The sequence below is a fragment of the Clarias gariepinus genome, chromosome 6 (assembly GCF_024256425.1).
Source record: "Clarias gariepinus isolate MV-2021 ecotype Netherlands chromosome 6, CGAR_prim_01v2, whole genome shotgun sequence".
Lineage (NCBI taxonomy): Eukaryota > Metazoa > Chordata > Actinopteri > Siluriformes > Clariidae > Clarias > Clarias gariepinus.
Genome location: NC_071105.1, coordinates 40,141,222 through 40,213,310, shown reverse-complemented (window position 1 = coordinate 40,213,310; position 72,089 = coordinate 40,141,222). Strand labels below are relative to the sequence as shown.

Here is a 72,089-nt window from a genome sequence, read left to right as displayed (position 1 = left end):
TACAGTGCGGCATTGGAGCACAGCATCTCGTTCCCGCTTTTTAGGGGAACAGGGTTACAGCAAAGTAACCCGAGACGTCCCCTTTTAAAAGCTACACTTGATGTTGCGTGAAAACGCTATGGGAATGAGAATATCAATGCCGTCGTACTGCAAGTGTCTGGACCCCCAGGGTTGTGTAGTGTGCACACAATATCCAAGGAGGTCTCAGACATAACTTTGGGATGCTGGGATGTGGATTGGCATGAACATTCAAACTATAGAAACTGACAAATATGTGCGGAGAGAAGAAAGCTTTCGCATCACAGACTTGCTGCAAGGGGACACTGCGTGCCAGTGCAATTAATGAGGCAATTCTCCTGGTCAAATGAGCCCTGAATCCTAGAGGCGAAGTGTGACCACGCGCCTCGTAGGCAGGGGCAATAGCATTCCTCAACCAATGTGACAATGTTTGTGTAGTGGCGGCTGCCCTTCGGCTGCAGCCCATAACATATAAGAACCTGCTCTGATTTACGCCACTGGCTAGCGTGGTGTATGTACTATAAATCTGAAGAGCACAAACTGGACACAGTAAGTGAAGTATTTTCTGCTCCAGAGCTGTAAATGGTGGAGGACAGAGGCTTCGCGAACAGCTGGGTGCATAGAGATTGGAACCTTCGGGAGATAGTTAGGGTGAGGATGCAGAATATCTTTGACTAGCCCAGGGGCAAAGTCCAAGCAAGATTGGGAGGCTGATCAAGCCTGCAAATCTCCAATTCACTTCAGAGAAGTAATGGCCATGAGAAGAACTTATTTAAGAATCAGAAGCCTGACAGGCTTCTGATTCTCTAGTGGTTTAAAAGGGGGGTGTCAACCAACCCCTCTGGCACAATAGCTAGATCCCAAGAAGGGACTGTCGCTCTAGTTGGCAACTAAAGGGTGCTTTCCACAGAAATCCCATCAATCAGAATATGACAAGCCGAAATAGCGGCTACGTACGTTCTGAGAGTACTAGGGCATAAGCCAGAGGTCAATTTTCTTGTAGCAACCAGCACTGAAACAATTTGGTAGTGGACTGGGCTCTGCTATGCACCAATTTTCAATACACTTCATTTGAGAGCATAAGTTCTTCTAGTGGAGGGAGTCCTAGCACTTAGTATAGTTTCAATTTCACTGGCTGGAAGACCAGCCTCTCTTTACTGGTCTCCCTCAGAGCTGAAGGTAGAATAGCTCGGGCCAGAGGTGAAGGTAGAATAGCTCGGGCCAGGGATGGAATGTCGTCCCCTGCGCCTGAGACAGAAGCTCCCTCTTCACAGAAGTGATATTAGATCTAAACACCACACACTGGCTGGCCAAGGGGGCGCTGTCAATACGAGGCGCAAGCCTTGTTGACGGACCTTCGCCAGGACTCCCGAGAGCAGAGCTATGAGAGGAAATGCATGAGACGCAGTCTGGGCCACATAGGGGCCATCGCCTGACTACTTCGGGGTGGGGTTTTCAAACCCAGTCTGTCACAGCTTGCCTGAACAGCAAGTCTGCTCCCATATTCATATGCCCTGGAATGTAAATTGTCCTGAGGGACAGGAACTTGTCCTGTGCCCCAAAGCAGAACCTGGTGCACTAGCTTTTCCCAGCAGCGCGAGCACAGTCTGCCCAGGCAATTATTTACGAGACTACCGAGTGTTGTCCATCTAAGACCGGACCCCAGCCCGTGAGGGAAGCGTGCGGGGGGGGGGAGACACCCCCATGGTCCTGGGCACATAAGCCTCAGGATTCCCTTTTTAGAGGAGATAATACTCCTTAGGTCTGGCCTCCTTGAGGCGGACTGCGAAGCGCTGCTGGTCCCGTCCCAATCTCTACGAGGGGGTGCTCGGCTCACCACACTCTCCTTTTGCGCTTCATGCCTGGCGAGAACCGAGTCAGGACTGGGTGGCCTACAGTTCCGACCCCTGAGCACGGCGGGGGAGAAGCCTCACAAAGGCCTACTCGTAGAGATTCGCCCTCTGAAACCCAGTGGCGGCGGTGTTTACGGCTTCGCCAAAAAGGCCGGAAGGCGAGATGGGGGCATCAAGGAGGAAGACGCGATCCCAGTTCTAGATGTCTATAAGATTAGGCCACAGCTGTCTCTCCATGGTCACCATGGCAGCCATTGAACGCCCAATAGCACGGGCCGTCTGCTTGGTGGCATGGAGAAATAAATCTGTGATTCGGAGTAGCTCCGTAAACGCCGCATCATCGATAGACCTGCCAGTGCTCAGATCGCTCAGTAGGGCGAGCTCCGAGGAGAGAATTAGCCTGCAAGCGTCTCTGCAATCTGAGGCATCATCATAAAAAACTCGCTTTTTGCATCAACAACATTCGAACAAATCAATGTCAATAGCACAAAAACACGGGATAAATACGGCTTATTCCATGAAGGAGTTAACTCATTATGGAGGTTGCCATGAAGGGCAGGGGCCATCGTCCTTCTCCGGCCACTTAACAGAAGCCTGTCGTCTAAGCTTGAGCATTTGGGGGATTTTATTATTTATTTATTTATTTATTTTTTTATTTTTTTATTTTTGTATGCGTTCGACCGCACGTATTATCACCTCTAATAACTACTAATACGCTCACTCATTATTAGAGGAGTGCTCTGAAGTGAAAGTTTTCATCTTTTCATCGAGTGTAGCTTTTGAAAGGGAACACAACAATTCTGTCACTTTCTAAAATAGTCTATATTTTCTTGTCATGTGACCTCATGGCCTTTTAATGAGAATTTTCTATTTTTTAGCCAACTACAGCTCCTCGATCATAACCTCTGAGCTGACAGGGATAGAGGCCAGTGATGCTAAAGATGAAGATGAATATGAAGAAGTTCGGAGAAAGTCAGATCGGATGGAAAAGGGTAAGTATTGTCTAGTCGTGTAACCATAAATTAAGTTATTTGATATTCCTGAAATATCATTTATTCCTGAATTATCTTTATATGATACTTAATGTACACATTTATTTAATTACACAATTATAGAAATTAATCTTTGGCTTAATCAAACTAGTGACTAAAGGTAATAAATTTTAGATTTAAGACAAACAAAGAAACCATAGAATTGTTTTTTGATGTTAAAAAAATAGTGTCTGTTATTAACTTCAGTTTGATCATATAGACAGTATCTTGGCAGTTTTAAATAAAATGAGGGGCCTACTGTCAGCACAGTGCTATGTTCAGTAAAAACGATTATTTAGTGTTTGATGAACGTCACAGTAATGTATTAGTTGTGTTTGCGTACATCGATTTTCTTTCTTTTTTACTCTCTTCCTTCTCTAAGCTCTCAGGCCTGATGACAGTAAAGACCACCACAGAGTCAGCAACCCAGCGAAGAACCACATTATGGTTGCCATAGTGGCTAGCGGGTCTCTTATGGCTGTGCTCATGATTGTTTTCTTCTGCTTCAAGCAAAGATTAGATCAGCGTAAGTACTAAAGGACGAGTCAGGTCGAGAGGTCAGTGGGGGTCTGGAGCACTGACAGCTCAGAAGAAACATGTATAGCTCGAGAGAGAGAGACAGGTAAAGGAAAAGAGAGAGAGCAGTAGAGACGGAAAGATAACAGTTAGATCTGGTCACAGCCAAACAACATATAGTGTAAATGTATATTTTTTGCAGAGTGCAAGCAGAGACTCCGGCAGGACTAACTATGACATCATAACTAAAAGGGAGAGCCAGAAGGAAACACAGATATGAGGGGGAACTGGGATGTATGCAAGCAATCACCTCACCGTCAGCAAACCTGAGTGATCAATGAGAGTGAGGAAGACAGCATCTAAACATACCAGTTCACCATAATACTCTACGTCCATGAGTCCCCCAGATCTGCTCCTTTACCTAAGGATAATCTATTTATAAAAATGCTTGGCTAAATAAATAGGTTTTTAGCCTGGACTTAAACACTGAGACTGTGTCTGAGTCCCGAACACTATTTGGAAGACTATTCCATAACTTTGGGGCTTTGTAAGAAAAAGCTCCGCCCCCAGCTGTAGTTTTTAGCGGTACTGACAAGCAGCCTGCATCCTTTGATCAAAGTAGGCGTGGCGGATCGTAAGACACTAGCAGTTCACTCAGATACTGCGGCGTGAGACTATTTTGTACATCTATAGTAGTATTTTAAAATCCATGTAAAATTTCACAGGGAGCCAACGAAGTGAAGATAAGATAGGGGTGATGTGCTCATATCTTCTGGTTCTAGTGAGGACTCTCGCTGCTGCATTCTGGACTAGCTGAAGCTTGTTTATGCATCTACTGTAGCTGAACAACCAGACAGTAAGGCATTACAATAGTCCAACCTAGAGGTGATAAAAGCATGAACTAGTTTTTCTGCATCGTTTAGCGACAATATATTTCTTATCCTGGCAATATTTCTGAGATGAAAGAATGCTTTCCTGGTAATATTATCTACATGAGCTTCAAATGAAAGGCTGGAATCAATAATCACACTGTTGCACTAGATAACTCGATAACCTGTTTAACGGAATCAAATAAAGTTGGATTCAAATGTAGTGCTGCTACTCACACATCGTTAAGTGTATTATTTTGCATTACAGTCATTTACTAACAGTTAAAGTGCATAACTTATTAATGTACAACAGATTGCACATTTTAACACTTTTAGTAGATTTCATTTCGGAGACGGGTTTCTGTTTTCACATTAGTTCTTTCAGCAGCCCCTTTTACACACACACACACACACACACACACACACACACACACCCACAAACACACAAGGAGAGAGAGAGAGAGAGAGAGAGCATAATGAAAACTAACGGAAGTAATAACTCCTCATATATCATGCTCTCTGGACAATTCTGGATGAGGTCATCTTTTTAAAGGGCTTATGTCTTATTTCACATCTTGCAGCTTTCTCTTTCTCTTTCTAGGGCGCTGGTTTCTTATTGACTTGGACTTTGGTCTTTGTTTTGATCTTGGGCCGTATTACCGGAGCGACATGCTCTCTGACCTGGTGCTACCTAATGCTCGAACGCCGCGTGCCGGGTTCCAGGCCCCTAAATAGACGTCCTGACAGATGTAGCTCGTTTGCGCTGATTGTACCCCAGATCTACCCATTTTGAGCGGTGCAGAATATCACCTCGCGAATCTGGGATCGCATCGAGATCTGCATCCTTACAATAAGTTCTTAAACAACCTGTTTTAAAAACAATTTCTTGTTATTATTAGATTATGTGAAGCTTCCACAGTTCTAGTCATTCACAAACAAGTCCAGACTGGATCTGAGCGTGCACTTAATGATTCAGGTGAAACATTTCCACTCTGTGAGACAAATAATAATGTGATGGTTTTTTTTTCTGGTTTTTTTTTCACAGAATTAAAAAAAGCACGATCGATGGACCTTTCCCGTAGGTGAACTGTACAGATGTGGTGTGTGTGTGTGTAGTGCTGGAGCTTTATTCTGTAAGTCTACAGAGCCCAGAGCATGAACACTAATATCTCCATGTGAATGCGGTGCTCTTTTACTTTCCTCTCTGCTGCTGCTCGACTCTGAATAACTCAGTACTTTATTCAGGAGCTCGTGAGTAAAATACCAACATCTCACAAAAACACCATTTTCTTTTCTTTTAGTCCTGGACTTTCCACTCATCCGTTTCTCCTGTATGGATTAATCTTTATTTTTTTTTAAAATAAGTTTTACTTGTTACCTGTTACAGACCGTTATCCTTTTTTTCCAGGGTTGAACTTTGCTAGAGAACCAGCCGATGTTAAAGAAAAAGAAGGTATAGTTTATAAAAGTATGTATAAAAATAGTTATGTTCCTAAAAGTACACTAAGACTAAAAATACTTTTAAAAATCTGAACAAACACTAAAATGAGTGCATTACAGTTTTACATGTGTATTACAGACTTGACATATGCTTCCTATTACAATGTGATATAGTGGTAACTAACACCATGTCCTACTTCTCCACTCAGTATTATTTTCATCTGAAATGAGAACATTAAAAGTTTGTCTGAAAACTTCAAAAATAGATGAATTTACCTGAATGTAATGATCAGTGCTCCATAGTTTTGACATGCATTTTAAAGATATTAAAAGTACAATGAAATTTTACAGATTAAAAGGTAAAATTACTCATAAGAATATACTTTTTTACCAAATTAAACGATATTTCCACACATTTGTTTTGTTCCGCTTATTAAAAACCCAGAAACAAAAGATGCCTACACCCTGGGTATAAAAGTTCACCTTTAACAGAGGTGTGTGGACTGTCCTCTGTATATGGTGATATTATTTATTACAGCTATAAAATGATTGTTGATCAAATATGAAGATAGAGTTAAACTCTGACTCTCATGCTGTACTAGTAAGGCAAGTCAAGTTTGTCTGTATAGCACATTTCATACACAATGGTAATTCAAAGTGCTTTACATAAAAGAGAAGAAAACAATCATGAAATAAAATAGAAAATAATCACAACAATAAAACATTTAAAACTTTTTTGATTTTAATTTATAAAATAAACCAGTTAAAAATAGAATTATACATGAAAATATTATTATACATAAAATACAGAGATAAAAGACCACATGATTTTTGTAGCCACAGTTAATATAAAATTAGCTGGTCGTTACGCGGTAAAACCGACGCCATCTTTTTTATGTATTGACGGATCTCCAGAGCCGTCGTTCAGTTATGGTCATGGGTGTTTCGTTTTCCGACACACGCTGTAGTGGTAGACCAATCATAATTCACCGCGCCATCTGACCAATCACTGCAGTGAGGACTCACGGAAAGGCGGGGTTTAGACAGACTGAATCTTCCAACTGCTTCACATGAGTCGTTTACGAATCATTTAGAAATGGGGTAAAATTTAATCTTTTTTTTTTGACCTTGCATGCATGTAAACCTATTTTAAGAGACTCATTAAGCAATATTAGCAACCTTTAAAATGGCATAATAGGGGCCCTTTAAACACACTTTCGAAAAAAGATTTGGGAAGTGTGTCACAGGTTGACAATTTGAGGTGCTATACTATTTCTTTCATGATTTTGCTATCAATTTCAACAAATTTGACCTCTGCATAACTTGAGGATGTGTTAGTAGCCCTTTTAATATTACTAATTTTCTTAGAGAAGAAAAAAGCTAAATTATTGCATTGGCTGTCGCAGAGCATTTCAATGCGAATCTGACTTGGTGGGTTTGTCAGACTCTCAACAGTAGCAAAAAGAGTGTTGTTTAAGTTACTGTTTATAATGTTTGAGAAGAAGATCTGTCTAGCTGTGGCTAGTTCCACATTAAAAGCATTGAAGGTTGTTTTTTTAGATAGCTATAGTGAATTTCAAGTTTCATCTTCCGCTACATCCGCTCAGGTTTTTTGCATCAAGGAGAATCAAGGAGAAGCTTAACAGAGCCTACTGAAATGGCCAGGGGTCAGGGGTAGCTCAGTGGTTAAGGACTACGGTTCGGAAGATCCCCGGTTCAAACCCCACAACCACCAAGTTGCCACTGTTGGGCCCTTGAGCTTAACCCTTGGGCCCTAATCCTTAACCCTCAACCGCTCAGATGTGTAATGAGATAAAGATGTAAGCTTCTCTGGATAAGAGCGTGTGCCAAATGCCTAAATGTAAATGCTTGGATAAAGATACAGTGGAACCTTGGATTATGAGCATAATTAGTTCCTGAAGCAGCTTGTATTCCAAAACACTTGTAAACCAAATCGAATTTTCCCATAAGAAATAATTAAAACTCAAAATTATTCGTTCCACAGCCTAAAAAAATAAATACATAAAAATAATTCAAACAAAATATTAAGTAAAAATAAAACAAATTAACCTGCACTTTACCTTAAAAAACCTACACTTTTACCTGTAAATTATGATAAACAGAATGCGTCGAGCACCTTTCAGCAAAATCCCTATTGTAGATATTCAAAAGACAAGTACTAAGTAAATGACACTTGCTTGCATTGACATACAACTTTAACTAGAGCAGCTACACCTCCACCTCTACTAACTGTTCAGCAGACTTTAGTAGGAGAGGCTGCTTTATTGAGGACTGTTGCACTGCAACTATCTTCTAACCAAGTTTTATTTAGAAACTTAAAATCCAAATCTGTTTGTGGTGATCAAATCATTGTGTCATAATCTTAGTTTAATGCATAATAGGCCGCAGATTAGATGGGTTAGCCGAACGGCTTGAGAAGGCCTTAGACGTTCTATCACGTGATAGAAGACATAGAAAGAGCAAGTGTACAATACAAATACTGTACAGGCACACTAGGTTCCTGCTTGTTTTGTAAATATTTATAAATCATCTGGTGGCTTGCAAAAGGGTGGGAGAATTTGGTCCTAGTATATACCAAGTCCTCCATTTTTTGTGAGAAGCTTGGATATGGAGATGCTGGAGAGAGGGATGTGTCTGGTGAGATGGGCTCTGGCTCTAATGTTCCCTGTGGTTGTAGTATATTGTCCTGAATTTCCTGGCTATTTTCCAGGCATTTTGGAGCTGTTGTAGTATGTCACAGTCTGTCTGTGAAGAGCTCTGTGGGCAGGACTGAGCCAGGATGTCCATGAGCCGTAGTTGTTTTGGCTGCATGGTGTTATCAGTGTCCTTGTGGGATTCTTCAACCACATGATAACTGGAAAGCTGTCTGTGGGCAATCATACTTTTCCCACAGACAGATGTACATGTGCCATTCAAGTTGAGAGGATTGGCACCATCTGCTGAAGAATGATGAAGGGATAAAGAGATATTGTTCTTTAGCACCCTTGCACCAAGTTTTTTTGGTGTCTATGGCACCAGAAAAGTTTGAAGTTGTTGACTGCTTTTGAACTGCAGGGTCTTTGTAGCCATTCTGACTGTTCAGCCTAAGCAACAGTGAAAACGTGTTAGTAACTCTTGCTGGGAGTGGTCCACTGATGAACAACTGAACTTAAACGAAGTGTTTCAAAGACTTCACTCATATCCTTCTTAAGAAGTTCAGACTGCTCTTTCCAAATGTCATTGTTCCACATGTGGATGATGATTCAATTTGCAGTCTTGTGTGTCATCGGAATGTTCCGAAGTTCCCTGTTCACATCAGGGATGGTTGCTTGGGAAAAGCAGCATAAAGTTATTGTCCTGCTACTGATGTTTCTGATAATAGAGACCCCGATTATCAGAGTTGATTCAATCCATATTCAATCACATTTGTGGATTTTTCACCCACATTCATTAATGATTTTTAAGAACCGCCGTGCTTTGTAGAGGTTTGTGGCAGGTCATGCAGCATATAGATTCCACAAGAGGCATTTTCTCTTTGTCTGTTTGAATGTACAGTAGGCAGCTGTGTTTTCTTATCTCTGGAATGTAACCTGGTAACATGGAGGCAAAAATCCCCTTTTTGTCCAGTCGTAAAAAGTTTCAATTTTTTGTGTTTGTGCCAAAAATATTTAGTTTGACCACTGTGCTAAAAAGAAAGTAAAAATCTTAGAGAAATCAGAGCAAAGTACAGATATAGGGAGCAAAGCGCAGAGCAGTAAGCTATTGATTACATACATTATACTGTGCTGATGTAATATTGGTAATATGAATAACAGGTAAATAAATGATTACACTGTGGAATATTATTACAGTATAAAATGGGTATGATATGCAATAAAGGTTTATCTCATTGTTGTTTGTGTTTCAGGCCTGAATGATGGCGTGTGTAATACGGCAGCCGATGCTGAAGAGACCACCACAGTGTAAAGTCCAATTACTTTGTAAACATCAGTCATCAGGAGATCTTGAAAAAAAAATCTTTTCTCCATTTCTGGGTCATCAAGAGAGTTAGTGTTGAGTGTCATGTGACCTTGAGTGTGATTGTAAATGTGGAACTGCAGGGCCAGGCAGTCGGGACTTCGGAAACTCCTTAAATGTCTCAGTGTCTCACAGCTTTTGAGTCTGAGGCTCCTGATCCTGAGTGTTCATGTTATTCTACACAAGTGCTACGCTTTCTGTAGGGCGAGCATTTTGAGATTTAGACCTCTCACATTGGCATTTAATTGTGGTGGTATAGAAAGATTACAGAAGATTAATGGAGGAAACACTACATTATTGCCTATACAGTATCTCACAAAAGTAAGTACACCTCTCTCATTTCAGCAACCACTTTATTATTTGGGACAATGCTATAAAAATGGAAGTCTTCAAAGTGCAGCTTGTATATCAGAACAGATTTACTGTCCTCTAACAGTAACTCACCATGCAGACTTTATTGTCTAAATACCTGACAATGAAATTGCGTATGTTGAGTTATTTTCAGAGGACAGTAAATCTATACTGTTATACAAGCTGCACATTGACTACTCTAAAATACAGTATGTCCAAGTTTAATTTCTATAGTATTGTCCTTCAAGGGGGAAATTAGAGGGGTGCATTTACTTTTGTTAGTGGGTGTACTGTATTTCTATAACAGCACTTTCCAATATGTTAAGATTTAGGGCTTCCATAACTTGTCTCTGTAAGCTGTGCAAAATTAGACACTAAACATTAGACAAGAAACACTTGAATAACATTTACAGTAGATCACTGGAATATATATTTTTTATTTCTATAACAAACCTCTGCTGGACTGGAAGTGTATCACAATGAGCTGATAAAATGTTCAGCAGCTCTGTGAAGTCCTCACTTAAATAATAAAAAGCCAAGTATAAAAACGTTTGTTTTATTGTTTTTACCGGTTTATTATGTGACTGTTCATTATAATATGTTCTGGTTATTATTGTCAAATATACATCATTGTTTCTATGCGCAGGTGAAATACACTGATCGACCCTAACATTAACCCACCTGCCTAATAATGAGTAGTTCCCCCTTGTGCCCCAAAAACGGCCCTGAGGCATCGTGTGTGTGTGTGTGTGTGTGTGTGTGTGTGTGTCTGTGTGTGTGTGTGTGTTAGCCGTTAATAGCAGATCCTTTAAGTGCTCCAAGTTGTGAGGTGGTTCATGGATCTGACTTGTTTTTCCAGCACATCCAACAGACGGGTTGAGGTCTGGAGAACTTACATTTAGGCATTAGGCAGCAGACGTTCTCATCCAAAGCGACTTTGAAGTTTCTGTCATGCGCTAGATCTTTACACTGGGTTAGTTAATTCTGTTAGAAAAGCTACTCATGTTAGATATCTTCATGATCAGGTGTGTATTTAACCTTCTGTCCTTGTAATGTCTGTTTGTTTCTTATTTTTTCTTTTTTGTGTCCATATTGTTTTTTTTTTAAGATAGTTGGTAGTTTGTGAATGAGAAATAGAAATAAATATTTACTGAACAGAATTGGTTTAGGGGTCTGTTAAATACCCAGGAAGGAACCACAAACATGTGTCACAGTAACTGTAGCAACAGTGAGCAAATATGATTCAGTGTGAATGTTTAGATTGTCCATAAGTATCTATACTGTATTCACAACCCAACAAACATGCCACAGATAAAGACACAGAGATCAGACTTCTTCTTCATTTTGATGATGAACTTCAGCTAAAGCTCCTGACCCGTATATCTGCAGGATTATATGTTATATTATATTATATTATATTATATTATATTATATTATATTATATTATATTATATTATACTATATTATATTATATTATATTATATGTGCTGATTAGATGCTGATTGCATCAAAGTGCCTATTAAAGTGGGGGGTGTGTATATTTCTGTTAAGCTATTCTGATAAATATACAGTCAGAATTATTGGCCCCCCCAGGTTAAGACGTGTTCTTAGGCTTCTAATATTTTTTAAAACAATATAGAACAACAATGCAAAAAAAAAAAAAAAAAAATCAAATTTTTAAATGAAATGCAATTATTCAGTGGGGAAAAAAACCCACATTAAGAATATTCATTCTTTCTTTACATTAAATCATGTGTGCCACAATTATTGGCACTCCTGATGTTAGTACTTTGTACAACCCCAAGACAGCACTTAATCTTCTTCTATAACATTTCACAAGATCAGAACTATACAGATAGAGGACCGTTCATCTTTGCAGAGTCCTGAGTCCTCTCTTATGCACTCTCCTTTTCAGCTTACCCCACAGGTTTTTAATTGGGTTAAAGTCTGAGGACTGAGATGGCCATGAGAGAAGCTTGATTTTGTATCTGCTGAACCCATTTTGTTTAGATTATTATGCGACTGCGTCCTACTGAAAGCTCTAATGATGATCTTCAGTTTTCTGACAGAAACCATCAGGTTGTGATTTAAAATGTCCTGGTATTTTAAAGAGTTCATGATGCCATGCACCCTAACAAGGTTCCCAGGGCCTTTGGAAGAGGAACAGGCCCACAGCGTCACAGATCCTCCACCATACTTCACAGAGGGCATGGGGTGCTTTTCCACATACTCGTCTTTTGTTTTTCTCCTTGCATGAATCCCAAACAGCTTGTTGGAATGTAGATGGTGTCTGATGGTTGTTTTGGAGACTTTGTGACCCCACGATGCCATTCATTGATGCAGTTCTCTAACAGTGAGCTTTGGAGATTTTTTTTTCCTTCTCTTACTATCCTCCTCACTGGGCGGGGTGGTAAGATAAACTGGTCCTTGTCCAGCCTTGTGTGTCACTTTTCCAGTTTTTAATGACTGTAGGTATGGGTGAGTTTAGGCGAGCAGCTGTTGTCTTGTCTTGTCTTGCCTGACTTATGAAGGGGTGTTCTCCTACATCTTTTTTCCATGTTAAAAAGTAGATACGAGAAATAGGACTCTGTGTCATGTCATATTTACCACTAAAGGAAATGATTCATTAATTAATAAATCAAAAAGAAGTTACAGGTCTGTGAGAGCCAGAAATCTTCCTTGTTCGTAGGTGACCAAATACTTATTTTCCACCATAATTTACAAATAAATGTGATTTTCTGCATTTCTTTTTTTTCTTATTTTGTCTCTCATAGTTGAGGCATACCTATGATGAAAATTACAGGCCTCTCTCATCTTTTTAAGTGGAAGAACTTGCACAATTGGTGACTGACTAAATACTTTTTTGCCCCAGGGTACCATCAGTGAACGGACGTGCCTGTTAGTCCAGTCAACAGGCCAATGATGACTTAAGCAGACAAAAATTATAGAGGTTAGTCTAAAGAATACAGTCATAGGAGTCTAATGGATGTGTGTGTGTGTGTGTGTGTGTGTGTGTGTTTACAGAAATCGAACAGAACATGTACACACACAACTTCTAACAAATAAAGATGCTTGGCTTCACAATTATTGGCCTTCGTCTTGAAAGTAAATATCTAAATATGTATATTTTATATACAATAATTTTTTTCTTTTTTTATATAAAGAAATTATGTAACTGTCTTGTGATTAAGCATGTGACAAGCTGTAACTTCCTGGTAGAGAAAAACGTGTCAACTTTGGTCTTCTTTTCACCTCCAACACACTGATGACTCTTAAAACCAAAAGAGTTTATTTAGTCGCATGTGATCCCTGATTCTGGGTGTCACTCCACCTGAAGCCCATCTTTTTAAAATTGTAGATTATGTTAAACCTGTGTTTTTCTTACTTTTAGACAGGTGCTGTACTTTTTATTTCTTTGCTAATCCCACTGAGAGGGGAACGGTTAAGGCTCAGGGTTACTGATCAGTAGGTCAGGGGTTTGAGCCCCGGCACCTCCAGTTCGCCAATGTTAAGCCCTTGAGCTTCTCCAGGGGGCGCTGTATCCTGGCTGACCCTGCACTCTGAACAGTTTTCTAACTGGGGAATGTGAAAAAAAATCTTTTTACTATGCTGTAAGGTACACATGATAAATAATCGAATCTCAAACAATTACAGATAATCTTTAAACACAGTTTTATATTTACCAGTTTTATACACATAAATATATTGTATTATTATATTCCATATATTTAATGTATTCTGTTAATGCAATGATCTTTTTATGTGCTTCTTTAAAATAAAATAGAAGTTGTAAAGAGATATTAAAAATCTGTAAAGCCTTATTGTACCTCTACACTGGTTGCTTTCAATTATTAAACAAACAAATGCATGCAAACACTTTTGTACTTATAACTTCTGAAATTCTGTAGTGAGATCATCATCATGCCATAAAACCCTGCACTGTCATGAGTTAGTGGTTTTGGCTAATGTTACTGCTGTGGGCAGAAAAGGGCAGGAACAGAGGGGTGTTTTTAAACAAAAGAGTCTTTAATCAGTATATAACACAAAACAGGAATCACAAAGAAACAAAACAGACAAAGAAACGAACACTTAAATTATACAACCCATAACTGATCAATACCCCGGCTATAATACAATACACAAAACATAATCATTAGGCTGATTCTGATTCTGATATACTTGGTTAACTGACAAGACACGGACTCTAATACACCAACTACACATAATTATAAGCATTATGTAGAGACACATGCTTAAAGACACAACACAGACTCAAGCTTAGCATGGAGCTGAAAACGGGGACAAGACAAGAGACTCGGAGAGACTAGAGACAGGACTAGAGACACGAGACAGGACTAAGGCTAAAGACATGGCAATCAGCTAAACATGGCTATTAGCTAACCATGGCAGTCAGCTACACATACATCTAGCTAAGCATGTCTTTAGCCTAACATACAACTAGCTACACTTACCAAATAGCTACCACAACACTAGGGACTCGGGACACAGAAACACAGAGAGGCTAGGCTAAGGGACACTCAGTAGGCTAGGCTAAGGGACACTCAGAGGCTAGGCTAAGGGACACTCAGTAGGCTAGGCTAAGGGACACTCAGAGGCTAGGCTAAGGGACACTCAGAGGCTAGGCTAAGGGACACTCAGTAGGCTAGGCTAAGGGACACTCAGTAGGCTAGGCTAAGGGACACTCAGAGGCTAGGCTAAGGGACACTCAGTAGGCTAGGCTAAGGGACACTCAGTAGGCTAGGCTAAGGGACACGCAGTAGGCTAGGCTAAGGGACACTCAGTAGGCTAGGCTAAGGGACACTCAGTAGGCTAGGCTAAGAGACACTCAGTAGGCTAGGCTAAGAGACACTCAGAGGCTAGGCTAAGGGACACTCAGAGGCTAGGCTAAGGGACACTCAGTAGGCTAAGTACTTACCTATTCTCTAACAACACAACACAACATGACTTAACACCGAATCAGCTCCACACACACTTGAACACCAAAGACGTACATGCAAACACATTTAGCCTGGGGACACGCTTAGTAGTTACGGGGTAACATGAACTACAAAAAAACAATATAAAATAAACCAACATATAAACAAAGGAAAACAATACACAACACAAAATGTCCACTTGACAGTACGTACACACGTTCAATGCTCGACCCAGTTTCCCAGACTAACCAAAACTGTGTGTGTGTGTGCGTGTGTGTGTTTAGAAGGGATCTGGTTTGGCCATATTCTTCTCCTGTGTGTGTGTTTTCAGAAGGGGGTCTGAAAACACACACACACACACACATAATAATAATAAATTATATTGTTATAAATAATAAACCATATTGTCTTAGCAGGACTTGTGACTGCATGTCTCACACTCTAAAAGCGTTAACCCACTCCAGAGTAAAGAATGAAAGTGAAAGTCTGTTGTTTTTTTTATTTATCAGATCCCAAACAACCCTTGCAGCTCCCAAATGATTTGACTGAACATCTATGTTTAAAATTTAAGCCAGGCTGGAGACTCTCTCTCTTGATATAAGACAGGTATTTTTTGAGTGTGTGTCCACTCTACAAACCCTATTATGGTCTGTGGGGTGAAATTTGCTGTGATGTCAGGACCATTTTTGAAGAAGATTATTTTTATAAATCGTCTTGATTTGGGTTTTTTTCGACGTTTTTTGAGTTCCGATTGGACCGAAAACCGGTGAGCTTGGAGTCCAGGGAGCAAAGGGGTTAGGCACAGGTACCAAAAGGATCATCATAAGTTAAAAACTGTGTGTTTTCTACTGAGGTCAAGATGATTGCATTCTGTTGGGAGACATTTTGATATACAGTCTTTGTAAGTTTGATGGAAATGCATTCACCAAGTCCTGAAGTGGAAAAACATGACTTTTGAGGAAACCATCGATCAGTTGGAGTCCTTAGGAAAGGAACAGTAAGTCATTCCTGGTAGTGACGCGGCACCAGGCTGTGGTCAGATCCCATCACAGGTACGACCCACATTAATCACCAAACCTTTTGCAGTTTAAATATAACAATAACAATCGTTATCACACTCTGAGGATCCTCCAACTAATAATCTACAGATCAGTAAGTAGGATAATGTTAGATATACGTATGTATAGCATAATGTTAATTATTAAACAAATGATTAACGTCTCACTACAATGACGTCCTGTTTGTGTATTAAAAGAAGAGCGTGTGAGCAGCTGGAGGTTTATTAGAGAGAGCGCTCCTCACCTCCCCGCTAAAAGCACAGATTTTGTTATGACTGGAATATCTCTAAAAGGGACTTGTTAGTCATTAAACTGGTACTGAACATGTCTGTTGTCTCACACCTAAACGCGCTGCAGTGATTCACCAAGAAACTGCTTTACACTCGTTAGGTTAATTATGTAACTTGATCAATCAAAAGCTTCGAAATATTTGACCGTTTGTCTTATATTAAAATGCCCCAGGAGTGTGTGTCAATGTAGACAGAAGTCTCTGTGTGTGTGTGTGTGTGTGTGTGTGTGTTAAGGAAACAGCAGCAGTAAATCAGAGACATAATGTAAGATGCTGTAGCCCGTCTACTTATTTGTCAAAGGAAATCACACACACACACACTGTTTATGCAAAAAACCTTTTTTAGACTGTGGAAACCCCAGTGTGTGTGTGTGTGTGTGTGTGTGTGTGTGGGGGTGTTATGTGGTGTGTGTGCTTCTTCTTTGTGACTCAAAAGACTTTGAGGGACGTGTTTGTGCAGCAGAAGAGATGAAGCCGTTTCCACTACACACACTCATCCTGCTCGGTGTGTTGCATCACTTCGGCTCCTGTTCAGGTGTGTGTGTGTGTGTGTGTGTGTGTGTGTGTTTAGCAGTGTTGTGTCTTATTAGGACTGATGTAGGATCATTTAAGGAGTATTTAAGAGTCTAATCAAGTGTCTTGTGTCATCTTTTAATTTTCTTTAGCAGCGTTAAGGTTTAGTGCTCTAGTGATTCAATTATAAACTGTAACTGCTTAAACAATCTAATATATTATATTCTCAATCTAGCACAAATGTTAAAGGGTTAGGGTAAAAAAAATATTATTATATATAATATGTAATACAGACATTATTGTAATTCTTTGTTAAATAACAAATCCTACATTTTAGGATTATTTGTATAATAATTAATTTATGACTGTAGAATCAGCAATGTTTTATTTAGAACGCTTTATTCCTCCATTAGTGTTTTAAATCTGATGCTTTATAGTTATATACTTTGTTACTTCTCTTTATACTGTGTTTATCAATAGAGAATAAAATAAATAATTGATTCTGTTGGTGTGTATATTTGTGTGTGTATGTATGTACAGTATGTATGTAAGTTATGTATTTATATTGTTGTTGTGTGTAGAGTGTGAGAGCCGGTGTGAACCCAAGTTTGAGCGCGTTGGGGAAAATGTCACCATCAAGTGCAGCATCACAAACCCAGATCAGCATGGAGTTTACCTGCTCACACAGCGAGAGGAGACGTAAGTGTGTGTTTTATTACATAAACAGCAGGAATCATCTCTCTCTCACACACACACACACACACACACACACACGCATACTATATACATTTAATGGATATTTTCCTATATATAACATAAATGTCAGTGTCATCTTTTATAGATTATTATATTTACACACTCAAAAAAATAACTTGTTGAATGAACGTAATTAAATTATGGAAAGAATTTCCACCTGATTTAATGGCTTTCTTTCAACATTAAGCAATTTTGTTGGCCCAACTTAATGTTCTTAGGTTCAGTCAAATTAATTTTATTAGGTTCATTTAACTTATTTACTACAGCTGCATCCAACATAATTTAATACTGTTAACATAAATGAATAGCGTTGGTACAACACATTTTTAAGTTGTAAATTAAGTTGATCCAACTCAAGTAAATTTAAATTTCAAGCCCTGGTCAACAGAATTCTGTAAAGGAAGGAAACATAAGACAAACGGGATAAAACGGAGATTTTTATTTTACACCAGCAGCAACTTACAAATGAGGTCTCAATTTAAAAAGATGTACAAAACATAAAACACCACAAATAAGTATTAATCATAGAAAAAACAATGTTTACACCAACAGAAGCGTTTTGTACTTTATAACTGTCCGTTATGACTTTTAAATATGACCGTTAGAGACGGTTGGTCAGGAAACTCCTGAAGTCAGATGCAGACAGGACACTTTCACTCACAAACTCCTGTGAAAAAATACAGAGATAGATATTCCATTAAAATTCATGATACTTAATTTATCAAATAAACAATATTTATACTTTGTTCCTCTCGCTTCACAACTCATGAGAACAGACCGAAACCAGAACCGAACCGCAGATTAAGCACGCGCATATAACCGTCGGTATTTTAAGTGTGATTAAAAATACAAGAAATAGCTTAAACCAAAATAACGTGACTAAACATCGCTAAACAGAAGGTGACATTTATGTTCAGTATTTCGTTTCTATTTAGAAAGATGGGAATTAATTCCTGCTTACCTTTTCCACACGCCCGCCAAACGTTTGTCTTCTCAACACGCTGTGTTCTCCTCTCGCGATGTCTTGTCGCGATATTTCCGGTTTTGCTATTTCCGGTTTTCATAGTGACAAGATCTCTTTGGTTTATCTCAACATGATTAAATCTAATACATGTTAAGTTGTTGAATTTCATGTAAATACAACATAATTTATTCATGTTCATCTTGGAAACATGAAATTATTATGTACAAAACACATATTACATTTTAGTACATGTAACAGGTAGCCATGTTAATTTTTTTGAGTGCAGTATAATGTCTCTTACATGTCTGCTCTTACAATCCTTCAAAACCTTACAGGAGCACAGAGGAGCGGGTGTTGTACTATTACAAAGAGGGAAAGCCTGATGGAGTGTTAACTCCTGAGACACCCTACGAAGGCAGAGTGGAGATAAACAGGGACTTCGGAGATTTCTCAGTGTCCATCAGTAATGTGAGCGAGCAGGACAGCGGAGTTTACTGGTGCAAATTTAACAAACTTGACGTTAATACCATCAGTCAGCGGACGTGTCTGTTTGTCCAGTCAGGTAAGCAGGCTTATATTTTAATTTTATTATAGAATGTAATAATTAGAACAGAAGAGATGTATTACATACTGTATACACTGTAAGGAATATATTTCATAGAGTGAGTGGGTCTGGTCCACTAATGCTGGCCTTAAAGGAATGTTACTCTGCAATCAGGAAAGGCTGTTATTTAGTACAGTATACTGTATGTAATATACTAATTAATATGCTGGGAGCTCCAGGACCAGGGTTGGAAACCACTGCACTAATGTGATTGGACTGAGACATTACAAGAGTGTTTATATTTAGCATTGAGACATTTCACTGTGTGTATCACTCCGTATGTTTGCGTTTATTATATAAAATATAATTAGGCTAAAACCATCACTACACCTACCACAGGCTGAACGCTTTATCCAACTGCATGTTTTAGACCTGTTTAGTCCCATTGACTCGTGTGTGTGTGTGTGTGTGTGTGTGTGTGTGGTGTCTTCCCGATTGTCTTTATCATTTTGCCTTGATTTCTTCTTCAGTCAGCTCTCACTTATTATTCAGTAGCTAACACCTGGTGAGGGTGAAGTCTTTTCTGTTTGAATAAGTGGGTCATGAATTTTACCATCAGTAAAACACAATATTTTAATAAATCGTCTTTAGATTTTTTTTGGTAGTCTTCAGGTCCAGTGCTCTAATGATTACATTATAAACTAAAACTGCTTAAATGAGGAAGATTGTTAAAAATGATAAATTCTTTTTTTATTTATTTTTTTTATTAAATATGTAATCCAGGCATGATTGTTATACTTCGTTAAGGGAAAATTTCTATGCTTCAGGATTATTTGTTGTCTTTTTCCAGTGTTAATTTGTACAATAATTAATTTATGACCTGCACAATCAGTAATGTTGTTTTATTTAGTAGTGCTTTTTACCTTCATTAGTGTTTTAAACCTGATGCTTTACATTTATATGCTTTAATTTATCAGTTTTTTTTTTCACTTTGTGCTGTATGTACTTACAGGGAACAGCAAATAATTGATTCTGTTGATGTGTAAATGTGTATATAAGTTTCGTATTTATATACAGTGTTGTTGTGTGTAGAGTGTGAGAGCCGGTGTGCACCCATGTTTGTGCGCGTTGGGAAAAAAGTCACTATCAAGTGCAGCATCACAAACCCAGATCAGGATGGAGTTTACCTGTACACACAGCGAGAGGAGACGTGAGTGAAACCCTGGAAAATATTTATTAAGTTAAATATAAAAACATATCAGAACAAAAAGAAAAAAAAAACCTGTAAACTCTGACATGATATACAATATAATGTCTCTTACATTTCTATACTTACAATCCTTAAAAAAACTTTACAGAAGCAAAGAGGAGGAGGTGTTCTATTACAAAGACAGGAATGATATAATCTTGACTCCTGAGACACCCTACAAAGGCAGAGTGGAGATAAACAGAGACTTCGGAGATTTCTCAGTGTCCATCAGTAATGTGAGCGAGCAGGACAGCGGAGTTTACTGGTGCAGATTTAACAAACTTCACAAATATACTGTCAGTAAACGGACGTGTCTGTTTGTCCAGTCAGGTAAGCAAGATTATATTTTAATTTATTCCAGAAAGTATTGTTAGTTAGCTGGTTAGTTTAATCAGGTTGCTGGGAGCTCCAGGACCAGGGTTGGGAACCACTGCACCAATGTGATGAGACTGAGACATTTGTGTATCACTCCACTTGTTCGTGTTCATTACATAAAGTTGATTAAACTAAAACCATCACTACACCTACCGTGGTCTCTTCTTACTCATCAGTCAGTTCTCACGTCAGTGCCCAACATCTGGCAAGGATGAAGGCTCTTCTGTTATAGTTAGTGGGACATGAATTTTACCATCAGTAAGACACCAAGTTTGGACATCCTTGCATCTTGTGTGTGTGTGTGTGTGTGTTACAGGAACTAAATGTACAGAAGAAAGAGATTGGAATCAGTTCTTTTACCTGGCTGTGATTTGTGTGATGTTCTTGATCATTCTGTTCCTGGCGATTGTACTGGTAAACTCACACACACACACACACACACACACACACACACACACACACACACACACACACAAACTTATAATTGTTCCTAGAAAATCCACGGCTGCCGTACATTTTTGTTCTCTTTGCTTTTTTTCAGACGCAGGTGAAGATGTGTACGGATCGTGGAAATTACAGACCAAAGCAGCAGCCCTCCAACGGTGTGTATGAGGTCATGCGTAGCAACACCATGACTGCACTCACCAACCCGGCGTACGAGTCCAGCCAGAGACGCACACAGTCTCAGTTATGCTGATGGTGTAAGACTTGGAAATTTCACTCTCTCACTTCAGACTGAAGTGAAGCCACGGTGTCGTGATCCACACAAATCTGCACTGAGTGGTTCCTTAAACAACACTAAACAACAACAAAGTGTATTATTTAGTCAGAAGTACACTCGAGTGTGTTTAAACCTGCTGCATTGGGACCGTTCAGAGGCGGAACATGTGACAGTTAGCATGGAAGCAGACGGCGCTAAGAGAATTATAGCGATAATCTTATACTTAACTTATACCTTTATACTGCCTTTACAACATTTAGCCTTAAATTCATTTATAACATTAGCCATTTATGAAAACTTCTGAGGTAAAACTTAATGTTCAGTCTCATTTCCACTCTCACTGCATATTAATAACTTACCAGCTTTTTGCTAGCTAGATAAACTGTCATCGTAGCCCTGCAGTGTTGTTGTTCAGCAGAAAGCGGACATTTGTCCTGTTTGGTGGCCCAGAATTATTTCAAAATGGAATTTACAGTAAACTGTATGTAAATATATTATGTTTATATATGTTTGTAATGGAGCATTTAATATTAGATATATTTTTATGACAAAGTGGAAAAAGACAAAAAAATAAAGAAAAAACATGTTGATGAAGAAAATTTGTTTTTTTTTTTTACATAGACTGTTTACCCATATTCTAACTTTTTGCACTTTCTGCCCTTTACTATTGCAGCAGCTCCAAACAGATGAAATGTTTAGTTCTTATATAAATAAAATGAGCTCAGATTAATTTTCAGTAAAGTGATTCACTAAGAAATGACTAGCCAGTAAGCTAACATGCAGTTTTAATTGCAGTTGATTTTCTTTATAAAAATCAAAGTTTTGATCATGCAGACAGTAAGGAAAGTACAAATTGTGGTGTAACCTCTATCTCTTTTTCTTCTGTACATTAATACAGGAAGCTTTGGTTGGTTCAACACCTAAATGTAATTCTTTGGCCCAAATTTATTTAAAAGTCCTCTAGTGGTCTCACTAGTTAGCTAGCTTATTTAATAGCACGCTAATTCAAATTTGCTTTATAGACCAGGTTTATTACAAGTTTATTAAATAGTTTTTTCCCCATTTATTACTGAAAAATATTTTCCTCATTAACATATTACACATAATATAACATTATAATATTATGCACATAAAAATCGTAATAATATATAATGATAATAATAGTAAACTAGTACTGTAATAAGCGGTAAGCCCATACCAACCATTTTTCTATAACTCAAGATGTTTTGTTGTTCCTATACCACAGCACATGGCACATTTTAAATCCAGAGCATCCACTGGGTGTGCGCTGTACACGTCCATGTGACTGACCCATTAATATAGGAGAAATATTGTATTAGATCAGGATAACATATCTAAACCAACACTATTGTCTGAGTAGAGAATTAATCAACACCTTGTGACCATTTAGAATCTAGCTTTCAAGAGCACTGTGGTGTTTTTGTAGACACTTCATACACAGGATACTGATAAGCAATCATCAGACTGATGTCTGCACTGTTAAGAGTCAGATATATGAACACTGTGGTGGTGTTGTGTTCATATCACCTTAAATTCTGCATATCTGCACAGGTGGTGGTGGAGTGTCATCTCTGACGTTTATACAGACCACTGAGATCATTACGTGGACACTGCACTGTGACACACTTCATGGTTTCTGCAGTGACACGCTGTCTGTAAAATGCTCCATGTGTGAATGTGATGTGGTGTCTGAGTCTTAATTATGTGCATTATTGGTGTATTTCATGTGGTGAGGTTGTGACTCGATTACAGGCCTGAGCTGTGGAAATCTATAACTCTGTGGTAGGCTTCTCTAGCTACTGTGGCTATGGGTTCAATAGTCATCCCGAGCTTACAGGTCGCCATTACTGTCAGTCCCAGGGTTGTATCAGGAAGGGGGTCTAGCTCAAAACTTTTTCAAAAATCTAATTTTAATTGCTTGGAGTGACCAGCCAGAAGTCCAACAACCACCCACCAGGGTGGGGAGTCCATTGGTGGCATGTAGGACCCTGGGTACACATTTGCTTTACATATAATAATAATAGTAATAATAATAATAGTAATGAGCACCAGAGTGACCTCGCACATTCAGGATTCAGGGTTTCATATGTATATATATTTCATATATAATAATAACCATCATAATAGTAGGGGTAAGGCCTGTCTACCATTTTTTTTTTTTTTTGCAAAACAATAGCAGCTTTGGCTAACAAATTAATCCATATTAAATGATGTTAACAATTCAGTGAAATATTACATGCTCAGCTTTGCGCAAATACAGCTATAAGTTTTCTTCTGCTTTTATGTGAACTAATTGCTGGTAAAAAGTAAAGTTATGACCGAGCACTAAATAAACACAAGACCACGGGGGGCGTAGGATATGTTGCTCCTTTATCATATTTTAACAAATTTCCAGCAAATCTAGAAAATCAAATTTCTAGAAAATCGTCAGATTAAGTGTCCATGAAATCACGAAGACGTGGGTCACGCAGGCTTGGCAGGCATCCTAATCATCTCCATCAAACACACACAACCTTAAGTTAGTGCGCAGGGTCTGACAATAAATACATTATGTATTTATATGTATGATTACATATAAATTATGTGTGTTGGTGTTAGTGCACCAAGACAAGTCTACTTTTTTCTTCCCTTCTTTTTGTATTGTATTTTTAAAATGAATGCTTGTAACAATGAAGTCAGAATGCATGTATCGAGCCAAAACACACTTCACACTTTTATTTAGCGGAATGAGATGGAAACCAGTGTGAAATGATGCATGACTTTCAGACACAGTTTCTAAACCAGTGAAGCTGCGTGTTATAGTTCACACCTTACTGAATGTAAGAAGAGGTTTGAGAAAGAGACACTTTGTGGTTTGAGATGATTTCCTGTTTACTGAGGATCGTGTCTAGCTGTCTCTGTAGCTGCGTTTTGACTCGGGTCTGTCCCACTTTAAAAGAAAAAACTTTTCCATTCAGAAACTTAAATGTCAGCCTTCAAACCTAGTGGGAGGATAATACCAAGTAAAGGAGCTACTGATGAAGATAAATCTTTTCCTAAAAAACAACAACTTACTGAATCTTGTCAAAGCTGGAAAAAGAATTTATTTATAGTTACATTTATTGGTGTGGAAAGTTGGTGGGACAAGTTAGTTCATGTTATAATTAATACTTTTGTTTTCATTAACATCATTCATTTGCTTGTCACAGCGTGTGCCAGTGATGGGTGCACCTCAATCTGTCACTCCTTGCTTACTCTGTAGGCTCACTAGGTAGGCGGCCTCCCCTTCTGCAGGTCTGGGCTGGGTGGCCAGGTCAGCAAGAAAAAGAGTCAGCAAGAAAAAGAGTGCTCGTGGAGATGCAGGAGATGCTGCCCAGGTAGAGATGGTGCCTGCATGCCAGCTGGACACCGCCGCCAAACCTGCATGCACATCTGCACATACTTACCTCAAACATGTGAAAGTGAAATTATCACTTCCTTTTTTTTTTTTTTTGCAAATATTTTTATTGAAAAAAGGAAAACAATACAGTACTTGCAGTTACAGACATACAATTTACCTTTCTTCATTTTTCTAAATAGATATATTTATATATTGTAAAAAAAAACAACAACTAAACAAAAACACTCAAAAAACAAAGAACACAAAATGACATTTATCACATTTGTTTTAGACATCCGGATACATTTCAGAAAGTCTAGACTTAGAGAAATGTACCCTGTGTATGACCTTAAATTGAATGAAATTATCACTTTCATAAGAGAAAATCAATGTGTGCACAATTATTAGACAATTATTAGACAAGTGTGCAGAATTATTATGCAACTAAAAAAAAAATTATATACATTTCTGACATAAAAAAAATAAATAAATCAGTAACCAGTATAGCCACCCTTGTTTTCGATAACACTCATAAGTCTTCCATTCATGGACTCAGTTAATGTCAGTTTCTTGATCTGTTGATGATCAACTTTTTGTGCAGCAGCAACGACAGCCTCCCAGATACTGTTCAGAGGTCTATCGTTTTCCTTCACTGTAAATCTTCCATTAAAAAAGCCCAGAAGTTATCAGTACAGTGGTCAGGTGAGGAAGGAGCCATGTCATCATTCTTTTATGGCCTTTACTGGCTAGGCAGTGGAGTATTTCTAATCTTTTGATGGAGCATAAATATCATGGTTGTGTTTTGTGAGATACAGATTTTTTATGTATCACTGCTTAAAGAAAGTGTCTTTTAAAACCAGGCAGTAGGTTTGGAAGTTGATTGTAAGTCCAACTTCAACCTTAAAAGGTCCAATTATTTCATCTTTACTGACCTATACTAACCCCATCTCCACCTTGCTGGTGTTTGTGTTAAGGTGGAGCTCTGTGCCTGATACTGGGCATGTGGCTGAATCACCTTTACATTCTACAGTACATTACATTTACGCTGCATCATGTGGCAACATTTGTATCTCTTTATACATCTGATCATTTGAGGGTTGAGGGCCTCGCTCAAGGGCAGCAGTGGCAACTTGGTGGTGGTGGTGGCATTTAAATACTTCCTGGCCCAGTCTTGATGTTTCAACTTATGTGTTTTGTTTCATGGCAGACAGGTTTCAACCTTGGTCATGTCTCTGAGCACTGAACACCGTGTCGTTTTGGCAGTCCAGGAAGGTTGCAGTTCTGGTATATGACAGCACTGAAGGATAAAGGGTTCCATTTGATTTTTCTCACACTAAAAAACGCTGGGTTGTTTTTTCTACCCAAGCGCTGGGTTGAAGTTTGATTGGCCCCTCTCCCAAAGTTCACCGTGTATTCAGCGGCTGTCAGCTTCGTGTCTTCTCTTCTGAGTGCTGGTGACGGTTCATCCTCCTTGTGCATTTAAAGAAAAATGATGTTAAATACAAGGTCTCTATACACATGTTCACTCACCTAAGTCACATATCACTGACAAATTATCACTATATGTAACATTTATTACTGTTACCGTGTTACGGTTACACTCAAACTTTCAGGCTGGTCTGAGGTAAGATAATTTAGCTGAGAATAGCCGCTAGAGTTAGCCACAGAACCCCACCTGTGTGTGAAAAAAAAGGGCTAAGATGTCTAAGCTTTTTATCTTTCTCTGTAGAATGTTTGCAGGGTGATGAAGATGGTAAAGTGATGAATGAAAGCTAAACTGTTAACTGTAATGCTAGATGCAAGCATTTAGTTAGGTTGCTAGCGTTAGAACTTTATTAATCTCACTCCATCCGACCGCAGCATGCGCTGCAAGACCACCAGACTAAGCAACAGCTTTTTTCCTCAAGCTATTAGACTTATCAACTCACTTAAAAGATAACATGGACATGTTTAATTTAACATAACAAACAGCACAAACATAAATACACACAATATAATCATATATCTCCATGCTGCTAGTTGCATTTGCACTTTACATCACGTATATTTATTGCACTTAATTCATTCTAACCACCATACTGCATTTCCTGTGAACACTGTAATATTTAAGTGGTAACCCGCAACACTCTAAATGTCCCATGTTATGTTTACTGTCTCACTGTCATAACCTGTGTGCACCCCTGTTACTGTTACTTGTTGTGTCTGTTTGTTATATGTGAGTTATTTGGACTACTTTAAAAAAAATTATCCTTTTGTGCACATCTGCTGAGTCTGAAGAACGAAATTTCGATCCGATGTGTAAATTCTGTTTGCATGGTCGTATTGACAATAAAACTGACTTTGACTTTGTTTGAGACAATAAAATGCTGGGGTGTCACAAAACACTGATCTTCTCACAAATATGTACACCTGCTAACCCTCCTGTTTTCCACTAGCTAGCAAATTTCTCCTGCGTTTCTCCCGAGTTTTAACAATATTTTAAACCTTTCCCCCTTTGGTAAGTATACAAATGTATCACCAGTAATTGCATGTAAGCTAACCAGGTAGCCCTCTTTAACCTAAGCTGCTTATGACTCAGGCTAAATTAACTATCAGTCAACGCGCCAACTACAGGAGAAAGTACCACAGCTGTACAGGTAACTACTAGATGAAGTATTAATATTTGGGTGACTGTAATGTGCCAATATGACCCCAGCTATGACATTTTTTAGTAATTGGCTTAAAATCAATGCAGACCACAAGATCAACTAGTTCGACATACTGTAAAAAGCCTATCCTAAAAGCCATGCTTATTTAGCTGTTTTATTTTTTGGTAGTAGCTGTCTCCATGTTTTTGTTTCAGGTTACCTATACCCTATCTTAATGGACAGCTTTGTCATTTTTTATTTAGTATAAATCCTATTACACACTAAATTGATAGTCGTATTCAGTTTAATCTTTGCTATTAAACAAAATCTTTTACTTTCTTTCATTGCTTTCTTTCTAAGGTTGGAACCAACATGGTGGAATACCTCCAGCAGGCTGAAGGGTCAAGGCCGTACCCCTACATCCTGACGTTGGGAGATGATGACCAGCGCTGCTCTCAGGCATTCGTCATTCTGGTGGGACAGGCTCTGGAGCAATGCACATCACTTGGGGCGGTTGATGTGTGCTTCAAGGCATTTTATATTTTTGATATTAACTGTCCAGAGCCAGGGGTAGCTCAGTGGTTAAGGCATTGGACTACGGTTCGGAAGATCCCAGGTTCAAATCCCACAACCACCGAGTTGCCACTGTTGGGCCCTTGAGCGCGGCCCTTAACCCTCATGATGTGTAATGAGATAAAAATGGAAGTCGCTTTGGATAAGAGTGTCTGCCAAATGCCCTAATGTAAAGTAGTGTGCACCTGTATAGGACTTTTTGTAATGTTGCTATGAAATAGCGAGGCCTACTTGAAAAGTCATAGACAGTGTTTGTATGTTAAAACAGAACCAGGGCTGAATAGTTTTGTTCTGTAGAAAAGATATCTAATGTCACAGAGAGATCCTGCTCTGTAGAAGCTGCCTCAGCCTATTTGTGTTATTACTCCATTCTGCCCTTGTGAGTAATAGTATAGTAATGATGTCGCTGTTGATTATCTGTTCTTGTGCTTTTGAAAAATAAACGTTTTTTCTATAAACATTTAATAGGATGTTGTTTATTGCGTATATGTATGGTTTGCAAAACTTTTACGTTTTTTTTTTTGTAAAAAAAACCCAGTATATCAAAGTAATTTAACTGTTTAATAAACTTGGGTTGTTTTTTTTTTACAGATTCACTGTAAAACATGAAAATAATAATAACCTATTTGTGAGGTAGAATTAACCCAACATTCCAGTTAAATATGACCCAGCATAACCCAGTATTTTTTGCGGGGCTCATATCTATGAACTGTACTTTTTTTATGAACTATTTGCGTCTTTTTCCTTAAAAGTTTCTTGCGACCCTGTTGACTATTTGCAAGAATATGTTTGGTGGCTCTGTGATCACACCCCAATACCTTAGCAACTTCGAGAGTGCTGTTGTGTCTTTGAAAGACTTTGTATAGTTGTTGACTTTTTAGAGTCAGTTAAATTTCTTTTTTGGTCTATTTTGCCATTTTTGAGGGAAAAAAGCTAACTAATAATCAGGCACACTTTAATATAAGGTGTTAATCTCCTTAGGCCACACCTTGACTCACTACAGTGGTGTGAAAAACTATTTACCCCCTTCCTGATTTCTTATTCTTTTGCATGTTTGTCACACAAAATGTTTCTGATCATCAAACACATTTAACTATTAGTCAAAGATAACACAAGTAAACACAAAATGCAGTTTTTAAATGATGTTTTTTATTATTTACGAAGAAAAAAAATCCAAACCTACATGGCCCTGTGTGAAAAAGTAATTGCCCCCTGAACCTAATGACTGGTTGGGCCACCCTTAGCAGCAATAACTGCAATCAAGCGTTTGCGATAACTTGCAACGAGTCTTTTACAGCGCTCTGGAGGAATTTTGGCCCACTCATCTTTGCAGAATTGTTGTAATTCAGCTTTATTTGAGGGTTTTCTAGCATGAACCGCCTTTTTAAGGTCATGCCACAACATCTCAATAGGATTCAGGTCAGGACTTTGACTAGGCCACTCCAAAGTCTTCATTTTGTTTTTCTTCCATTCAGAGGTGGATTTGCTGGTGTGTTTTGGGTCATTGTCTTGCTGCAGCACCCAAGATCGCTTCAGCTTGAGTTGACGAACAGATGGCCGGACATTCTCCTTCAGGATTTTTTGGTAGACAGTAGAATTCATGGTTCCATCTATCACAGCAAGCCTTCCAGGTCCTGAAGCAGCAAAACAACCCCAGACCATCACACTACCACCACCATATTTTACTGTTGGTATGATGTTCTTTTTCTGAAATGCTGTGTTACTTTTACGCCAGATGTAACGGGACATGCACCTTCCAAAAAGTTCAACTTTTGTCTTGTTGGTCCACAAGGTATTTTCCCAAAAGTCTTGGCAATCATTGAGATGTTTTTTAGCAAAATTAAGACGAGCCTTTATGTTCTTTTTGCTTAAAAGTGGTTTGCGCCTTGGAAATCTGCCATGCAGGCCGTTTTTGCCCAGTCTCTTTCTTATGGTGGAGTCGTGAACACTGACCTTAATTGAGGCAAGTGAGGCCTGCAGTTCTTTAGATGTTGTCCTGGGGTCTTTTGTGGCCTCTCGGATGAGTTGTCTCTGCGCTCTTGGGGTAATTTTGGTCGGCCGGCCACTCCTGGGAAGGTTCACCACTGTTCCATGTTTTTGCCATTTGTGGATAATGGCTCTCACTGTGGTTCGCTGGAGTCCCAAAGCTTTAGAAATGGCTTTATAACCTTTACCAGACTGATAGATCTCAATTACTTTTGTTCTCATTTGTTCCTGAATTTCTTTGGATCTTGGCATGATGTCTAGCTTTTGAGGTGCTTTTGGTCTACTTCTCTGTGTCAGGTAGCTCCTATGTAAGTGATTTCTTGATTGAAACAGGTGTGGCAGTAATCAGGCCTGGGGGTGACTACAGAAATTAAACTTAGGTGTGATAAACCACAGTTAAGTTATTTTTTTAACAAGGGGAGCAATTACTTTTTCACACAGGGCCATGTAGGTTTGGATTTTTTTTTCTCCCTAAATAATAAAAACCATCATTTAAAAACTGCATTTTGTGTTCAATTATGTTATCTTTGACTAATAGTTAAATGTGTTTGATGATCAGAAACATTTTGTGTGACAAACATGCAAAAGAATAAGAAATCAGGAAGGGGGCAAATAGTTTTTCACACCACTGTACATAAATACACATCACCTTCCGCTTCTTGTGTCTGTGTACATCAAGTCCCCTGTGCGATGAGTATATCACTATCTACAGTAAATATGCAAAGAAAAGGCCGATGATTGAACGCAGACAGTGGCATTTCTCAGACTAGGCTACTGTGTATTTTGACTGTTGACACTTTGCACCTTGTGTGTGCCCAATTCTGTTTTCTTAAATGGAGATGTGCAACAAATGCGCTCACAATAGCTAAACACCCCGTCACGACGACTCTGCGTTTTCCCTGCACATCCTTGTACAGCAAGATAAATTATCACAACTTTTTCGAATGCCACAGTGGAACTGTAATTCATGTGCTCATTGTTACCTAGCAACGAAAGATGCCACAAGAGCAAAAGCACAACAGCACTCTGGAAAGAAGGAGAAGGCAGCACAGCTGGAGATTTATACACTTTTTAGTTTTTTGTTGTGAACAGCCCCTTAGGGCACCATGTTCATTTAAGGTCAGTTGGTTTAATCAGTTTATTCAGGAATCAAAACAAGCACACTTTGCATGTGTTTAAGCATGATAATCACACAATGATAATCACACAATGATAATCACACAATGATAATCACACAATTTTCTCTTGTAGTTACATTTCTTTTTTAAACACCTGTAAACTTTGTAAATGTTAAAAGTCCGAGCTGTTTAGGTTTAAATTAAATAAAGCCATTTGCACTAACTTGTATGTATTTCAAATGTAAGTTGCTTTGGTTAAAGTATCTGATTGTAGTCGTCACTTTTTTTTCCATTAGACTTGACTGTATTTTGTCTCAAACTGCCTTAATCAAGGATGTAGGTTGCTGGTGTAATTAATTTTATTACATGCAATCATGAACATATCAGCCAGGATATCACAGAGATTTCGTAGGCGACTGCTATTAGGCGACCAATTGTACCAATTGTGTCCTGCAACATTTTCGGACAGCCTCCACTATGAGAAGCGATCAATAATCCCATCGTTTTCAGTTTCTGTTCCATCCTCTGAAAAACACTTTAAGTGTGCGTTGGGAACATCATATTCCTTCCTAAATACACTCTGAGATTGCTTAGATTAATTGGTGACCCAGTAGGTCTGCACTAGGAAGACGCACTGTAGTGTGCACTACCATCCTGATGAGAAGTCGAGTGACTAAGTGAAGGTTTACGGCGTTAAACAGCACAATAGCTAGCTAAAGTCTGGTCCCTACCTTATTGGTCCGACTCTGAGACTTCCCAGCCAGTTTGTAGTGCCACATATTGAGGGGCAGTGTTGGGTAAGTTACTCAAAAAAAAAAATCTACTACAAATTACTAATTACTACTTTAAAAGTGTAATTTGATTATATTACTGATTATTACATAAAAAATTAATCAGATTAATAATTGCGTTACTTATAAGTTACGCCTCAACCAGTTGTTATTAATGTTATTGGTAACTGTAATTAAATTACATGCATTTAAAATGGAATGCGTTACATTACTGAGTTATCAGGACAAGAGTATTAGATCACAGTAACGCGATACACCCAACTCTGTAAAGGAGCACATTGTACGTTGTTTTATTCCAATTCCTTCATCTTAGCAAGAGCTTTTACTCAATATTTGGACTTCTTTTGAGTGAATCATCTTATTATCTAACACTTATTAAACTTATATCTATTTTTTATTTGACTCTGTAAATCTCAATTGCAAAAATGACCATTTTTTAAAGCTCTATATAAATAAAACTGAATTCACCTTGAATAGAAATCTGTACTGACTTACTGAAGATAATCAGCACAACAGCACGACCTTGTGTGGGAAATTTTTATTTTCACACAACAGTTCCACAAACACTATTTATTAATAACAGATTATGATTTGTTTTTTTTTGCTTCACCAAAACATCCTTCCGCACCTTGCGAAACTAACTAACTGCAACTGGCGGAGCTGCCGACCAACAGTTAACGAGCAAGTTGTAAACTCTTAGCGGTACTCTGTAACCAAAAGGTGAGGAGAATAAACCATGGAGGTGGTGGACGGTCCTGAGAAACCCATCAGATTTACTATCTTTACACTTTAGAATATCAGCTCTGTTTACTTCTGGGTTCCGGGGTCGAATCCCAAATAGCATTAAGGATGTCCAACCCCTTGTTCCACACACCAAGTAGTGCCGTTAATCAGGGATTAGAGAGGGATTTGGGATTCAGCCTTATATTAGGGGCTAGTTAGCTTTGTAGCTCGAGGTAGCAGTAAACAGAAAAACACAGACGGTTTAAAAGCGATTCAGACCAACTTGACAGCAGTTACTAAGAAGACAGATTGTTTAAGATGACTTAACGTTTTGATGTCAGATCAGGTGTGTGTTCTTACTGAAAGTGCTTCTGTGACTGGGTGTGAATGTGGGTTTAGTCAGACAGATGCTCTCTCCTCAGTACTGCGGGCCGTACAGACCTACTCTCACCCACGCTGAGACACACAGTTAGTGTCATTAACCACTGGACAACACCTGGGACACGCCCACTCATACATATGGTTACACGGCACAGTGCTGTTATGCTCTATATCACCACTCAGGCTATAAGATTACTCATTTAGTACTCATTACTGTTGTATAATATACTCTATAAAGAACTTGCTATAGTATTAATCTGTGGAACAGTTTTTAAACAGATTATTGTACACTATAATAAGTTTAAACTAAGTAAGTAAAAAGTAAGATTAAATAAGATTCTTAGTTGACGATGACGTGCCGGAAAGGTGTCCAGGTCAATCCGAGGCTTCTGAAGCTCCACCGTTCTCCATCTCTTTCGGCTTAGAGGTTATAATGGGGGTGCTTTACTTACCCTAAAAAATTTAGATTAAGAGGTCCTTGGGTCAGCTGACATGAAAGGTACAATCAAATTCAGAAAGTGACAGTTGTGACTCTGTAATCGTGAGATAAAGTGAACCAGATGACATTTTTCTCTTACCTGTGACCCTGGTTGGTCCTGACGTGATACCTGCCATGCATCTTCATCTGAGATTTAATTCAATTTTATTTGTATAGTGCTCCGCTCAGATCACAGTGCTATGAAGCTGTAATGATGGCAAGCTTTCAAGTTTAAATCGAGAGTCTCCTCAGATGGTTGAAATAAGAAACAGAGTTTTTTTCTCCACTCCTGGAAAAATGATTACTTTACTAACAATAGGCTCAGTTCGGTCCTCGATGCTGCAGGAGATGTGAGTGGTCTGACTGATAACTTCAGCTTAAACATGACTGTTTAACAAAAGCAAAAACCAAATATTATTATTTAAAACACCTGACAAACACATTAAAGCTGTAGCATAAAACAGGGTAACAGGAAAAGTGAGACAATCCAAAGCAGTAACTCTCTACATGATGCTACTACCACCAGGCTTCACAGGCAAGTCAAGTCGGCTTTTATTGTCCTTTCAACCATATACAGTTCAGGACACGGTGAAACGGAACCGTGTTCAGATTAAATTAACAACATAATGAACAAAACTAACTATCTAAGACACTTAATTAGCTGACTAGCTAAGACACTTAATTAGCACCATAAATGAAAACTATGTAAGAAGTATATATAAGACAGAAACTTGACAGTAAAAGACAACAAAACAAACAACAAAGCGCAGGATCAACAACACAACACAACGCAAAACTCTGTGATAATAAGGTGAGAAAGTGCAATTGAATTGTCCGAGAGATGATAGATGAAGAACAGTAAACTTTTCCTGCTGAAGTAGGAGTTGCTCAAATAACAGCTAATAAATATTGTGCAAAAAATCAATTGCATGTCGGTGTGTGATATTGCCAGATGTTGATCTTCTGAGTGTGTGTGTGTGTGTGTGTGTGTGTGTGTGTGTGTGTGCCTGGGTGTGTTTGTGTTTGTGTTTGTCCAGGTTCCTACACGGTAGAGCAGTAGTTACTAACTACAGGATCCAAGGGTGCCCAGCTTGAGATGGTGAAAATCAACGAATGAAACATTTACACATGATGTTAAACCCCTGAGGATATTAACATGGTGCTTCCACTGAAGATACCCAATGTAGATGTGACTGGCCTGAATTACATGCCATCTCCAGAATAGGTAGTGTGAACTAATGAAAAACACTTTTCAATTAAGACCAACTTTTATTTTTATTTTTACATCTAATTTGACATATTTTTTGGTTTTACTACCTTTGCAAGCTCATATCTTTGGGGCTTAATATGTCGCAAAAAATACAAGAAAATCTCTTATATATATATATATATAAATTTTGACACAAACTTGACACAGCGCTGCTCGAATCACAAACCTGAGCGACCCACTGGGCAGTGACTCTGATAGAAATAGGCCCCGCCCACCACCATATTACATTTTATCCACAATTTTCCGTTGTGGTTTAGAGTGCACAAAGTGAAAGCAGTTTTTTTTTATACTTAGGCTATAACGATATTGGCAGACATTATGAAGTTAAACTTTATTAAATTTATTATGTTTATTTTTCCTTTATGAAAACTGCAGTGTTTGACGACTTTTATTTAAAATGTCAGGACTGTTTAATATTGTTTCTGCCTTGCCATGCCTGGTTTGTACGTGCGCATCCCAGCGCGGTAAAATGTAATATGGTGGTGGGCGGGGCCTATTTCTATCAGAGTCGCTCAGGTTTGTGATTCGAGCAGCGCTGCTCAAGTTGGTCTGCGCATAGAGTGCTTTGTCTGCTCTCAAAATGTCAAACCCCGCGCTCAAAATTGTGGCAGGAATATAACGCCATACTTGAGATAGTCTTTGTCTTGGATCTAGCACTTAAACTTGACCCTATTACTGGAGCATCATGTTCCCATACCTGGTGCTACCTACTAAAATAATCACACCTGGGACGTGGGCTTTAAAGGTCCTACACATCATATTTTTCATTAAAAGTTAATATGATCCTTAGGGTCCTAATGAAAAGTTTGTATTATACGTTAATAAAAAATTCAAAAGGATTGTGTAAAAAAAACACTACTTTTACCTGGTAAAAACTAGCTCTGTTCTCAGCAACCTGTTTCAGTACATGCTAATTTAAATGCTTATGACCTCTGCTGAGCCCGCCCCCCCCCCCCAGTTCTGTGGGGCGTGTCTTCACAACACACGTGGGGTATAGCCACGGAAGTGTAGTCCAGTGCGGGCAATGCTTTGGACTGCATTACCCACAAAGCATTGCCCACAACGCAGTGCTTTGTGGGTAATGCAGTCCAAACTGGAAAACGCTGAAATATAGAGCCCGAGCCTGTTTTCTTCAGTCGTTTTTGATTTGATTTAAGTACGGAACCTACGCGGAAGTTTGTAATATCGCTTGACAACGCAGAAATTAAAAGAATGGACATGCATCGTCTTGATTTGTCTCTCATCACTGCATGGGAATGAATTAACGGGCTGTTACGCTGCCGCGAGCAACAACAACAAAAACAGGAGAAGCTTACTGAGAGAGATACGGACGCGATGTGTTTACTGATGTGTTTACATGACTTCTTAATCTTCGACAGACATCGTTATAAACCATCTAACGTAACAAAGGTAAGCATAATATAGTTTTCCGACTACGTACACAGTTTGCAACTAGACAATCACCTTAATGCATTGTTTATTATAAACGGGCGATTAGGGATTATATAGAGACGGATGTACATAGAGAAGAAGCCATAACCATGTTCTATGAGAGTGTAAGTTAACTTACACTCCGCATTCATCGTGATTATTAGAATAGGCGATCTGCAAAGAGTCATAGTAAAAGGAATCACACTCACTGAGCCTGGTGAAGATGAAGCAGGAACACGAAGCGTTAGTACAGATCCATTTTTAGGAGCAGCTTCCTAGTAAAACCTGCTTTATATTGACCCGCGTTTATAAAGCAGTCTGGTGAAAAATGATTATCGCAAACATGAACACATTTAGGTAAATCAGCGGGGTCGTTAGCTTTAAAAACTAAATTCAGCCACTGCGTCCTCAGTGGCTCAGATACCTAACCCTAGGCAGGTACCCTAGGTCACTAACCCTAGGTAGTGAATGACGACTGCTGTGTTCGCTATTACACCCAACAACTGTACACAACACTCGCTTAGGCGCCATTTTGCTCCAGCGAAGAAAAACAATGGCCGACAGCTTCTTCTCACTCGGGGCGGGTCTTTGCTAAAACACCAGTGTCAATCAACTAGTGTAGGAGCGGCCTCTGTCGGTTTGGCGTCACATCTACAGGCATTTGTGATTGGCCTGATTTCAGAAGGGGGATGTTACTGTAATAAATGAAAAGAAAACCACTGGGCGGCTCTTTATCATCGTAGAGTGGTTGTGTACACACTCTCCTAACACACAGTTCAGTCCAAACAGCTTAAAAAAGTGCATGTAGTGCTGTATGACCCCTTTAAAGTAGACGCATGGCCAGGTGTGGCGCATCTCTCCAACACAGAGCCTACAGTAGGAACTGCACATGAGGGTGACTACAAATCTGCCTTTTAGAACTCACAGATCGGTCTGTTTAGAACATGGTGATGTATTTCCCTGTGGATCTGCCCCTCACAAGACCCACATCATTATACTTCCAGAAATTTCATGTCTCCAATGATTCTCTTTATTAGTGATTGAAACGTTGCAGGTGCCCTAGAGTTCTTTTAGTTAATGTTCGATAATTGACACACATCCTCACTTTTTGCAAATAACCACAATTGCTGACGCATAAGAGGTTTGAGATTTGGAGATAATGCAATTCCACTTAAATGATGCAAAATATATCTCTGTTGCTGTTTCCCTGATTGTACAGTTAAATGCTTTCTTTCTAATTAAACCACACTGCTCATTGGTATGCCATGGCCTTCATCTTACTGAGAGACTGGTAAACCTCCTTTTTCATAGGGTAAATAGTGAAAGTGCTTTAAATTCTATTCTTGCTTTCTCTAAATGTTTACGACATTCAAGATTTCCGGTTTCCAATTTCTAAACAAAAACAGGCTTTTTTCCTGCCTGCTTTTGGATTTAATAATGACAATTCAGGACTCTGGAAAAGAGACTCTGATTACTGTATTATACACAGATTGTTTGCCTGGCTGACCTTGATGTTGATGATCTTTGCCGTATCTCTTTGTTTTGGCGAAAGATCCTCAGCTATTCATTCACAGACCTTTCACCTGTTAGTTTACCTTTTGCAATTACTTTCTAATCATTTGGATATAAAGACTTGAGCACAGATCGTTTTCTCTCCCAGCTCTGAGATTATGGAACACTTCACTGTTGATTCTTGAAGACAGTTTAGTAGTTTTAGGGTCTGTTTTTGTCCAGTCTCTTGTTAGTTGGTGGTTTTGTCTTTTATTGCTTCTGTTTTTGTATTATGTATTTATAGATAATAAATGTTAGTTGGTAGGCATTAGAATGTTTACTCAGACTGCTCCAGCATGTGTAAACAAGTGTGAAATGAGTGTCGTTGCTGCCCTCTAGTGGAAATCAATAAACTCAACACCTGTTTAAAGCAGAACATGAATTCTGTAATGAGTCTCACGGGTGGCAGAACCATGCAAGAATGCTCGCGCAGATCCGCAGGCTGCTACCCCACAGAGTTCAGAACGGGCAGCGGTAAGCCATCAGCCATCTAGACATGTGGTTGCCAGGCGACCCTGCCGCATAGGCAATCAGCGTGCTTCATCTGGTGGAGTGTCTATTTAAGCGTCCTGATACCTGCGCACTTTGTGCCATCATTAGATAGCACTGATAGAGGTATCAGGGCCAAAGACAAAGTGTGTGTTCATGTTCAAGACGACACAAAGGCAAAATCACACATAAATCCTCAGTAAGGGCAAACGGCCCAAAAGGATGCAAGTTTTATTTTATTTTTTAAAGCCCCATCGTTGTCAAAAAGACGGCAGAGCTCTGTTTATTTTGTGTTTTTAGTTTTCTTTAGTTTCTCTTTTAGTAACCAATGAATAATCCCATGCTACAGTATCTACAAATGAGAAGGTCTTTCCATGCGTGTTATTAGCACTAACACACTAACTCTTATTGCGTTGACCCCCTCAGTAGCCCTTATTAGTATTGGTATGTCTGTTAGTGCATAACAACAAGTAGTATTATCAGAATCATCATTGTCATCACGTCAAACTCATAGTGAAGGGCAGTACACAGTGGAAAGAAAAAAAAGTACTCCATGATGGTTCCTGATTTTTATTTCTTTCTACATTGTAAAGGAATGCTGAAGGCGTCCAACAAATGCATTAATCTCCTTTGAACAGTTAATGGTGAGATGTTTCTGCTACTTCTGCTCTGTAAAGACTTCATAACGCCTCTAATCTAAGGTGCTGGTTGTTAATTGGTCATTTTTCAGGCTGATAACTCTAAATGAACTTCTCGTCTGAGACAGAGGTAGGTTTTGGTCTTGTCCTCCTGGGACGGCCTTCATGGGAGCCAGTCTCATTATGGTGCTTGATGGATTTTGCAAATGCACTTGACAATACTGTTCTCGCAAGAACTATTACAGAAAGGCCGACCTCTGTGTCTTAAAATAACAACTAACTCTTGTCTTTGTTGTTGTTACGTAATTACCTAATTCCATATGTGTTATTTTATAGTTTTGAAATCACCAGTATTGTTGTAGAACGTAGAAAATAAATCACTAAACAAAAACACGGAAATTTGCAAGTGACCCCAAACTTTTGAACGGTAGTGTGTGTGTATATACAGTATATATATTCTGCTGAAAATTTTACATTTTATAAAAGTTCGTCTGATATGTACAGGAAACATAAATGTCTTAGTTGGAGTGTGTGATGTGTTAAAGCAATCCAAGTTTAGATGCAGCTGGGTGTGAGAGTGTGTGTGCGGGGGGAGTAGATGCCACTGTGTGTGAGAGATCAGGAGGTGAGAGATACTCTCTCTATAGGGCTTCTGCTGAGAAAGAGTTCTGTAGCTCCTCCTCCTCTTCCTCCCACAGCCGACCACCTTCATCTCGTCCTCGTACAGGAAGCGTCGTTGAGCTGTGAGAAGTTTTCAGCCTCCTGTAGATGATACTGATCTTTGCACCAGGTGATCAGTCCTACTGTGGAGGTGTTACATTAGCACACTGGATGATGATGATGATGATCAGTAGAAGAGAGTGATGTACTGATATAGCAAACAGAATGATGTACTGTATATACTGTACTGTACCTGCAGGGAGCGGACGTGTCTGTTAGTCCAGTCAGGTAAGTAGGTTTTATGAATATAACTGAAAAAATTACAATTATCACTCCACTCTCATCATCTTCTTCATTTTGCCTTGGGTTAGCTTGTATGAGTCCATGTCACCCAAGTCCTGTGTTATAGGCATCGGTGCGAGATCTCAGAGCGTCGCGGATGGTCTAATTTAAAAACGGCTTCCGATTGAGAAACGTTCTGATGGTCATTTTTTGCTTGGTATCATCCGCTAGTCTCCCAATAAATCCCACATTCACTTCCGTAAATACGTTGATGTCATCAGAGCTGTGCCAGAACATGTTCCACTATTGGTCCATCCAGCGTGCAAACTCCCTCTGAGTTGAAACTACCTGCTTCAGGCTTTTAGCTGTCAACGTTGGGCTTTGTAGTCGTTTTTTTTTTTTTTTTTTGTAACAATGGTCCAGTGTCCTCTCACTATTAGTGGGACTGGTGATATGCTGATAAAAGTTCGGCGCTGCGTGTTTGAGGTTGACGCTGTTAAAGTCTCCTGCCACAATAAGTGCAGTGCCCCAGTGTTGTGGCAGGTGCTGTGTGAGTGCTTCATGCAGCTTTTTCCTAGTGGTTCCAGGATGGGTGTGCAGGAGCGTGTGAGAGGAACAATGTCCTGTTTCACCAGCTGTTGTTTCAGCCATGTCCTGGTGGAGCAGAGGATATTGCAGGACCGAATGTCTCTCTGGATCTTTACCCTGGCCCTGAGGTCATCAAGCCTGTTTTCAAGCGACTGGATGTTGGCGAGCAGGATGCTAGGCAGAGGCTTGCGGTGTGCACGGGCTCTCAGCCTGTTCCTGATGCCGGCTCGTTTCCCCTGGCTCCACTGCTTCGGGGGGCGTCCTTTGTTCTTCCTCAGAATTTCACTCGTCCAGCTTTAACCCCCCCCCACCCCCCCCCCCCCCCCCCGTAACCCCCGTCCCCCCAGCCACCCCCCAGTTTAAGAATGAAGTTAAATAGGCCTGATTTAGATGGTTTTGCCATGTGTGATATGTGGGGTATATCAGGGAGAGAATGTTGCCAAGCAGAAAGAATATGATTTTCATAGCAAGTCTTCCAACACAACATTTGATTTTAAAGTTCAATATGTTCTCGTTGTGTCATTAAAAAAATGTAAAATAAGAATTTTTGTTTGTTCCTATCTATCTTTTAAATTAAACAAGTTGCATTAATTAGTTTGTCCCCTTTTATAGGAAAGTCAGATAGTTTTAAATTCCCTTTTATTAATTTCATTATATATTAACTATAATACTGAGTTATTACTGTATAGTTATCAACAATCATGAAAGATTTGTGCCCACAATATAAATAAATAAGCAAAGAGATATTGACACCAAATGATGCAGAGTTAAGCGTTCCGCTGCTTTAAATTAAGCGTAACATGCGCTCCTGAGTCCTGAAACAGACAGAGCATTGACTGACTTTAACCAGTACATACTTCACTGATACACCTGACATTTGTACAGATTGTATTTATAAACACACTGTATAATGTTACCCAGCCAGTAAGTGTCTGGAGGTGCGGCGGACACAACAAGCAATAACTCTTCTTCTCTTACTTCAACTTAAAACAGAATTCGGACACTCATCTTTTAAACTTACGGTACTCTGGATCTGTCCATCTACAGTAACCCTGTAGTTTAACACATGACCAAAAACAGTAAAGAAGAGTATCATTCTCAGATTTACATTCGCAACAGATTGGGGAAACATGGGGATCCATCTTATTTATGAAAAAACTATTTTTTTATGCTCTTTGGACATGTCATGCTTCTACCAAAGATCATAAATCATAAGATCATAAAGTAAAAACAGTGCATTTTGCACTGAGGTTAAGATAATTGCATTCTGCTCGGGAGACCCGGCCAAATGCTTCATGCACAATTGAGGGCTACACGTGTCACGGCTGTAGGCGAGGCATAATTGCAGATGTGAAGCTGTTGAAAGTCTTTAATAATGAAAACGAAACATAAACAACCAAACTATAACCATGGAACCTTAAAAGAGCTAACTATGAAACTATGACAAAAACAGAACAGAACAGGTTACCAAAACAGAAACCTTACAAAACAAAAGGAAATAAGGAAACTGGCATGACTCAGAGACAGAGAATATTCACAACAACTTCACCAAACAGATCAACTAAACACACGACTACTAAATAATCAGACTAAACACACGACTACTTACACTCAGACTAAACACACGACTACTTACACTCAGACTAAACACACGACTACTAAATAATCAGACTAAACACACGACTACTTACACTCAGACTAAACACACGACTACTTACACTCAGACTAAACACACGACTACTTACACTCAGACTAAACACACGACTACTTACACTCAGACTAAACACACGACTACTAAATAATCAGACTAAACACACGACTACTAAATAATCAGACTAAACACACGACTACTTACACTCAGACTAAACACACGACTACTTACACTCAGACTAAACACACGACTACTTACACTCAGACTAAACACACGACTACTTACACTCAGACTAAACACACGACTACTTACACTCAGACTAAACACACGACTACTTACACTCAGACTAATGAGCTGCCTCGGTTCAGGCGTGTGTGTGTGTACGACCCACATTAATCACCAAAGTTTGGCACTTTTAAAATAACAATAAACATAAGAGGTGTTCCCTGAGGATCCACTTCTAATAATCTATAGAGCAGCAGTATGTAGGATAGAGTTAATCATATCGGATAGTGTTAGTTTATAATTTATTAATAATGATTAAACACCTCACTAGAATAAAGCCCTGTTTGTTTATAAGTGTTTCTCGTGAGTGGAGTCGAGCCTGCATGATGAACGCCTGTGCTGATACACACTCAGTGACCCTGGGCTTCTCTCAGTCTTCGTTAGACACTCTTCCCACGAAAAGCATGTTTTTGTGCTTTGATTATTCCAACTCTAAAAGGGGCGGGGCTTAGTTATTACCTGTCAATTCTCGAGCTGGTACTGAACATGACACTCCAGCTTTTAAAATCGTTTCTCTTACATTAAAATGCCCCAGAAGTGTCAGTACAGATAGAAGTGTGTGTGTGTGTGTGTGTAAAAAAAATAACAGCAGTAAATCAGAAACTTACTGTAAGATGCCTATTAAATTATTTACAGTAACAGGCAAAAGGAAATTACACACGCAGTGGAGTGGAGGGGCTGTGGGCGTAATGTGGTGTGTGTGTGTGTGTGTGTGTGTGTGTGTGTGTGTGCTTCTTCTTTGTGACTTAAAAGCCTTTGAGGGACGTGTTTTTGCAGCAGAAGAGATGAAGCGTCTTCCACTACACGCGCTCGCCCTGCTCTGTGTGTCGCTCCACTCAGGGTACTGTTCAGGTGTGTGTGTGTGTGTGTGTGTGTGTGTTTAGTGGGATTTTGTCTCATGGGACTGATTTAGGATGATTTTGAAAGTATTTAGTATTAAGTCTAACAGAGTGGATCATCTTTTGATTTTCTTTAGCAGTGTTAAGCTCGGTTGCTCTGGTTATTAATTTATAAATTATAACTGCTTAAACAAATTAGGACAGTTATTTAAAGTGTTAAAGAAAGTATACACACATGAAAAATCCTACATTTCAATGTTATTAGCTAATTTACTTTTCAGCTTTTTTTATTTTTATTAGTGTAATAATTAATGAACGACTTTTAGAATCAGTAATGCATGGTTTATTAGTGCTTTATATCTCTATTAATATTTTAAAGCTGATGTAATTTTTAATCATTATTATAATTGATTATTATAATTTAGATTATTATTGTTAGGTATCTATTTTTCTGTTTATGCTATGTTTACCTAAAGGGTAAATAAGATTTGATCTGTTGATGTTTATATGTGTATGCAAGTTATGTATTTAAATATAATATACAGTTTAAGTGTGGTTGTGTGTAGAGGGCAAGAGACGGTGTGAACACATGCTTGTGCGCATTGGGGAAAATGTCACCATCAAGTGCAGCATCACAAACCCAGATCAGCATGGAGTTTACCTGTACACACAGCGAGAGGAGACGTAAGTGTGTGTTTTATTGCATCAGGAATTCTCTCTCTCACACAGGAGACCGTTACATTATGTACATTAAATGCTATAATGTTTTCTAGGTTTATTATTTTATTTACAATCTAACATCTCTTACACTTCTACTGTTCGCTCTACTCTTCTACAATCCTCCAAAACTTATACAGCAGTAAAGAGGAGACAGTGTTGTACTATTATGGTCTTAAACAAACCCTCACTCCTGAGACACCCTACAAAGACAGAGTGGAGACAAACAGGGACTTTCGAGACTTCTCCGTGTCCATCAGGAACGTGAGCAAGCACGACATGGGATTTTACTGGTGCAGATTTAACAAATTTGATAAAAATACCAACAGTACTGACACGTTTCTCTTCGTCCAACCAGGTAAGCAGAAGAGTTTGATTATCATTATAATACAGTATATACAGTAAACTTTATTCTATGTAACAGTTTGATTCGGTCTAGCAATCAGACACGTAGCATTCCAAGAGTGCTGATGTTCTGGGACATTTTAAATCAAGTGACATTTGTTGTCATTTCAACCGCACAGCAGGTACAGTACACACTGAAACATGACGACACTCCTCCAAGACCATGGTGCTGCATAAAACTACAGGCTGTTTACTCTAATATATTACAGATTTTATAAATTATACTAAAACCCTGGGCTACATAAAGTGCATGAGTACAAGCATATTCACACAGTGTCTGTGTATCACTCTACTCTGACTGTCTCCCTTATTTTGCTTTGGCCAGTTCTTACTCACCATCAGGTCTCCCCTTATTCAACAGCTACAGTAACATCTGGATAACATCTGTAAACAATGAGGGCTTCTTTATTTTAGTCAATTTGTCAACCATTTTGCCAAAAAAAAACAACAGGTTTGTACATTATATTTTATCAGCGGTTTGTGTCTTTTACAGAAATTATACACACATGTAAAGAGGAAGGTGATATAAAGGAGTATAAAGAAGAATGTGTTTGGAAGAAGTTTGCCTACATACTTGCCGGGATGTTCATTTTCACTTTGATCATTCTGGTGGTTGTACTGGTATATACACACACACACACACACACACACACACACACACACAGTCTCACATAATTGTTGCTTAAAAGAGAATTCTGAACATTTATGTTCTCCTCTCTCTCTCTCTCTCTCTCTCTCTGTTTGTCTCTGCAGGTGAGGATGTGTACGGATCGTAGAAATGACACACCGCGGCGCCAGCCCTCGAACGGTGTGTATGAGGTCATGCGTAGCAACACCATGACTGCACTCACCAACCCGGCGTACGAGTCCAGCAAGAAACGCATTCAGTCTCAGTCATGCTGATGGTGTAAGATTCGGAACATTTCACTCTCTCACTTCAGACTGAAGCGAAGCCACGGTTTCGCACCCACTTCAAAGTGTGTCTTTAAACGACACCAAACAACAACAAAGTGCACTTTTAGTTCAGTGGTGAACTCAGCAGAGCTTTTAAACTGAGGGGGGACATGTGTTAGTTAGAATGGATGCAGATGATAATAAAATAATTATCTAATAATAATTATTTTTCTACTTTATCTGAGGTAAATGTAGCTGGCTCTAACTTTATTTATATAAAAATCGCTATTAAACATTTAATAATAGTTAGCGAATTCATAATCTTAGGCATAAATGTTTTTTTTCACTGTCTCACTGTCTCACCTTTTCACTGTCTCACCGTCTCACTGTCTCACCGTCTCACCTTCTCACTGTCTCACCGCCTCACCTTTTCACTGTCTCACCGCCTCACCTTTTCACTGTCTCACCGCCTCACCGCCTCACCTTTTCACTGTCTCACCGCCTCACCTTTTCACTGTCTCACCGTCTCACCTTTTCACTGTCTCACTGTCTCACTGTCTCACCATCTCACTGTCCTTAGCAGTGCAGTGATTTTATTCAGCAAACAGTAAACATGTCTGAGGTAAATGTGGACGTTCTGGATGGTTCATGTCTGTCGTTTTTACATTGTCCATACATTTGTCCATACTTGAATTCTACCTGCACTTATTGTCCCGTTTGGTGTCCCAGTATTATTTCAAAATGTAATTTACACTGTATGTAAATATATGATGTTTGTGCATTTTATATAAGATATATTTTTATGAAATAGTGGAAAAGAACAAAAAATATATATATAAAAAAACGAGTATATTTTTTTATCGATGGATAAAACCATATTGAACTTTTTTATGATGTAGCTTTAATAAAACAAACATTTACATTATTTTGCCTTTTGCACTTTCTGCCCTCCACCGTTGCAGCAGCTCCAAACAGATTAAATGTTTAGTTCTTGTATGAAAAATTAGCTCTGTGTAATTTTCAGTAAAAGTAATTAACTAAGAAGTAACTAGCCAGTAAGCTAACATGCATTTTAGCTTGTTGGCTAACAAGCAATCTCTTTCCTCAGACAGTAAGGAAAGTACATTTGATTTGTTCTCTCTCTCTCTCTCTCGCTCTGTACTATACATTAATACAGTAACACAGGAAGCTTTGGTTGGTTCAACACCTAAATTTAGTTCTTCGGCCCATTTAAAAAACCCTCTGGTGGTCTCGCTAGCTAGCTTGTTTGTTAGCATTCAGATTTGCATCAGAGACCAGGTTTAGTACAAGTTTGTTAAACAGTTTTTATTTCCTCCATTAATTGCTGAAAAAAAATTCTCATTAACATATGATATAACATTATATTAAAAATAAGTTTAATATAAAAATAGTAATAATATAATGATAATAATAGTAAACTAGTACTGTAATAGGCGGTAAGCCCATACCAACCTGATGCTTATTTTTCTATAACTGAAGATGTTTTGTTGTTCCTATACCACAGCACATGGCACATTTTAAACCCAGAGCATCCACTGGGACACGCTGTACACGTCCATGTGACTGACCCATTAATATAGGAGAGATATTGTATTAGAGCAGGATAACATACTGTATGTAAACCTACACTATTGTCTGAGCTGCTGTTGTAGAGAATTAATCAACACCTTGTGACCATGAGAATATCTAGCATGCAAGAGCACTGTGGTGTTTTTGTAGACACTTTATTCACAGGATGCTGATAAGCAATCATCAGACTGATGTCTGCACTGATAAGAGTCAGATATATGAACACTGTGGTGGTGTTGTGAAAGGTTGCGGGTATCAACCTGCATTCTGCGTATCTGCACAGCGCAGGTGGTGGTGGAGTGTCATCGCTGGCGTTGATACGGACCACTGAGATCATTACGTGGACACTGCAATGGGACACACTTCATGGTTTCTGCAAATCTGACTTTTAGGCTCCATAAAGTCAGCAGTGACACGCTCTGTGTAAAATGCTGTGGTGTGTGAGTCTTAATGAGGGGTGTTATGTGTTTTATTGGTGTATTTCATGTGGTGGGGTTGTGACTCTAATACAGGCCTGAGCCGTGGGCATCTATAACTCTGTGGTAGGCTTGTTGCTATGGGTTCAATCGTCATCAGGTCAACATTACTGTCAGTCCCAGGTCTGGATAAAAGTGTGGTGTCTGACTCAAATGTTGTTCAAAAATTAAATGTTAAATGTCTCGTGAGAGCAGCCAGAACTCCAGCAACCACACACAGGAGTGAGCTGTCCATTGTTGGCACGTAACACCCTGAGGAAGTGGTATTTTCTCCACAATAAAAAAGAAAACAACAACAACAATAATAATAATAATAATAATAATAATAGGTTACAGAGTGGCCCCTCACCTTTAGGATCAATGGTTCAAGTTCTGCTTTTGGAGTGTAGAGTTTGTATGTTCTTCTCTTGCTTGGTGAGTTTCCTTCAGGCACTCTGGGTTCCTCCAACAGTCCAGGTCAGCTGGTGTTTCCAAATTGCCTGTAGTGTATGAGAGAATGTCTGAGTGTGATTGTGTCTCCACCTCATGACCCGAGTCCCCTGGCATAGGCTCCAGGCTTCCCACAACCCTGGACAGAATAAATGCAATAGAGAAAGAGTAGGTGGAAGAGGATAATAATAATACTTATACCAATAATAATAATAATAATAATAATAATAATAATAATAATAATATGGCTGAGGCCTATCTAACTATTAAAAAAAACAGTAGTACTTATAGCCAGTGGTCGAATTTTACAAATATTTCAAGGGAAGCCTCCGATTGTGGCAGTGGTAAAGTGCTCGCTCTATCATCTGGAGATCACTGGTTCAGGGCGTCTGTGAGCTCATGCACTCAGAGGAAGCGGATAGCGCTGTCATCCGAGGGTGTTACGCCGCCCCAATGGTGCGTGAGCGAGAAGTTCGAAAAAAATAGGTCGGCTGTTGTTATGTGGTTCGGAGGAAACACGTGACAGCCCACGGCCCTCTTGGCTGAATCTTAGTAAGTAACCTTAATGTGGGAACCCCCCCCCCCCCCCCCCCGAGTGATGGGAGGGAATTGGACACGACTAAATTAGGGAGAAAATCGGGAAAAATTAAAATAAAATAAAAATAAATAAAAAATAATTCAAGGGGGATGGTGTGGTCACTTTTTTTTACAACTAACCATACAAAATTAGTACAAAATATGTAAAAATTTTAAGAACAGTTTTATTAACAAACAAAAAAACTCACACACAAATCATCAAATTACTATTATGCCATTTGAAAATATATTTAATCTAAATGACATAAAGCCACAAAGTCTAATGAAAAATACCAAACCTCTTCTGTGAGAGTGCTTGTGATACGCACGGGAAGACCTTTCCGTTTGGAGATACCGTGGAATTATTGATTAGGAAAGTTAAAAGGAAACAAAAGAAAAATGAAAACACAAAATAAACAGAGCTCCGCCGCCTACGGAGAACCGACGGGGCTCGGGAAACTGAAAATAAAACTAAAGATCCTCTCGAGGTCTATGCCCTTACCGAGGATTCATAGAGAGAGAGTTTGTGTGTTTTTGTGTACAACTTTTACTTGACCTAAGAGCGTGTGCTCTTCCTCTCGCTCTCTCTCTCTCTCTCTCTCTTGCAGGTGTTTTAGGGTCTTTACCTCTGTCTCCTGACTTTCTGCGCGCTTGTATTTTCTTTCTTTCTTTTCTCTTGCTTTGTCCGTTTGTTTGTTTTCTTTCTTTGTCTTTGGCCCTGATATCTCAACAGTGCTACCTAAATGATCACACGAAGTACGGCGGTATCAGGACCGTTATATAGACAAGCCGCCAGGTTTGGCGCGTTCACACTGATTGCGGCGTTGCCTGGCAACCATGGGTACTGTATATAAATGGCCGCGCCTTTGCCTGTTCAGAACTCTGCGTCGTTACACTGTCAGTCAGTTTGAAAACTCTGTGTTAAACTGAATGCTTCATTTTCATCGCGTCTCTGCTAAGAGGATCTGTGAGTATGTATCATAACTTTAGTTCTCCTCTTTTTGAAATATGTCAAACGCTGTGCTTGAACTGTTCTCAGCGTAAACAGCGTAAATCTCAATGTAAACAGCGCGAGAAATGACGCAAACTTGCGTGAGCTTGTTAGCAGCGCGTTACAATATTGAATTCTGATTGGCTGAAGGCCGTTATTTATAGTTCTTATACATAGAGAGTTTTAATATTTCAAATTATAACAGACAGCATTAGTAATCTAAAGGCCATGGTAGGGTGTTTGTTTTACAGAGGGGATGGATTTTGGCTTTATTCCTCTAATCGAGCCATTGTCTGGCTATATACAGTATGTGACAATAAAGATGAGCTACAGTGTTGCAGCAAGGAAGGTTTCGTTCTTTCTTTCTTTCTTTTAATTTGAATTTAAATGTTTGTAAAGAGGAAGTCAATGTGAACAGACTTCACACCTTTTATTTAGAGGAATGAGACGTAACCCAAAGAGAAATGATGCATGATTTTCAGACAGTTTCCGAACCAGTAAAGCTGCGTGTGTTATAGTTCACACCTTACTGAATGTGAGAAGGGAGAGACTTTGTGGGTTGAGATAATTTCCTGTTTACTGAGCATCGTGTCTAGCTGTCTCTTTATCTGCGCTCTGACTCGGGCCCGTCCGACTTTAAAAGAACCTTTAAAAGAAAAGAACATTTCCATTTAGAAACCCAGTGGGAGGAAAATACCAAGTAAAGGAGTTACTGATGAAGATGAGTCTTTTCCTAAAAAAAAAAAAAAAACACCTTTCGGAACCATTTCATAGCTTTAAAAAGAATTTATTTATAGTTACATTTACTGGTGTGGAAAGTTGTTGGGACAAATTAGTTAATGTTGTCAGTAATACTGAACATTATTTATCCTTACTAGAAGAGAGAAAAAAAAACACACACTGTGTGTATGATCATTAGAGTTAAATTTGTTTGTGTACATGAAGAAAAATACGTTACAGTTTTTAATTTTTATCTTTACGTTTATTTTGCTTCTGAACAAGGTTGACTACGCACAAGGGAAAGTGAAAACATTCCTACTTTCAAATGTTCATAAGGATTATTAAGATAAATAAATATATTTACCTAACAAAATCATGTTGTTGTTTTTTTTATTGATGTTTTTAAATCTTTGGCTGGGGTTCTTTCTTCACCTCATTGATGCGCCTCCCTCGTGCTGTTCGGGTTTGACCGGACGAACACTTTTTGGGAGAGTAGCCATGATTTCCCTCGCTGGTGAATTTCTTAAGTCTTTAAAATCACTTTGTAACCCAGTAAAGCTTTATATTAATCAACAATTTCCAATCAGAGATTCCCTGAAAGCTCTTTTTAGTGAGGCATGTCTCTCATTAGCATATTCTTCTTGTGTGGAGCAAACTCAAAAAGTGTTGAGTCATAGTACATGTAGCTGTAGAGTCCAGAGCAGAGGTGTGGACTCGAGTCATGAATTTGATGACTTTAGACTCGACTTGACAAAATATAAAAAGACTTGCAACTCGACTTGGACTTTAACATAAATAACTCGGACTTTCACTTGGACTTGCGCCTATTGACTTGTAAAGACTTGCTACTTCCCATAAAAAGCCCAAAGATAAAAAGTATGTTAACACGGTCCGCTCTATCTCTGTTTATGTGTCTGTGCGCGTGTGTGTGACAGAGCACATGCGCGCATTCGGCACGACATCCAATCAAAGTACCGTAGATTCTTTTGATTCGACAGCGTCCAACACGTGACAACAACGTGCACGCGCCAGTTCGTGAAATGATACCGAAGGTAGTTTCGTTTGGCTATAAAGAAAATTGTCTATATGCGCGGACCACTGAGCTTCTACAGAACGCAGTAAAGGCCAAAAAGGAAATTGTTAGCGTTTTTTAATCCTCTGACGAACTCTAGCCATCAGGATGTGTTTCCCTTGTTATCTTGGACATATTTAGAATGATGAACCTCGGCTGAGTCACTTGTAGGCTGTAAACATGTCAGTACATGCGTTGTATTGTTTATATTTAATCACTGGTATACACTACCTATGATTTGTTTATGCTATTTTATCAAAAGATTTCTTTTAAATACAGTATATATTTAATATAAAGAAATGGACCACTACGAGTGCTGATTTCTTTCATATGCAGTTTGGGTTTATTCAAATAATGTGACCTAGTGAATTGACATCACGCGGATAAAATGCTAATTATCTCGCATAATAATAATAATAATAATATTTAATTATAATAATACTTATTATTATTAATATTATAATATATAATATTTAATTATAATATAATAATAATAACTATTATTAATTTATATATAATAATAATAATTATTATTATTATTATTATTAATGTCTTGAGACTGTATCTGACGGGTCTCTATTTTGGCATTATGGTTTTGCTGAAAAGGCATATTTGATATGAAATATTAGACAAAATACTGACATGTTTACAGCCTACAAGTGACTCAGCCGAGGTTCATCATTCTAAATATGTCCAAGATAACAAGGGAAACACATCCTGTTGGCTAGAGTTCGTCAGGGATTAAAAAACACGAACTGTCCTTTTTATTCTTTACCGCGCTCTGTAGAACCTCAGTGGTCCGCGCATAACCCTTCGAGGGGCGAGCCTTCTCCTAAATGCGCGTTCCCTGTGGCCTTTTCACGGCGGTGGGGCTAAAAAAACGCATCCTGATGGGGGAACAAACTTCGACACAGCACCGGATTGTTTGTATGAGGTAGCCTACGTGAGTGTATCACACAAGGTAGGGAGCAAAGTTCTTTAATGTTATCTGAAGAAAACAATGTTATTGTTTGTATGAAGTAGCCTACTTTATTGAGAATATGTGCTACCATTTTACATTGCTACTAGCATTTACTAACATTTGTATTTTTTATGTATCTGAGCAATGTTCTTTCCTAAAAAAAGGTTTGTTTAATAAATACAGATCTTATAACCATACATAATCTGTATACATTTAATTTTTCTGCTAAAAAGACTTGAAAAGACTCGAAAGTCAAACCGTAGGACTTTGGACTTGACTTGAGACTTGTTGGCCTTTGACTCTGGACTTACATTTACATTTAGGCATTTGGCAGACGCTCTTATCCAGAGCGACTTACAAAAAGTGCTTTAATGTTTACATCATTGGATACATACTTACACTGGGTTAACTAGGTTAATAACTAAGTGCCGTTAGTCCAACATAACTGGGAAGAGGGTTTTTTTGTTTTTTTTGTATTTTTTGTTGGGCGGGGTGGGGTGTTAGTCCAAGTACTGGAGAAACAGATGCGTCTTGAGTCGTCGTTTAAAGATAGTCAAAGTCTCTGATGTACGGACATCTAGAGGAAGTTCATTCCACCACCTAGGTGCTAGAACAGAAAAGAGCCTGGATGAATGCCGCCCTCGATCCCTGAGAGATGGTGGGATGAGGCGAGCAGTGCTGGAGGATCGGAGGGAACGTGGTGCACTGCGTGGACTTGCCTGTCTTGATTCGGGACTTGACTTGGGACTTGAGGGCAATGAATTGAGACTTACTTGTGACTTGCCAAACAATGACTTTGTCCCACCTCTGGTCCAGAGTTACCTCAAGGTTGCGGACAGTGACTGAAAAAGTGATCTGTTGTTGATCATCATCGATTAGATCCTGACAGGTCAATAAATCACCTGGGACAAACAGCAGGTATCTTCAGTTGAGTGTCAGTTGATGAGCTGCCATTCAAAATAAGATGTCTTCCAGACAATGCCGAAATTTGAGCAGAAATATGAGTGTCTGAAGGAGGAAAGAATGAGTAGAGTGAGCTAAATCCCTGTTAAAATGTCCAAATTTACAGCAAAAATAAACATATTTACAGCCTGGTACAAAAACGTTTGGGTCTCCATAGCTAGATTTCCCATGTAGACAATTTGGATAAGGAATCATTGTAATTATAATGACCACGTGTAGGGTGTAGATGACCGAGTTCAATCAAATGTATTAGCATATAAATTATTGTGAGCCACCTCACCAATTTAGCTAAGTAAGAAACCCTAGCTAGCTTGTGGTAACTGAGGTACGTAGGCGTGTTCTAACCAACAGTCAGGTTCTGTTTGGCCTTCCAAAACCCTGAAGAAAGGGATTACCCAGGGTTTAGGTGGAGTGGTGGATCCTGGCAAGATGCCGATGACCAGAGCTCCCACAGCTGAGCACCAAAACTGCTTTAAAAAAAAAAAAATTATGGGTGATGTCACAGAGGGTTTGTTTACAGTCTTTAGGCACCACCTCCAGATCTAAGACTTCTTTAGTCACACTCTGGGTCTGTCACAGTCCACTCTTTCACACCTAGCAAATAAAAAGTCAAGAATTGAATTATTTCATCTTAGAAAACGAATTGGACTTGTTATGGATGTTAGCAAATTAATAAAACTCACATCATCAACATCATCATCAACATCAGGGTTTTGATATTAGATTAAGCATACCTATTTTATATATATATATATATATATATATATACTGTATATGATTGCCAAACCCTCTGTGTTTCCCAAACATCATTTGGCAAATGTACTGTCAACCAGACAATAGGAACGTCAGAGGATTAGAATGCTGTCCATCACTTATTGGCTTGGAGTGAGTGATGCACTGATTGATATGTGACCGGGAATCAAAGTTTTGCTATTTTTAAAACGAAGAAGAGAGAGAGACACACACTCCATGATTCAACCCTGACACGGCACACTGTTTATGGTGTGTATACAGTACAGTCAATTTTAAATTTTTTAATATTGCCCTGAAAGCATGTTTGACTAACTGATCAAGACTGATTGGCAGACTGCTGAATAGAGATGATTTGGCAGCAGTGCTCACCACCACATAAATTGTAAACAGTGAAATGTTACTTCAGCAGTCATGTTTTTATGAATAAATGCACAAAAATATTTTCCCAAAAGAACTGGAGAATTGGAGAACTAATTCTGCCACATTTAACTTAATGCCACCCATATTAGGGCGCAGGGCATTGCTTGAATGTTTTGAAAATAATGCTTAATGTTTTCTAAGCCATCATGTATTTCTAATTGATTCTGATGTTCCCTGCCTCCCCCGTAAGGTCCTTGACACATTGAGCACAAATATTCCCATTTCATCAACACTCACGTGTAAATACTGTGAAATCATACTTAACTGTTCACATTTCATTCAAACTTCCATAATTCTTATAATTGTGTAAAGCTGCTTTGCGACAATGACGATTGTTAAAAGCGCTACACTACAAAGTAAAATTTAATTGAATTAATCAGTATAATATTAACAGCCTTTCATTAGCATCTTAGCTGCATTGTCCATTAATACGTTTTTAAAAAATACTTAATGTTAATACAGATGACAAGAGCCTGCATTAGTCATGGTGTATGTTTTCACACATACTCAGCTACAGAGACAAATAAAAAACCACATCACTTCTAACCACAAGAGCCTTTAGCACAAACACTCTGACCTTTAGCTTGTACGGCTGAGATCTCGCACAGAATTTAATCATCGATTCATTTAATCATGTTGTTTTAATGGATATAATAGATCAAATAAAATTGGGAATATGAAAACAATTTTATTGACATTATGAGAGGACTGATTTTACATTTGTGGCAAGGAGGCGAGGAGACGCTGTCTCTTCAGGTACAATGAGAGGCGAGGTGTGAGGATGGATCACAGGTGAAGGAGGTGCCGTTATGGAGGTGAAGATCGAGTGTGAAAACATCTCTTGGTGTTTCAGTCCAGGAAAAACCTCACGAGCAGACTGATTAACAATCTGTACGGGTAAGAGGATCTACGGCCCCAGGTAGCCCTCTATCTGCTCCTGCAACTTCAAATTACTAGATTACTTTCTGGACAAAGCAAAGTTCATCAGTCTAGTGAAGCAAAAAACTAAAATTCTTAAAAAATGTTACGGTTTATGAAAATAGACGTTAGCTGAAGGTAAAGTGAGGACTGAACCACAGACTGGATTTTTCACACAGTTTTCCTAATAAAAAGTTTAAAAATTATAATAATAATAATAATAATAATAATTCTATCACTCTCCCTCTGTCTCTTCCTCTCTCTGTATACCTCTCTCTCTCTCTTTCTTTTTCTGTCTCATTCTTTCCATCCTCTGAGTGTGTTTCCTCTTTTACAGTAGATGTTGCACTGTGTCTCATCATCTCTCACCTCACAGATTTTTCAGTGCGATACTGGCAGTAGTAAACAGTGTATCAAAGAACATTACTCTTTTTATGTTTTTGCAGGTTCACACACTTCTTTTCACCCTCTGTATATAAAGTGTAAACACTTTTCTGTATATTTTAGACGTGGTGTTACAGTGTGAACTTTCTCATCACATTGCTCTGTTTGGTAAATCCCCGCTGCTGAAACAGGTTTAAATCAGAAGATTATGATTTTTGTGTTCATTAAAAAAATTATAATAAATTGTAAAGAAAAATAAGTGAGAACAAATGTCAAACGCTACAGCATTTGAGAGGAAAGCTTCAGGGACAATATGATCATTTTACATTTCATACACATTTCCATTTTTGATTCTGTAAAGCTGCTTTGTGACAATGACTATTGGTAAAAGTGTTATACAAATAAAATTAAATTAAATTGTTCAGGGCGGCACGGCCTAAACCCCTCCCTCTGTAACTGGATCCTGGACTTTCTGACCGAGAGACCTCAGGCAGTGCGGATCGGGAACTGCACCTCCAGCACCACCAGACCGAGCACTGGGGGCCCCCAGGGCTGTGTGCTCAGTCCCCTGCTGTTCACGCTGCTGACTCATGATTGTGTAACGACATACACCTCCAATCATATCATCAAGTTTGCTGATGACACGACCGTGGTGGGTCTCATCAGCAAGAACGAGGAGTCAGTGTACAGAGAGGAAGTGCAGAGGCTAACAGACTGGTGTAAAGACAACAACCTGTCTCTGAACGTCAATAATACAAAAAAGATGGTTGTTGACTTTAGGAGGACACGGAGCAATCACTCTCTGCTTAGCATCGACTGCTCTTCTGTGGAGATCATCAAGAGCACAAAATTCCTGGGTGTCCACCTGGAGGAGAACCTCACCTGGTCCCTCAACACCAGCTCTTTGCACAAGAAAGCCCAACAACGTCTTTTTACCTGAGAAGGTCGAGGAAGGCCCAGCTTTCACCATCAATCCTCAGCACCTTCTATAGAGGAACCATCGAGATCATCCTGAGCAGCTGCATCACTCTCTCACCTCTACATCTCACATCTACACCACACGCAAGCATTCACCCTAATAACATTGGGACTGAACTGATAAACACACGTGTACAAACACACTGATCAACAACTGTGTAACAATTGTACATGCCAACCTGAAATTGCTATTTTGCACAATATTTGTTATTTGCACAAAAAAACTCTGTTCTGTTGCTATCTACAGGGTAATGTTTACTGTTTCTCTCTGCACTACCTCAAATTACTACCACAGAGCATTGAAACATATTGGGTTATTATGTTGTCACTTTATCTGCACATTTACACGTGCACTTGTTGACTTTGTCTTTTTCTGTATAGGACTTTAGATAGGACAGTTTCTGTTCATTTATAATGTTAATCTGGTTTGTCTCTTGTAAGTTAGTTAGCTAGTCAGTTTTGTTAATTTATGTTGTAACTTTATGCCGTATGTAGCACCTCAGTCCTGGAGGAACGTTGTTTCACTTCATCGTGTACTAAACTGTATATGGTTGAAATGACAATAAAAGCTGACTTGACTTGAATAGTCCTGACAGAGTGCTCAGGTAATGTGCTGAAGAGCTGGCAAATGTCCTTATCGACATCTTCAGCATCTCTCTGATCAGCTCGTTGTTCCCACATGCTTTAAGTCCATCACCATCGTCCCTGTGCTAAAGAAGTCTTGTGTGTCCTGCCTCAATGACTACCTCTCACTCTTCACCCATCCTGCCAAGGTGGCGAAGCATTCGGGCCCTAACATTAAAACTGTGCAACAACATCTTTACACAAGCCATCCATCTCCTCGACAAAAAGGGACTGGACTGATAAACACACACTTACACACACACACACACACACACACACACACACACACACGCAATCACTCAGATCAACTTAATCACCGCAAAACATTGGGACTGAACTGATAAACACACACGCAAACAAACTGATAAACAACCATCTAACCATTGTACATGCCAACCTGTAACTGCTCTTTTGCACAATATTTATTACGTTATTTTTACAAAAACCCGTTCCTATCTTTGCTGCTACTGTACTTACAACAAATGTTTACTATTTCTCATCCCACTCAACACATTACCTCATTACCACAGAGTATTGTGTCATGTTGTCACCCTTGTTTGCACATTCGCATGTGCACTTTATATTGTCTTTTTTTTTTGTATAGGACTTAGATGGCTTTCTGTTCATTTATAATGTTAATCTGTCTTGTCCTAGCTAGTCAACTAATTAGGTTTCTTAGTTAGCTAGTTAGTTTTTTGTTAATTTATGTTACATGTAACACCTTGGTTTAGGAGTAGCAGTGTTTCATTTCACTGTGAACTGAAGCCTTTGACAATAAAATTCTTGACAAAAAAAACTTGACGTTAATTGGGAGAGACTGGGAGAGCTAAACAAGCAGCGCAGTTAAACTGGGAAACACAACACGTGCCCTTTAAGACACAGCATGGCGGTGTTCAGGGTGACCTGGTTGCCCACAACAACTGCGAGGAATGGAACAGGGGGTCCAGGCGGGGCAGTGTCCAGGGTGAGAATGAACCCAAGATCGACTGTCAATAGAGAGAGCGGATGAAGATTATTGGCTGTGACTGTGTACCATCCAACAGCAAACAGAGGAGCTAGGTATAAAAGGAACAAAGCTGCACAAGCTTTGGAGTGTGAAAAGGAGGCTTATGAACTCAACTTCAAGACTTAAGCATGAGAAGCGCATTCTGTCCAGAACTTACCCTTTTTAGCACTGCTTTTCCTGTTAGCCTTAATGGAGGCACTGTTCATTTTCAGAACCCTGCTGAGGGCCCCGGTCTGCTCTGAAGACCCTGCTGAGGGCCCCGGTCTGCTCTGAGGACCCTGCTGAGGGCCCCGGTCTGCTCTGAAGACCCTGCTGAGGCCCCGGTCTGCTCTGAGGACCCTGCTGAGGCCCCATTCTGCTCTGAGGACCCTGCTGAGGCCCCGGTCTGCTCTGAGGACCCTGCAGAGTCCCCGGTCTGCTCTGAGAACCCTGCTGAGGGCCCCGGTCTGCTCTGAGGACCCTGCTGAGGACCCTGCTGAGGGCCCCGGTCTGCTCTGAAGACCCTGCTGAGGGCCCCGGTCTGCTCTGAGGACCCTGCTGAGGGCCCCGGTCTGCTCTGAAGACCCTGCTGAGGCCCCGGTCTGCTCTGAGGACCCTGCTGAGGCCCCGGTCTGCTCTGAGGACCCTGCTGAGGCCCCGGTCTGCTCTGAGGACCCTGCAGAGACCCCGGTCTGCTCTGAGAACCCTGCTGAGGGCCCCGGTCTGCTCTGAGGACCCTGCTGAGGACCCTGCTGAGGGCCCCGGTCTGCTCTGAAGACCCTGCTGAGGCCCCGGTCTGCTCTGAGGACCCTGCTGAGGGCCCCAGTCTGCTTTAAGGACCCTGCTGACAAAGGACATGCACCACAGCCACGGTGTCGAAAGATCTGACAAAGGAGTTTGAGGTGGGGTTGGTCTAGACTTCCGGTGGACCTTATGAGCGTTATGTAAAGAATACCTTGGAGTTCACCTTGCACCCAAGATTTTTATTTTATACTTCAAGGTTGTATTCTATCTACCAGATTGCACTGTTTAATAATTTTCATCTGCACCTAATTATCATTTAAGCTCTAAATATATTAGCTTAAAAAAACATGTGATGTGGTTCTCAGTCTGTGGTTCAGTTAAGCTAACTGGTTTATTTCCTTTGTTCTTGGTTCCCGTTACAGTGGGTACGAAAACAGTGGGCATAACAAAGAGTGAAACATTTAAGGGGGTCTGAATACGTTTTTTGTACCCACTGTATGTGTTTACCCTTTGCTTATCATAAATAAAGTCTTTACTTCTGCACTTAAGGAGGCGTAAGTAGAAGAGCAGAGCTGTGGGACTCGTGCTTGCACTCTGCACAAAATATGCTCTGACCATAAGTTCTCCTTTCGTCATTGTTCTCATGTCAAGTGTTTCTTAGTAGGTTAACACAGTTGTTCTGCTGCTGACCGCAAGAACCTTCAGAGCGAGAAGAGATCGGTGGGGCACATCACTAACAGGAAGCTTCTCTACATATCTGCAGGACATCTACAGTATGTGAAACAGGGCCAAAGCAGAACCACAAAGGTCAACATCATTGCCGTAAGCAGGAGATTTGCTCGGGGTGCTCGCTCTTTCTGATGTTCATTTTTTAACATTGCGTACTTGGTTTGTAAACTAACGACCTAAACATATTTATATCATGTATGGTATCTCTCTCTCTCTCTCTCTCTCTCTCTCATTCCCTATATTGTTTATCCTGTACAGGGTCACAGGAGGCCTAAAGTCTATTCCAGGGGACTCTGGGCAGGAGGTCAGGGCAGGGTACACCCTCACCCTTACACACTCAGAAAAACACTCACTTACTTGGAATTTCGAAAGGGTTATTAGCCTAATCTGCATGTCTTTGGACTGTGGGAGGAAACCGGAGTACCCGGAGGAAACCCACCAAGCACACTGAAAACATGCAAACTCCACGCACCAGACAGGAATCAAACTCTCGACCCTGGATTTTGACAGTATTACCACAAGACCTTCACTGTGCAGGGTTTTAAATGTCAAATACAGATGTTGATTTGGGAATTACAATATAAACACAAACTCACTCGGAGTAGTACCCATAAGTGCCGCCAGGGGTCACCAGAGCACTGTTTATACACTTCCAGTAAAAATCTAATGTCAAATTCATTTTGTTATTGTAAAAGAAATGCTTTATTATGTGTAGTTATAAATAATGAATTAAAAACGTGAATCCGCATTACGTCTAGACTTAACATATTAAATCTTAGACATATTATGACATGATATATATATTTTTTTGTTTAATAAATCTGACTGTTTCAGTGTCCACATAACACAAAAAAAATCTTATATATATTAAATGCCACGTATACTGTATGTATATATACACCCTGGATGGGGTGCCGAATCATCACAGGACACACACACATCGTCTCCTGGGATAGGCTCCAGCCCCCGACGACCCTGTATACAGGACGGAGTGGTACAGACAATGAGTGAGTGGGGTAAGGTTGAAGCTTATTGCTTGAGATGAAATAAACAGACACAACGCTGTTGGTTTAATATTTAATAAATCAAAACATTATATGTAATGACTTTATACAGTGGGACAAATAAGTATTTATTAAGTTCTCTCACTTAAAAAGATGAAAGAGGCCTGTAATTTTCATCATAGGTATACCTCAACTATGGAAGACAAAATGAGAAAAAGAAGTCCAGTAAATCACATTGTAGGATTTTTTAAAGAATTAATTGGTAGATTCCTCAGTAAAATAAGTATTTGTTCACCTACAACCAAGCAAGATTTCTGTCTCTCACAGACCTGTAACTTCTTCTTTAAGAGGCTCCTCTGTCCTCCACTCGTTCCCTGTATTAATGGCATCTGTTATTAAGACACCTGTCCACAACCTTAAACAGTCACACTCCAAACTCCACTATGGCCGAGACCAAAGATCTGTCAAAGGACACCAGAAACAAAACTGTAGACCTGCACCAGGCTGGGAGGACTGAATCTGCAGTAGGTAAGCAGCTTGGTGTGAAGACATCAACTGTGGGAGAAATGTTATTAGAAAATGGAAGACATACAAGACCACTGATAATCTCCCTCCATCTGGGGCTCCACGCAGGATCTCACCCCGTGGGAACTGTGAGCAAAAATCCCAGAACCACATGGGGACCTGGTGAAGGACCTGCAGAGAGCTGGGACCAAAGTAACAAAGGCTACCATCAATAACACACTGCACCGCCAGGAATTCAAGTCCTGCAGTGCCAGACGTGTCCCCCTGCTTAAGCCAGTACATGTCCAGGCCCGTCTGAAGTTTACTAGAGAGCATTTGGATGATCCAGAAGAAGATTGGGAGAATGTCATATGGTCAGATGAAACCCAAATAGAACTTTGTGTTTGGAAGTGAAAGAATGCATCTAAAGAACACCATACCTACTGTGAAGCATGGGGGTGGAAACATCATGCTTTGGGGCTGTTGTTCTGCAAAGGGACCAGGACGACCGATCCGTGTAAAGGAAAGAATGAATGGGGCTGTGTATCGTGAGATTTTGAGTGAAAACCTCCTTCCATCAGCAAGAGCAGTGAAGATGAAAGTGGCTGGGTCTTTCAGCATGACAATGACCCCAAACACACCGCCTGGGCAACGAAGGAGTGGCTGTATAAGAAGCATTTCAAGGTCCTGGAGTGGCCTAGCCAGTCTCCAGATCTCAACCCCATTAAAAATCTTTGGAGGGAGTTAAGAGTCCGTGTTGCCCAGCGACAGCCCCAAAACATCACTGCTCTAGAGGAGATCTGCATGGAGGAACGGGCCAGAATACCAGCAACAGTGTGTGAAAACCTTGTGAAGACTTACAGAAAACGTTAGACTTCCGTCACTGCCAACAAAGGGAAATATAACAAAGTATTGAGGTGAAATTTTGTTATTGACCAAATACTTATTTTACACAATTATTATTATTATTATTATTATTATTATTATTTGCTAGAGCTGGTCACGTGTACTTTCAATGAACCGTGCTTAACTTGATCTCACGCACATGCAGCTCTCTCTCTCTCTCTCTCTCTCTCTCTCTTGCATTTATAGTACACACAGCCCCCTGAAGCATCTTCTCCACCATCTTCATCAGCATTACTGTAAGACGAAGAAAGTGTCGCCTGAGTAAGGTAGGAACTTCAGATTTTTTATATTAAACTTTTATGTTGTATTTATCTTCATTTATGTAATATTTATTTCATTCTTTTCTATATTGTGTTTTTCTTAATTTTTACTGTTATTTACATATATTATTTATTACACACTCACTCACTCCGAGCAGTGTAGATTCAACATAGTGTAGTTTGGAACTTGTTTAGATTTAACCTGATTTATGAAGAATAATCAGCAGGTCAGGGGTCAGGGGTCAGCTCACATTTTCAGTCCAGCCAGCGGTTTAGTTATCAGCTGTTTTATGGAGTGTGTAAACGTATCAGGAGTTTGTTAATGAACAGTAGACTTTATTTTTAGAGTATTTTGTGTTCACTAGATTCATAAAAAATAAAACTGTAGTGAAAGTTTGATGATGAAGTAACTGACCAACGCGTTACGTATATGTACATGGTATAGTTGTATTTTGTCCTGGGGTAACAAGTTGTCCAGACATTATACTGTACATTGTGTAGACATCATGTGTTGCGCAGGTTTTATGCGTTGTATGTGTGTTTAATGTTGTAAAGGTGTGACGTGTCGTATGTGTGTAATTTAGTGTATGCTGTGTTGTATGTAAGTTTTGCACAGATGTTAAATTGTTTACTGGTGTTACACGTTGTGCGGGTGTTACCTGTTGTAAGATGTTTCAGGTTGTAGAGGTTGTACAGGTGTTACAGGTTGCTGCTTGTACCAGTTGTACAGATGTTGCAGGTTGTACAGGTGTACTGCAGGTTGTACAGGTGTACTGCAGGTTGTACAGATGTACTGCAGGTCGTACAGATGTTGCAGGTTGTACAGATGTACTGCAGGTTGTACAGGTGTACTGCAGGTTGTACAGATGTTGCAGGTCGTACAGATGTTGCAGGTCGTACAGATTTTGTAGATTGTACAGATGTTGCAGGTGTTACAGATTTACTGTAGGTTGTACGGATGTTGCAGGTTGTACAGATGTTGCAGGTTGTACAGATGTTGCAGGTTGTACAGGTGTACTGTAGGTTGTACAGATGTTGCAGGTCATACAGATGTTGCAGGTCATACAGATGTTTCAGGTCATACAGATGTTGCAGGTTGTACAGGTGTACTATAGGTCATACAGATGTTGCAGGTCATGCAGATGTTGCAGGTCATACAGATGTACTGTAGGTTGTACAGGTGTTGCAGGTTGTACAGGTGTACTGCAGGTCGTACAGATGTTGCAGGTTGTACAGATGTACTGCAGGTTGTACAGGTGTACTGCAGGTTGTACAGGTGTAATGCAGGTTGTACAGATGTTGCAGGTTGTACAGGTGTATTGTAGGTTGTACAGATGTACTGTAGGTTGTACAGATGTTGCAGGTTGTACAGGTGTACTTTAGGTTGTACAGATGTACTGTAGGTTGTACAGATGTACTGCAGGTTGTACAAATGTTGCAGGTTGTACAGATGTACTGCAGGTTGTACAGGCGCACCCTGAATATTATGCTAATCATCAGTGTAGAGAACACGACTTCACACAATTCAGAATTGAAACATTAAAATAAACAATAATAATCCTTGAGAAACATTTGGAGTTGATGTGTTTTATCTCTGCAGCGAGAGCAGGTTCCTCCCGACTGTCCAGGTACACTCGCAACCTGCATTACACTCTTAGTCTGTAACAAAATGAGCTTTCAACAACAGGTAAGCTTTTAAAAGCTGAAGTGCAGGCTAGCGAGGGTGTGTCGCGAGCCTGAGGTCGTCACGGTGACCTTCTCCTGACGCTAACGCTCCTAATCTCGTCTGAATAGCTGAATAACGAGAAGTTAAATAGAGCTGCATCTCGTTAGCGCAGGTCACGACTGCCTTCAGGGGAACATAAAGACACAGGAAGCACTCCTTACAAAGGTTAACGCACTCCCACACACACACACACACACACACACACACACTCATACACTCCCACACACACACACAAACTGCTTTATCAGTAACTCTGGATGTTTTAGCTCTTAGTGAAGAAACAGCAGAGCTATAAATATCTGTGAGGAAACTTGCTGATAACCACACGTGATCCAGCACACTGAGCAAACAGCTGCTGCAAAAGCAACATCAGACAGTGTGTGATGTGCGTGTGTGTGCAGTTCGGATGTTGTGTTGTTTCAATGTGGTGTAGTTTGAATGTGCGGATTGTATGATATATATATATAGTTTGGATTTTGTGCGGTTTAGACATTGGGGTAGATTGGACATTGTGTAGTTTGGACGCTGTGTAGATTGGACATTGTGTAGTTTGGACGCTGTGTAGATTGGACATTGTGTAGTTTGGACGCTGTGTAGATTGGACATTGTGTAGTTTGGACGCTGTGTAGATTGGACATTGTGTAGTTTGGACGTTGTGTAGATTGGACATTGTGTAGTTTGGACGTTGTGTAGATTGGACATTGTGTAGTTTGGACGCTGTGTAGATTGGACGTTGTGTAGTTGGGACGCTGTGTAGATTGGACGTTGTGTAGTTTGGACGCTGTGTAGATTGGACGTTGTGTAGTTTGGACGCTGTGTAGATTGGACGTTGTGTAGTTTGGACGCTGTGTAGATTGGACGTTGTGTGGTTTGGACGCTGTGTGGATTGGACGCTGTGTGGATTGGACGCAGTGTGGATTGGATGCTGTGTAGTTTGGACGCTGTGTAGTTTGGACGCTGTGTAGTTTGGACGTTGTGTAGTTTGGACGCTGTGTAGATTGGACGTTGTGTAGTTTGGACGCTGTGTAGATCGGATGTTGTGTAGTATGGACGCTGTGCAGATCGGACATTGTGTAGTTTGGACGCTGTGTAGATCGGATGTTGTGTAGTTTGGATGCTGTGTAGTTTGGACGCTGTGTAGATTGGATGTTGTGTAGTTTGACATTGTGCAGATTGTCCATTTTGTAGATTGGTCATTATTTAAATTGGATGTTGTCCAGTTTAGGCGTTGTGCATTTGGAAAATGCATAGTTCAGACGTTATTGAGATTGGACATTGTGTAGTTTGGATGTTGTGCTGCTCAGACATTGTGTAGTTCAGAGGGGTTTTTTACAACATGGTGTAGTTTGGATGTGCAGATTATATGTTGTGTAGTATGAAACTTGTTTGGATTGAAAATTGTGTAGATATAAGATATATATTGCACATAGTGCAGTTGTCTAGGATGTTGTGTAGTTTGGACACTGTGCTGCTCTGTCATTGTGTAGTTCAAACGTTGTGTAGTTTAGTTTAGTTGTCTAGTTCAAACGTTGTGGAGTTTGGACGTTGTTTCGTTTGGAAGTTGTGCAGCTCGAACATTGTGTAGTTAGGACATTGTGTAGTTTGGATGTTGTGCTAAACCAATTTTTAGTGTGTGTGTGTGTGTGTGTGTGTGTGTGTGCACATTATGTCATCACACTATTTTCAGCTTTCTTTTCTGTTTATAATGTTCATCCTAACAGCTGCATTACTTTTCTATCTTTTACTCTGCTGACCAGAAAACACACATACGCACACACACACACAGACACACAGACACACACACACACACACACACACAAACACACACACCCACTCACTACACCACACGCAACACACATATGATATTCATACATCATAATGACTTATATAATCCACTTGAGTCTCAGCAGTGTGTATCCGTCAGCCAGGGGGTCAAAAGTCAGATTCAGAGGCGATGACGTCCGTTAATGTATCCTGAAGGAATGTGTGTGTGTGTGTGTGTGTGTGTGTGTGTGTGTTCCTTACGCATATGTGCACATGCTCACGTGTAACCTGGATACATCTGCTTTAGTGGAAATTATTGTGTGTGTGTGTGTGTGTGTGTGTGTGTGTGTGTATATGTGTGTGTGTGTGTGTGTGTGTGTGTGTGTGTGTGATGTCACTTGCATTTGAACCTAAAAGACTTTCAATGCGAAGGTCAAAGGTCAGCATTGTCTATCATCATTTCATTTTGAGTAACAGCAGCTTAGGATTGCAGGAATGCTCCAGGCTCAATAAGTCTGCATGTGTGTGTGTGTGTGTGTGAGTGTGTGTGTGAGTGTGTTATGTAAAAATCTGTGACATGTTACAAATGATGCTTTATGTACACACACACGCACACACACACATATATATATTATACATTTAAATTGTCCTGTGTGAGGGGATGTTACTAGGAAATGCTAGTCAAGGAAGCGCTAGTTTAGGTAACGCTAGTTTAGGAAAGCCCAGGATCTTTAATTCAGGAAGTGTTAGGAACACCAAACTTAAATAGAGAAGTATTGATCCATAAGATAAATGACCTCTGATGATTTACCCTCAGGTGCTCGTCCCTGTGATCTTCACACCAGGACGCTTGTGTAGGTCCAGCAACCTAAAGATCCCATATTTCACTGTTTATTTAAACAAGTTCATACAGGTCTCAGAGCCCCCTCACAGTGCGTGTGTGTGTGTGCGTGTGTGTGTGTGTGTTAATGCACCAGCTGAAATAGCCCTCATGCGTTCTGTCGTTCCTCTGTTCCACTCCTGATCCGAATGAGCTGTTTCAGTGTCTATGTAAATGAGCTGCTGCTGAGCCACGCCCACTACAGGGCTGCACACCCAAAGGTGGAGGAGCTCTTCTTACATGAGGTCACATTAGGGGGGAATCTAACTCTACCCTCCGGACCTGTCTGACCCATCCTGGTGCCCCGCTTCTGGCTGAAGATCTCGTCACATGGATGCCCCGTGTGTCTCTCTGGGATGCGTCTGGTGTCTGGGAATGATTCTCTCTACCTAGAAAATGGTTCTGGCCTTGACTGGTGTTGGCAACTGTTTCTCTGGGGACTTGACAGTTCGATAGTTCATGACTGGAACTTCTTACAAGTCTACCTGGGTCTTCAATAAGTACCTGGACTCCATATTAACATCAATTAACATCAGCTATTATAGCTGAACTGCCTCCCACCCTACACACTGTATAAATGCAGATCATTTACTGCTTTCTGTTTCACCCAGATGAGGATGGGTTCCCTGTTGAGTCTGGTTCCTCTCAAGGTTTCTTCCTATTACCATCTCAGGGAGTTTTTCCTTGCCACTGTCGCCCTCGGCTTGCTCACCAGGGACAAACTGACCATTTTGATTCATACAAATTCACATTTCATACAAACTTAAATAATTCTTTTGACTGTGTAAAGCTGCTTTGCGGCAATGAAAATTGCTAAAAGCGCTATACAAATAAAATTGAATTGAATTGAATTAACTGGCATGTTTAAACTCTGGGAAATCTGTGAATCAGGGAATGTTTTCTCATGTCTTGTGTTTGTAGAAGAAGAGGATCTTTAGCTCAGGTTCCTCAGTGCAGAGGAATGAGTCGAGTACCTTTATCAGGAGAATACGTCCGAACTTATAAAGAGCATCCGTCGCCCAAAAGTCACTTTTTGAGATGAATTCACATGGGTCTCCAGTGTGCGTGTGTGTGTAAAAAAATCCCATCATCTGACCAAAAAAGGGATGGAACAATTAGCATAGCCCCTCCTCCATTTTAACTTTTTTTTCTATTTTTTAGGAAAGTCTCTTTTTCAGTGTCCAAATGAGGATGTGTATTGGTGTGTGTGTGTGTGTGTGTGTGTTTAGCTCATTTGCAGTTAAAGCTACAGACACTGAAACGGTGCGTTTGAAACAGAAATGAAAAAAATGTCTAGGGTTCATGAACACATGGAACAGCTGGAACAGTAACAGACGCATTTTAAAAACCTTTATGATTTATGTTACCTGGTTAGTAATAATCACTGCAACATCAGCGTAGAAACTTTATTCCACAATCTGGAATAGACCTGATGATTATTAAACAGTCACCCTAACTTTGGTTTAAACCTTGGTGTAGGAAACTCACTCCAGACATTTCAGTAACTTTACATCAGGATGAGCCAATGCAGGAATTTACTCCAGGAATGCTAACGTTAATGTTTAGCGGAGGCTCCTTAGTCCAGGAATTTTTTCCAAGAGCATTTATCTCAGCAACTTTAACCATCGGATTTAAATGCAGGAACTTTAAGGATGCTAGCCCAGATGTTTAGCTCAGGCATGAAGCTAAACCAAAAATATTTAACCCCAGAACTAAGTTCAGCAGAATAAACTATTAGCTCTTAAAGGAGTACTGTACGCTTACAGAGAAGTTCAGTGCAGGAACTTTAACCCATTAAAGTGTAAGTTGGTAAACTTTAGTCTGGAAACTTTAATTGAGGAATTTTCTGGGAAAACAAAAAGTAAAAACAACCAAAAGTATCTCAAGAACCTTCGTTCAGAAACATCAGCTGGATTTCCATCGATGGAAAGAGATCAGCACTGACCAGACGGGTGTCAATACTTTGTGCTGAGAAACAGATGGACTCCAAACAGTCTGTGAGACAGACACGTGTGCCCCACCTGTCCAGCTCTGAGCCGGGAGGACGTTTATTTTGAGGCTCTTTCTGAGCAGAGCAGCACGAGCGGAGAGGAGGAGGAAGTGAGGAGAGGAAAAAAAACGGCAGGACGTCCGTCTGAGCAGCACACGGCCACGCAGTAACCCAGAGAGAGAGAGAGAGAGAGAGAGGGAGAGAGAGAGAGAGGGGGGTTACTACTCTGAAATTAGCTGAAGGAAAGAGAGAGAGGGACAGCAAGGGGGAAGAAGAGGAGAGACAGAGAGAAGAAAGAAAAGTTGGTCTGTAAGGAGAAAACTTTTTTGAGAATAGTAACAGAAAAGTAAAAGAAAAGAGGAGAGAGAGAGAGAGAGAGAGAGATACAAAAGAAAAAGGAGGAGAAAAGGAGGGAGGAGGGGAAGAGAGTGACTTACTGGACCGCTGAATAGAGGAAGTGTTTAAATAAAGGAAAGAGACGGAGTGACTCAGTGGACAAGGGTGAAAAAGGAAGTGTGATTTGTGAGAGTGTGTGTGTGTGTGTGTGTGTGTGTGGGTGTGAGAGAGAGAGAGAGAGAGAGAGAGAGCACAGTGAGACAGTCAGAGCTCCATGTGGATCAGTAATGCTGGAATGGAGAGAGACAGAATCTCAGGTAAGACACACACACACACACACACACACACACACACACACACACACACACACAGCTGTCTCAGCGTGGCTTTCTCGGCCAATCAGGACACTTAACTTTTAAATCTGTTATTTGCCTTTTGAAATTATCATCAGAGCAGTGTGAAGTGTAACAGAGTCAGTTTTAAAAGCTCTGTGTGTGTGTGTGTGTGTGTGTGTGTGTGTGTGTGTGTGTGTGTGTGTGTTGAGCTGACGCTCCAGACTTTCCAGCACCGTCTCATTGTAATGTCCTGTAGAAAGTCTTCGGGGTTTAAAAGAGAGAAAAGACGAGTGTGACTTTGGGTTTCTGTGGTCACTGACTTCGACTTTCTGGGGTTTTGAGGAAGAACAGACGCGTGACTGAAAATGAGCGATTTCCCAGAGAGTTAGAGGAAGAGAAACCTAAAATCTGTTCTTTTTAAGAAAGAAGTGACAGACAGAGAGAGAGACAGACGGATTTTCTGTTCATTTGCATTTATGCCTCATTGCAGACCTTTTTTCAGACGGAGTTTAGACAGATATGTCTGATACAGATCACGCAGACAGACAGGTCAGACAGACAGACAGGTCAGACAGACAGACAGGTCAGACAGACAGACACATCAGGCTGCTCATACGTAATTAGGCAACGAGTCTGTCTATATGTTTAGCTCTGGTTTCCTGTAACTTTCACAGGACAAGTGTGGGTGTGTGTGTGTGTACATGCATGCGTGTGTGTGTGCATGTATGCATGTGCGTATGGTTGTGTGTGTGTGTGTGTGTGTGTGTGTGTGTGTGTCTGCTTTTTAATAGTAAATAACTGAAAGACATCACCTGGACAGGAACACACACCTTTCAGGATGTTCGGTGTCTAAGAATGTTTTGTCTTCTGCCTCTCTTTTGTGTTCTATTCTGGAGCTTTATGCTTTTGTAAGCGTGTGTGTGTGTGTGTGTGTGTGTGTGTGTGTGTAAGATAGAGAGGGAGAGATGGTTATCTATTCTTGTTTGACAACTGCTGTGTTTGTCAGTTTTGTTGTTGATGAGTAACTTCCTTATAAACTATAATAGAGGATTATGTGTGTGTGTGTGTGTGTGGGTGGGTGTGTGTGCGCGTGGGTGTATGTATTTTACAGGAATGCCAGTATGTAGGAGATTATTGTTTTTGAATCCTTGAACAAATCAACATCTTCCAGACTTTGTTAATTAATTGACGATGATAATCTGACTAACGATCTGAGTAACGATTTAATTCATTAATGGACTTTTTGTAATGCAGGGGATACTAACTTTTAACTAACTGAGAACTTTATGACAAGTGGAACACAGTAGTGCAATAAGAGCAATGACATCATGGCGTACACTCTAATATATACAGTCCTGTGCAAAAGTAATTACCCCCTCATTTCTTCATATTTTGCTTTCAAAGCTCCAGACCTTCTTGTATTTGAATGTAGTCTTGAGAAACAGTTCTCCAGCCTTACTGAAGGACTTTTTAGCTTTTTTTTGGCAGGTTTAAGCCCGATAGTGACTTATGAATCATTCAAGCATGAAACTATGAAAACATCTAACTATACCCTGACCCAGTGAGAAACAGGTTCAGAAGATGACAGATGATCAGGCTGGTGATTAGTAACTGCTGAATGTTTGGAACAGACGAGAGGGAAAATGAGGTCGCTGTTGAGGCTGTTACATAAACAACCAGTTTTAAAATTGCATTGCAGCTTTACGGGCTTTGCAGCATGTCACAGTAAAACATTCGTTCCTATTTCTTAAATGTAATTTAAATCATTTGAATTTAATAAAGGGATCAAGACTTTCTCAATTTAATATACAGTGGAACCTTGGATTACAAGCATAATTCATTTCGGAAGCAGGCTCGTATTTCAAAACACTCGTAAACCAAATTAAATTTTGCCATAAGAAATAATAAAACTCAAATTATTTGTTCCACAGCCCAAAAAATAAGTACATAAAAATAATTAATACAAAATATAAAGTAAAAATAGTGTGTGTGTGTGTGGCTCTAAAGTAACTCTTCCCCTTCTCGTCTTACACAATTACCCTTCCTCCACTCTTTTTACACCCGCGCACACAACGGAAACACTGTTTTATCAGAAAAATAAACAAGAAATCTCTCTAATGACACTCGATTGAGCGACACACTAACGGAATCACTGCTGTAAAGTCAAAATAAAACAAATTAACCTGCAGTTTACCTTTAAAAAGAGAGCAGTGTTTATGTGTAGAGCAATGTGTGTGTGTGTGTGTGTGTTTGTGTCCAATGACGCAAAGAGCAGGCTGATACAGAGAGAGAAAATGGAACCTCTTTTCTTTAACCTCTCTAATGAGACTTTCTTTCGCTTTACACGCGTGCTATATACAGACACAAAATAAAATATGTTTTACACACACACACACACACGTGGTCACAGTGTTATAGTAAACAGTACACGCTTACACGGATGTTGATTATATTAGTAAGAGACGAGCACTAAGACCCAGCAGGGGAGACGATTACCCACAATTCCGCAGCGCAAGAGAGAGAAAAACCATTTGCTCAGTTGTGATCACGTGATGCTCGGCATTAAAACAAGAAGCGCATGCGTGATACATGATACTCGGTACTTGTAAACCAAGACTTGTTCGTTTTCCAATTCAAAATGTATTAAAAATCTTGCGGAACGCTCGCAAACCACCCTTTCACTTTTATGTATGAGTGTATATAAGCAATAACGAAAAAAACATTAACATTAAAACCACCTAGGTTCTTTCTGCCACTGGAGCAGCTCTGGCACCTCAGTACCTCAGGGTAGTGCTGTTGTGTTTGGCACCAGGA

At 39.7% G+C, this 72,089-nt stretch overlaps 2 protein-coding genes across 4 annotated transcripts in view; both read left to right on the top strand.

Annotated features, from left to right (window-relative positions):
* The first annotated feature begins 16,798 nt into the window (after nt 1-16,798).
* LOC128527014 (uncharacterized) lies at nt 16,799-46,176 on the top strand. 3 transcript variants are annotated; one of them, XM_053499277.1, is made up of 7 exons: nt 16,799-16,914; nt 17,474-17,591; nt 18,948-19,174; nt 20,249-20,366; nt 44,099-44,316; nt 44,857-44,984; nt 45,117-46,176. In XM_053499277.1, exons 1-7 carry the CDS (start codon nt 16,848-16,850, stop codon nt 45,264-45,266), a joined length of 1,026 nt encoding a protein of 341 aa, XP_053355252.1. In that variant the 5' UTR covers nt 16,799-16,847; the 3' UTR covers nt 45,267-46,176. The 3 variants fall into 3 exon arrangements, with proteins under 3 accessions (XP_053355252.1, XP_053355254.1, XP_053355253.1); XM_053499279.1 differs by lacking the exons at nt 44,099-44,316; nt 44,857-44,984; nt 45,117-46,176 and adding exons at nt 20,515-20,735; nt 21,097-21,194; nt 21,328-22,061; XM_053499278.1 differs by lacking the exons at nt 44,099-44,316; nt 44,857-44,984; nt 45,117-46,176 and adding exons at nt 20,515-20,735; nt 21,097-21,194; nt 21,322-22,061.
* A 22,693-nt stretch (nt 46,177-68,869) lies between these two features.
* septin9b (septin 9b) overlaps nt 68,870-72,089 on the top strand; it is a 30,597-nt gene continuing 27,377 nt past the window's right edge. Inside the window, exon 1 of the mRNA XM_053499273.1 lies at nt 68,870-69,257. Within this exon, the coding sequence (XP_053355248.1) occupies nt 69,215-69,257 (43 nt within the window). The 5' untranslated portion in view covers nt 68,870-69,214. The remainder of the gene's footprint in view (nt 69,258-72,089) is intronic.

Coding starts and splice junctions, on each gene's coding strand:
- LOC128527014 (XM_053499277.1), top strand. CDS start 16,848: ATGAAGCCGTTTCCACTACACACACTCATCCTGCTCGGTGTGTTGCAT. Junction 19,175..20,248: donor GTGTCTGTTTGTCCAGTCAG/GTAAGCAGGCTT, acceptor TGTTGTGTGTAG/AGTGTGAGAGCCGGTGTGCA. Junction 20,367..44,098: donor TACACACAGCGAGAGGAGAC/GTGAGTGAAACC, acceptor AAACTTATACAG/CAGTAAAGAGGAGACAGTGT.